Genomic DNA, 61,122 nt, shown 5'->3' on the forward strand with positions numbered 1-61,122 from the left:
ATAAAACTGCTTTCTTAAGAAGTCTTAGTAGTGATAATGTCAAGAAAAATATTGATTTGTCCATCAACTTCCAGAAGGGGTTGTTATTACAAATGCATGGTTACTAGAAGAGCATGAGGCTCAACTGATTTTACTATCCCTTCAGTCCACACCCATCCTTTTCTCATGTTAACTACCATACCACCTATTCAGGATTGGTGCTGGGTGAATTTCTACTAAATCACAAATGCTTCATTTGACCAAGAAAATTACCTCAAATGCAAATTTTAACAGCATCCGATTTCCCCTCAAGTGGGACCGCCACTAGACGGCAGCCAAAAATGCACTTTATTTTCTACTTGTCTCAATTGGATTTGGAGGGCTGTGTCAGTGACTGAGTCAGTGGTCTAAACGTGTAGTTCACTCAAGTCCACCAGATGGCAGCGTTTACTGATCACTGCTCCTGTGCTCTTCCGGTGATTAATTAAAGGTGCTTTGTGGAATACCACTTACACACACGTGCTAATATGAAAATGCAATTCCTGCCATTACGTCATCCAGTAATATTTATCAAACGCATCAGATATTGGAACTGTGAATTTGCGAGTAGCTATAGCAATGACATGCATGGGTGAGTAATTCATCGGTTTTAGGGTGGAGCTAGAAATGCTCTGTCATTTAAAAGTCCTTTCGGCTGTCGGTGGTTCGTTCCAGTAATGTAAACCCATAACCACAGATGCGTTGAACCCCAGCAAGCCACCTACATCACGTTGGCACCAGACATTCCTTTACTGACCCGTCGGTGGACTGTGTGAACCCACAGGCTGTGATGGTGTGAACAGACATCAACAGCAAATTTGTCAGCACACAACAGATAAAAATGTTCTGTTCCTCTAGTCAGCCAACACGGTCGACCAGTCCTGGCTATGCTTGCTGACATTCTGTGCCAAGACGCTGGTTTAAACACCTACGAAATCCCCTTGTGATGGAGGAAGAGCAGGCAATGTTGAAAACTTGCTGTTTCTTTGTAGGATTTTGTACTAATTCCTCCTAACTGGCCATCTGTATGCAGTAACTCTCGCCCCTACATAAGACTGAATCTGATCGACACCCTCAGAGACATCTTTACTGAGGGCGTCATGCTTCCATCATCTCTCACGTACCATGAACACCAATGAAGAACTGGCGTCCGACTGAGTAAAAACCTATTTTAGTACTTCCCAGTAATAATATCATATCTAACAATTAGTGCCGATATTGCTTTGTTGAATTGGTTTAATTTTCCCATCATGCACCACTTTTCAGGAGTCAGGAAACAAGTGCCATCTAGGTGCTATGCCATTGTCCCGGCGGCCCAGTATTCCGAAACCCCAATAGCCTGAAAAATGTCCCCATTGGACCAAAAGCCCATGTGTCCAACAGCCCGTTATCCCGAAAACAAAATCCCACTGCTCCAAAAATACACGCCGCCTGCGGTTGTTAGTTCAGCGACTGCCGGTGTTGTGTGGAATTCTGTTTCCCTCTATTCAGAGTTCGACACAACACCGACCGCTAACCTTGTTTCCGTTGGGGGAAACGCAATTCGAATCCGGCAATTTGAAAGTTGCATCCGGTCTCGTTGATCTGAACTGGCCAGAGGTAAACACAATAAAGTCGATATCTCTACCGAAGTCGAGATATTCTCATAAGCGCTTTTAACGTTACGCCTCCTATTCATGCGAAGTAGTCAGAATACACTATGACATTGTCACAATCACGGATGACTAGACTCGCTAGCCTTTGGCTAACGGGCCGGGCCCTTTAGTCGACTGGTTAACACAGTCGCCCGTGGTGCGGGAGGCCCGGGTTCGCGTCCCGGCTGCGGGTCCCGGCTGCCCCCCTGAATTAGCTACAATATTAAGGGCAAAACGCTGCAGGGAGAGTGTGTTTTCCGAACAAGGGGCCTTCGGAGCAGGGGGCTTTTGTTCCGGTGGGACGTTTTTCAGACCATTGGGGTTTGGGAATACTGGGCGTCGGACCACGGGCAGTCCCCGTCGTGGTGCTGCCGCACACCGCTGGGGGTCGTAATGGTAGCTAATGCTCGCATTCATCGGCTGTCACTTTAATGTGTTAAAAAATGCCGACAAGGAAGGTTTGAAATGCCATGGAAACCCTGTCGTGTACATTTTGACTGTTACTGGAGGAAGGAGGGAGGGAGAAGGAGGACGTAGGCACGGGCAGAAAATTCCTGTAGATGACAGATGTATTCCGACCACTCGGCTCTGTTCCCTTTGACCCCCCCCCCCCGACGTACCTCGCATCGCCGTTTTTTCCCCCCTTTCTCAGTTGACCCTTGACCTTTCAAGCGGGGCAGCTGGTGTTACAGTAGAGCGGTGCCACCTCAGACTACCTGTGCCTGAAACACGACTCGGCCTGAAGCTGCTTTTTAAAACTTCCACACAAAAGGCCTGCGTGCTCACGGAGGGAGGGAGGCGTCAGACATGGAAGACGTCCCTTCCTCTGACCTGTCCTAGTCTCACTTTAACGATGTCACTTTAGCGCCCGGGCTGGCGGTCGGCCAGCTTGGTGGCGAGGCGGCGAGGCGGCGAGGCCGACCGTAGAGCGGCGCGTGTCCATCGTTTGTGATGGTAGCAGAGATGACTGGGCGAGCTTGCCAGTATGTATGATTTGACACCGGACGATATGTTGTTAAGTAATATAAGTTTGACACGTCGCCAGATATAAACCGGTTTAAGAGGAACTGTCGTGGACTCGCTCTGTCGATATAATGTAGATGCTTGTATTCCTGATGTGTTCCCAAAGTCTTTTTTGTTTTTGTTTTTGTTTCATTGGACCTGCCATGCTTACCTTTATTAAGGGGGATGTTTTTAATAACTGGATATCTTCTTCTTCTTCCCATGTTGTTTTTTATGAGCAGATATTTGTGTTTTTCTTATGCAATTCTTTGTAAAGGTTTCTTTCTCTTTTTGTACAGGACATCGCTATTGTAAACACTGTAAATAGTCCGCGCATCTGCGACAACAATCACTTAAGTATAGAGATCTAAGATAAAACGCAGAGAACTGGGGTCCGCGGTGGGTTTCCCGTCTTCCTTCGGTGGGAGGGTGAATTTGATTCGGGGGGTTGGGGGGGGGGGTCTATAATGGATTTATGGCATGTCTCTATAACCACAAGAAAATCCATATGTCTAACACTGCTCTATGGACTCTCAATAAATTCATGTCATTCTTCATATCAGTTGTGTGTCCGCTGTGTTTTTGTATTTCCAGCTGACGCGGGGCTGGGTGTTATACCTCTCTCGGCCACACGAGGGCACCATGTAAGTTCCCGTGTGAGCCGTTCTCCGTGGCTCCTCCAAGTGGTTGACGTTGCTTAAAATTTTCTGCAACAAGCGTCTCTTTTATTAAAAGCCCCAAGAAATTTCCCTGACTGTTAGAAATTATAATAGGATGAGAAAGTAAATACCACTTAACAAGAGGAAAGCATATACACACACTCGTTCATACACATTTATACATCGCATGCACACATACCCGCCGAAACATGTACAAAAAGCTCACAAATCCATACCAAACTCCGTACACCCTCCAGTCCAAATAGTTGTACTTGTATGTTTGCAGAGTATTTGTATGTTATCTGTGTTAACTAGCAAAGACGAGCGCCGGACCGAAGAGCCAGCAGCAGCAGCAGCTGGGTCAGAACCGGGCGTGGAAACTGGTAACAACAATGTGGTGTTACTTTGTGTGTGTTTGTGTGTCAGAGGGAGTCAAAGAGTGGAGCAATGTGGATTAGCTAAAATGCTAATGCTCCCCATGCCTGCACATTGGAATGAATTGCGTCAGTTGCAGGTGTCGGTGTAGACGGGTCAATGTCATGGTGTACCTTTTAAGTTACACTGAAATAACAAATGTTTTCATTTTAGCTTCTTTTATCGTGCCGTGCGCCATTTTGACAAGGCCCTGTGATAGCCTGGCGGCCTGTCCAGGGTGTCTCCCCGCCTGCTGCCCAATCACTGCTGGGATAGGCTCCAGCATCCCCGCCACCCTGACAGCAGGATAAGCGGTTCAGATAATGGATGGATGGATGGGTGGGTGGATGGATGGATGGATGAAAGGGTGGATGGATGGATGGATGGATGGGTGGGTGGATGGATCTGTATTAACGTGAACTGTTGAGCATGTCTGGCGGACCAAGATGTTCACTGACGAGCACCTAGCTTATCCTGTAAAGAGTCGGTTTGCTCAGGCCATAACCTAAAAGGATATTTTAGCAAAACAAAAACTGAACTCTTAAGTTGTTTTACGTTTTAACCTCAAAATGAGACAGTCATATCTACTTACTAAAGCCTCTTAGCTGAGCAAAGTGCACAAGGAAATAAGAAAACATCAAATTATCCCAAACCCGGAGATAAATGAATAAAGCACTAAGGGGAAACACGTCATGTGTTGTAATTGCACAGTGCAGTTTCTGTGTTGACTTACTTGTCATACACATCAAGGGTTCTGGTAACTCTCATCCGCTCGTTCTTAAAAACTTTAACCGGGGTTGTGTATTGAGAAGTGTACATTTGTCAATAGAAGAATTTAGCCAAACTGACTGATTAAGTTGTTTACTAAGCGATCAGCTGACTTTGGTTCATAGGTGGCCGGTGTACTTCCGACTCGTCTTAACAGGGTGAAGACCGGAACTTCCTGTGGCCGCAATTTTGTGTTTCAACCCAACGTGTAACACACAAAACAGGTGTTTTTGTTGGCATCTACTCCTGTATTTTCACAATGTGTGTGTGTGTGGTGTTAGTGTAGATAGCGGGACCGAAAACTAAAGCATTTGTAACCAGTCATTTTCTTGCCCGGTGCGGGATTCAATACGCAGTGTACTGCATCACAAGGCGACACCACTAACCGCTCGGCTAAAGGGTCAGACTCACCAGCCAATTGGCCAGCGTGTCTACTTATCCATGCACGTTACAGTATAACGTTATTATCAGATAGGTAAATGGATGATGTGGTGGACAGTGGAGACATGCACCCCCAAACAAACTCTGGGGGACCGCCCTTGATGAGTCCCACTGGCAGCCAGAAGACACCAGGGTCTTTCTTGTGGCATCCCACCCAGCCCAGCAGCACCGCCAGGGACTCCTGCTCAGCTAATCATGTTAATTATATTTACTTTTAAATATGTAATTTGTAAATAGCAATTTTTTCTCTAATTTGTAAATAGTTGGACATTTTAAGACTGTCGCTTAATTATCAATTATAATTTTAAAAAATCAGTCCTTTGTTGTCCGTGAAATGTTTAACCCTTTTATAAATGGTTGTACTTTAGTTATAAATAGTAAAAAGAATAGATAACACATACACTACCGTTCAAAAGTTTGGGATCACATTGAAATGTCCATATTTTTGAAGGAAAAGCACTGTACTTTTCAATGAAGATAACTTTAAACTAGTCTTAACTTTAAAGAAATACACTCTATACATTGCTAATGTGGTAAATGACTATTCTAGCTGCAAATGTCTGGTTTTTGGTGCAATATCTACATAGGTGTATAGAGGCCCATTTCAAGCAACTATCACTCCAGTGTTCTAATGGTACAATGTGTTTGCTCATTGGCTCAGAAGGCTAATTGATGATTAGAAAACCCTTGTGCAATCATGTTCACACATCTGAAAACAGTTTAGCTCGTTACAGAAGCTACAAAACTGACCTTCCTTTGAGCAGATTGAGTTTCTGGAGCATCACATTTGTGGGGTCAATTAAACGCTCAAAATGGCCAGAAAAAGAGAACTTTCATCTGAAACTCGACAGTCTATTCTTGTTCTTAGAAATGAAGGCTATTCCATGCGAGAAATTGCTAAGAAATTGAAGATTTCCTACACCGGTGTGTACTACTCCCTTCAGAGGACAGCACAAACAGGCTCTAACCAGAGTAGAAAAAGAAGTGGGAGGCCGTGTTGCACAACTGAGCAAGAAGATAAGTACATTAGAGTCTCTAGTTTGAGAAACAGACGCCTCACAGGTCCCCAACTGGCATCTTCATTAAATAGTACCCGCAAAACACCAGTGTCAACATCTACAGTGAAGAGGCGGCTGCGGGACTCTGGGCTTCAGGGCAGAGTGGCAAAGAAAAAGCCATATCTGAGACTGACCAATAAAAGAAAAAGATTAAGATGGGCAAAAGAACACAGACATTGGACAGAGGAAGACTGGAAAAAAGTGTTGTGGACGGATGAATCCAAGTTTGAGGTGTTTGGATCACAAAGAAGAACGTTTGTGAGACGCAGAACAAATGAAAAGATGCTGGAAGAATGCCTGACGCCATCTGTTAAGCATGGTGGAGGTAATGTGATGGTCTGGGGTTGCTTTGGTGCTGGTAAGGTGGGAGATTTGTACAGGGTAAAAGGGATTCTGAATAAGGAAGGCTATCACTCCATTTTGCAACGCCATGCCATACCCAGTGGACAGCGCTTGATTGGAGCCAATTTCATCCTACAACAGGACAATGACCCTAAACACACCTCCAAATTGTGCAAGAACTATTTAGAGCAGAAGCAGGCAGCTGGTATTCTATCGGTAATGGAGTGGCCAGCGCAGTCACCAGATCTGAACCCCATTGAGCTGTTGTGGGAGCAGCTTGACCGTATGGTACGCAAGAAGTGCCCATCCAACCAATCCAACTTGTGGGAGCTGCTTCTGGAAGCGTGGGGTGCAATTTCTCCAGATTACCTCAACAAATTAACAGCTAGAATGCCAAAGGTCTGCAATGCTGTAATTGCTGCAAATGGAGGATTCTTTGACGAAAGCAAAGTTTGATGTAAAAAAAATCTTATTTCAAATACAAATCATTATTTCTAACCTTGTCAATGTCTTGACTCTATTTTCTATTCATTTCACAACATATGGTGGTGAATAAGTGTGACTTTTCATGGAAAACACAAAATTGTTTGGGTGATCCCAAACTTTTGAACGGTAGTGTATAACAAAGTAACAATAATTTATAAAACAACTAACATTTTGCACAATCAAATCAACGCCTCTCTATCATCCTCTCGAGCAGGGGGAAGAGTCTCTCCATCCAACAGCAGGGAGAAGAGCCTCTCCATCCAACAGCAGGGAGAAGAGGCTCTCCATCCAACAGCAGGGAGAAGACCCTCTCCATCCAACAGCAGGGAGAAGAGCCTCTCCATCCAACAGCAGGGAGAAGAGCCTCTCCATCCAACAGCAGGGGGCAGAGCCTCTCCATCCAACAGCAGGGAGAAGAGCCTCTCCATCCAACAGCAAGGGGAAGAGCCTCTCCATCCAACAGCAGGGAGAAGAGCCTCTCCATCTAACAGCAGGGGGAAGAGCCTCTCCGTCCAACAGCAGGGAGAAGAGCCTCTCCATCCAACAGCAGGGGGAAGAGCCTCTCCATCCAACAGCAGGGGGAAGAGCCTCTCCATCCAACAGCAGGGGGAAGAGCCTCTCCATCCAACAGCAGGGGGAAGAGCCTCTCCATCCAACAGCATGGAGAAGAGCCTCTCCATCCAACGTCACGTATTTTAACAGACATCTAGAGCTTTTAAGGTCCGCTTAAGTTTAACATATCTGGCGTTAGATGGTCAAATGAGTAGAAACCCAATACTTACATTTATAAGTCAAATCTTGCTCGGTGCTTTGAATAGACATTCGTCCACCGTCCATTATTACCATTATTTATTTTTTTGCGTTTGGGGAGAACGGGCGGAGCAGCGGCGCGCAAAGAATCTTGGGATACGGAAGTCCGCGAAGGATAGTAGCAGTGCATCCTTTGAAAAGAAGGCCGCATTTGTGGGCTGCTGCGTCTGACGGAGCCTGCGAATTGGGACAGCCTTCGCGCAGCGCTATGACGTAGTCGGCCGAAGAATGCAGCCTCCGAAGGATGCAGACCCTGAATTGGGACACAGTGTCTTCGGGGAGAATCCAACGTTTGTGAGGACATTTTGTGATGAACGTAGCAATCAGGAGCGAGGCTTGCTTTTAAGCCTTAAAGTAAGTCAGTCTTCATTTTTGTGCAACTGTCTAGAGGCTTGTTTCTGCTCCTTTTACGTACGAAAATAAATACGTCCATTTCAAACGACGTAACCGTCACTGCCCGCATTACTTGCGTGCGTCCTTTACGTTGGCGTGGATGTTACGCGATGCGTCCACTAGAGGGCAGTCACACTCAGACGTTTCTGACAACAACAAACAAACATGGCGACGTTAGCGGAGCGTTAAGAGGCAAACGCGAAGGCAGCGTTGCAGACGGCGGCGGTCTGTGAGGCCATTAAATACATCACAGATATGTTCAACATTTCTCAGCAACGCGCACAAACTCTCCTCAAAGCATTACGCCATTTTTAAAAAATTATGCAAACTACTAATAAGACACGTTAGCCCCGAGTTAACGGGTCCGACCCTTTAGCCGAGCGGTTAGTGCTGTCGCCTTGTGGTGCAGTACTCCCCGTATCGAATCCCGCACCGGGCAAGAAAACAACCGGTTATATTTATTTCTGATATTTCTCTTTTTTTCTCCCAGCTTAGTGGCCGGGCGATCCCTATTTTAGTTCAAACACCCACCCTTCGTCCTGCAATGCGTTCGCCAACGGCATCTCTCCGGCCGGCAGTCTCGAAGGAGACGAGGCGACTCCGGGCCGAACCACTGCTTTTTCCGATACACCCAGAGACGCGTTCATGTGACGAACACAAGCCGACTCCGCCCCCCCCCCCCTCCTGAAGGCAGCATTGCCAATTGCTGCTTCATCGAGTCCGGCGGCGGCCATAGTCGGATGTGACGAGACCGGGGCGCGAACCCCGGGCCCCAGTGGGCAACTGCGTCGACACAAAGCCGCCGCTCAGACCGCTACGCGTTGTTATTTTTCCCACCTGGATTCCTGGAAGACCCGCCCCTACTCTATCTCTGATTGGCTAACCCTATGCCTAACCCCACCCTAACCCTAACCTTAACCAACCTAATCAACGGAGGCAACGAGTACTAGCCAATCAGAGGCAGAGTTCCCGGAATGCGGGTGGGGGAAAAAAAACAAGGCGCCCGCCACACCACCGCGGACCGGATGACGCCAACGTGTTCGTCGTGTCTCGCTCCGTATCCAGAAAACGTGCGCAGATACGGACGAAATGAACGCAACTGCGGCCAGAAGGCTCCGTCCGCATCCGTGTTTAACGTTGGGCATAAATGAGGCGTAATGCTGCGTTCCAGACAACTCGGAGGTCGACGTTCAAGATTTTCCGACTTGTTACTTGTAAAAGTACAACGGAACGCCGCTCGGACGGAACGCCGCTCGGACGGAACGCGGCCCGGACGGAACGCGGCCCGGACGGAACGCCGCCTGGACGGAACGCCACCCGGACGGAACGCCGCCCGGAGTCAGAGTTCCTACTTGTAAACTCGGGGCAAATCCAACTACCCCGACGTCGCGCAGAAGCGGTTGTCTGACGTCACACAACAATGGCCGCACCCATGGAGGCGAAACGGTAAACCTTCAACTAAAAGGCGACGTAAAGTATATTTGGCTATGTAAACTACTGTAACGTGCATGGATGAGAAGGCACGCTGGCCGCTGGCTGGCGGGTCGGACCCTTTAGCCGAGCGGTTAGCGATGCCTCCTGCGGTGCGGGCGATACGGGTTCGCGTCCCGGCCGCGGCAGTTCCTGTGGTTGCGCTGTCCCCCGAATTCGCTACATGACTAATAAGGCACGTTAGCCCCTAGCTAACGGGTCTGACCCTTTAGCCGAGCGGGTAGTGATGTCGCCTTGTGGCGCAGTACACCCGTATCGAATCCCGCACTGGGCAAGATAATAACCGGTTACACCTGCATTTAATGAATTAGAATAAAACATACTATTATATAGTAAGTCTGTTCTGCGTGTAAGTCGATGTCAAAATAAGTCGCCAATGTCATTAGGTAGCTGGTTACGGTATACGGTCTCTGAAAGTTATCTTCTGCACAAAAGCTATTCGGAAAAGCGTTAACAACGCAAGAAAATTGAAATATTAGGAAATATACAACTTTTAATGACTTTTTCAGATTACCTACCGACGTGGGTAGACGGGAACGCATTAACGAGTAACCTATATTTAAAGTTAAAGCACTGTGACAACTCAGCTAACATGTGCATCAAGTATCATGTGGTGCCGTCTTCTGCCGGAATCCTACAGACTACTAAAGACCATAGCCGCGGGAACGTATTTTGAGCAGGGTGGGCTGAGGAAAAAAGAGGAGGGGGGGGGCTCGAGTTGGTGTTGATGAGCTGTCCATTGTAGGCTTTGAGTGGAATAGAATTTGGAGGAATGCGTGGCTTTACCTTCATGGGTTTGATGTCGAGCTCATTCATCAAGTTAGCCTTTGCTCCTGTGTCCAGCTTGAGAGGAATGACAGCTCCGTTTATATGCAATGGAACAGTCCACTTGTCCTGCTCAACTCTGTTCACGCTTGACTGTTCAGTCCCTTTAGGCGTGACATCTTCCTGCGCTACCATTCCCGCGAAGAATGAATCACAGAGATCAGTTTCTTGCACACGTCTGCATCCACACGTTCACCTCGGCTTTGTTTCCCCTTGGAAAAGCATTGTCTCACGTAGTGATTCTGTGCTTTACATTTATTACAGACTTTGCCATAAGCTGAGCATTGTTTTGTTGCATGTCGAGTGCCACATCTTTAACAATTAAAAAGTCTCTAAGCCCTTTTGCTGTTTCGACTGCCATAATGTTCTCTGTTTCTGTGCCCGTGCAGGCACAGTGGCCATCGCTGCGATGTCTTTTTCACTTTCCTTCACGCCACCACCGAACGTTCTAGCATGTTGCAGGGCCACCTCACTAGCATGGCATATCCTCACTGCTCCAGCTAAGGTAAGGTCCCTTTCTTGTAGTAATCTCTCTTTCACTTTCTTGTCATTAATGCCAAACACTAATTGATCCTGGATCACTGAATCATGCAGCTCTCCAAAACTGCACATCTTAGCTTTCAATTTCAAGTCCGTCAAAACAAAAAGTCAATGCTCTCGCCATTTTGCTGCGTGCGCATGCGAACACGTACCATCCCAATGTCTCGTTTTTCTTTGGCGAACAATGTTCATCAAACTTCTTGACAACTCCGACGAACGTGTCCCTGCGTCGGTGTCCCGTGACGGTAAGTAACAGTGCAGCCTCCCGTGCGTCCGGTTTGTCATCCAGTCCGAGGGCTTGCAGGTGCAGCATGAATCGCTGTTTGAACGTCCGCCACTCGTAGTCCACATTTCCAGTCCACATTTCCAGTCCAATTCACAGCGTCAGGCGGCTTCAAACTTTCCACGACGGCTGTCTCTGGACCACTCCGGGTACCATGCAATGTTTCTTATTAGAAATGAAGAAACTTGGGTTCAACAATTACAACTATTTATCAAAGTACTGTGACAACTCAGCTAACATGTGCATCAAGTATCGTGTGGCGTCTTCTGCTGGAATCCTACAGACTACTAAAGACAATACTGTTATAGCTTACAGGTGAGTACGTTTGTGGCTACTGCCCTCAGGTGGTAAATATTGGTATAAATGTTAGTATTGTAAACTACTAATACGACACGTTAGCCCCTAGCTAATGGGTCTGACCCTTTAGCCGAGCGGTTAGTGATGTCCCCTTGTGGTGCAGTACACCCCGTATCGAATCCCGCACCGGGCAAGAAAATAACCGGCTACAGTATTAACGCATATCACCATACCCGTTTCCTGTTTGTTGTCACGTGCTATTGCAATGGCATATTTTTTCACGATGCCTGCAAGATTTACCATGGATAAATGTCAACGACATGCACGGAGTTGTCGACAAACTTTCACCTGCACCCACCAGCAAACGGGTGAAAAGTTTCAAGTTGTACACGTCAAGTTATGTCCACAGATATGAGGATGAGTGGGTGGACAGATGGGGGAATTGTGGACATAACTTGACATGTACAAACTTTTCACCCGTTTGCTGGTAGGTGCAGGTGAAAGTTTGTCGACAGTTCTGTGCTTGTCGTTGACATTTACCCATGGTAAATCTTGCAGGCATCGCGAAAAATATGTCATTGTCAATAGCACGCGCCAGTAAACAGGAAACTGATATGACCGCTGCAGCAGAAACCGGAAATCAGTGGACTACCGTTATGCAGAGTCGATTGTCTATATACCTGGCACAAAAACACTAGTCTGTCACAGTCAGCCATGTTTTTTGTTTACGTTTGGCGTCGTGCACCTGGAACACTTGGAGTTCGGACATCGGAAATTTCAACCGGGAAATTCCGACCTCCAACTTTGAACGGAACGCAGCATTACTCACATTAGAACAGTCTATGCAAAACTAAAACTGGCCTAACTCTATAGACCAGTTGACGATACACCCTGTTTTTTTCCATCTTTCATAAACAAGATAGATTTGTAGTGTTCTAATTAGACTTGTGTAGTACTGTAGTGAAAAAAATGAGATAAAATCCATTCATTATTTGATGGGCGTGAATTCAGTAGAGTGACACTACATATAAAGTCATGGAATGGGTGGAGTTCTCTAACCCTATGGCCCTCCCAAACACACACACACACACACGCACACACACTATATATACTCCCCGAAGTGTCTGTTGGCTTCAGTATCCAGAGGATTCACTCTGCATCATGCCAGCCAAACCTGCACCGCTTAAAAAGTCCCCGGCCAAAAAGGCCCCAGTGAAGGCTCCTGAACCAGCCCGGGTGGAGACTCCTGCTGAACCTCCTGCAGAGTCGCCTCCTGTGGAGGTACCAGCCGAGGCAGCGCCTCCCGCCCCGACAGAGGAAACACCTGTTACTGAAGGTATTTAAAATGAAAGCCACCTTCATATGCCTTACTTTTACCTTTGCATGTACTTTACATTTACTCATTTGCCAGATGCTTTTATTGAAAGCGTCTTACAAGACATACAGATAAATTCAAGTGTTACCAACTCGTGTCATGGAGGACTATGTAGTGAACATGTCACAGTAGAGTATATGTTGAGTGTATTTGATGTGTCTTAGATCAGCTATAGGTGGTGAACAGGAGAATTAAAGTACAAAGTAAAATTGCATTGGCACATATCAGTATAACGGACACATCATTATCATAAAAACGTAAAATGTGAAGTACATGTGGAAGGAGGACACAATAGTAGACACTGACGATGATGGTGTCTTTAAGGGTTCAATAGTAATAGACAATGCCAATAGTATTAGGTGATTCCTTTTAAAATTGCAAACCAAGATTAATGCTTAATTAGCAAACTTGTCAGCTAACTATGATTCATATTAAATAGTGCAGAACATTGCATGTGGATTAGTTGTTGGTGTTTAGATTGGAAAACTGACTTTTTGTCTAACTTTACTAACACTCAACCCTGTCGGGGTAAACATGCCTCTGGCTGCTGCTGGGGGCTTCGCTGGGACCGGCAGTCTGAACCAGCATCCCTCCGGTAAAAACCCAATGAGACAAGAACCTTTCCGACTTTGACTTTTCACGGTTCAATTATCACAGGATTAAAACAGATTAAAAAACAGGGAGTACAGATGGTTTATTGTCCTCAGATAAGAAATCCTTTGTCACAGTTGGTGCAAGTACATGCAACTCATCAGACGCATAACTAACTCGGACTTTACTCAGTACTACAGTAATACATGAACTAACAGAGACAACACAGTAAATCAGACATTAGCCTGTTCTACGGACATTACAGGCATTACATGATACCTCTTAATGTTGTCTTTTGCATGTTATGGTCTGTTTGTTCAATGCAACAGGTGCCTGGTTATCAGATATGCTGGAAGGTTGTTCGAATAGTTGGATGTAGTAAATATCGTATATCATCATTGTGGCACATTTGTGCTTCATAAGGGATATCTTTTTCTGTCTGTGCGATAAAATATTGTGATTTGAAACCATCAGTTTATCTCTGGTGTATCTTGCTGTGTATTATATGGTATATGGTGTGTATTATATGGTGTATGATACACATTATATGGTATATGGTGTGTATTATATGGTATATACTGTGTTGAGTATACAGTGTGTATTACATGGTGAGAGCAGGATAAGCGGTTTGGATAACCCATTCCATGACGTGCTGGTTGGGCACAGGAGTACTTTTAGTAATAGACTCATCCTGCTGAAAAGCACCACAGAGCGCCACCGGAGGTCATTGCTGTCTGTGGCCATCAAACTTTACAACTCCTCCCTCAGACTGCCAGACACTCTGAGTTAATGGTCATTGGACTGGCCCTGTCGGGTTTTGTTTGTGCTGCTTGTTGTGTGCTGCCGTAGTGCAGTATAGATAGGGTGTTATGTGCACCATGCTTGTCGATATATTTTGTTCTTATTTCTTATTTTATCTTTTATTTCTATTTGTGTCTGTTTTTCTTGTTTCTATTTTCTTGTCTTGTATCTTGTTAGTTTTTCGTTATTAGAGCGTGAGCGTCTGTAATGGAACCCAATTTCCCCTCGGGGATGAATAAAGTATTCTGATTCTGATTAATGGATGGATGGATGGATGATGCACATTATATGGTATATGCTGTGTATTATATGGTATATACTGTGTATGGTACACAGTGTGTATTATATGGTATACGGTGTGTATTACATGGTATCTGGTGTGTATTATTATATGGTAAATGGTGTGTATTATGTGGTATAGTGTGTGTGGTATCTGGTGTGTGTTATATGGTATAGGGTGTGTATTATGTGGTATCTGGTGTGTGTTATATGGTATAGGGTGTGTATTATGTAGTATCTGGTGTGTATTGTATGGTATACAGTGTGTATTATGTGGTATATATTGTGTGATATGGTAAATGGTTTGTTATATGGTAAACAGTGTGTATTATATGGTATACATTGTGTATTATGTGGTATACGGTGTTTATTATGTAGTACCTGGTGTGTATTATGTGGTATATGGTGTGTGTTATGGTAAATGGTTTGTGTTATATGGTAAACAGTGTGTATTATATGGCATACGGTGTGTATTATGTGGTACCTGGTATGTGTTTTATGGTATATGGTATGTATTATGTAGATCTGGTGTGTGTTATATGGTATATGGTGTGTATTACGTGGTACCTGATGTGTGTATTATGTGGTATACGGGGTGTATTTTCACAATACACTGGGAGAACATTTTCTCTCTTCTTCCATGCTCACTGAGCAGAATCATGTTCAGTTATTTTATGGTCTTCATCATCAGAGATCAGACTGCCGAAAGGAGCCAGTTGAGGTGCATCTGATTAGGATGCCTCCTGGGCGCCTTCCTTTGAAGGTTTTCCAGGCACGTCCAACTGGGAGGAGACCCCGGGGTAGACCCAGAACTGGCTGGAGGGACTACATGTCCAATCTGGCCTGGGAACGCCTTGGGATCCCCCAGGAGGAGCTGGAGGGCGTTGCCTGGGGGAGGGAGGTCTGGAGTGCCCTACTTAGCTTGCTGCCACTGCGACCCGACCCCGGAGAAGTGGCTGATGATGAGATCAGATCAGATCAGATCAGATGAGATCAGACTTGTGCTACCGGTATAGGACATTATGTCAGACTGGAGACAGCGGCCTCCCATATCTCTAATTACCCGCACCGACCTCTAACCGGACAACACAATTCACACTTACCAAGTCGCCCTGTTAAGCAGGTATCGAGCTAACATTCCCACATCATCAGCTAGCAAGGATCTAACCCATAATAACACACAACACTAGCCAGTACTCGTGCTGCCAAACACACAGCTGCTGATGGTGAAGACCCCCGCTACCAATGGCAAGCACCACTACGGCTTGTCACTAACCTCAACACATACACACACACACACACACACACACACACACACACACACACACACACACACACACACACCATTCAAAGCTATGGACCATTTGGAGACTAGATGGTGGAAAGTCAGTGCGTTCTACTCAGTTGTCTGGGTCTTGTGTGGCTGCTGGATCCTCAAAGTGAAAAACTGGAAACATGGACGACGCGGCAATTCCATCATTTACTGCTGGATGGACATTTTGAGTACATGTCCTTCCCCGGTGTTCGAACAACTGCAGTAAATCTATTTGGACTCTCCGTTTCACCCAACGTGTATGTCTTTGGGAGGAAATGCATGCGGACACGTGGAGAACATGGAAACTCTACAGATGGAGTGGAATTGAACCGTCGACCCTGTTGCTGCGAAGGCGACAGTAGTAACCAGTAGACCTGACAGATCTCTGTGTGTTCGGCTCAGTCTGGCTGCTTGCGTCAGGTTACAAAGATTAGCGCCTCCTGTCTGAGAAGATTTGATTCATTCATATTAATTCTCTGCACGGTGGGGCGTCTGGGTGGCGTAGTGGTCTTTTCTGTTGCCTACCAACATGGGGGTCACCGGTTCAAATCCCCGTGTTACCTCCGGCTCGGTCGGGCGTCACTACAGACACTATTGGCCATGTCTGCGGTTGGGAAGCTGGATGTGGGTATGTGTCCTGGTCTCTGCACTAGCGCCTCCTCTGGTCAGTTGGGGCGCCTGTTCAGGGGGGAGGGGGAACTGGGGGGGAATAGCGTGATCCTCCCACACACTACGTCCCCCTGGTGAAACTCCTCACTGTCAGGTGAAAAGAAGCGGCTGGTGACTCCACGTGTATCGGAGGAGGCATGTGGTAGTCTGCAGCCCTCCCCGGATCGGCAGAGGGGGGTGGAGCAGCGACCGGGACGGCTCGGAAGAGCCAAGTGCAATTGGGGGAGAAAAAGGGGGAAACCCACCCCTCAAAAGAAAGAAATATCCAAATCAGTTGCAATTATGAACAAAGTCAGAGATCAACTAAATCGGGTTTTCCTATACACACGGTGCTGCTCCTTCATCCTCCCATACATCACCTACTGTGTGAGCGTGCGGGGGACCCATGCAGAACAAACACAGGTCTGATCGTCAACCTCCAAAGAAGAGCTATACGACTTGTAAATACAACCACTTAGAGAATCAGCGCATCCACTTTCTTATCAAACGAAAAGCGCTAAAATTCAGAGATTTGGTTGATTTTAAAACTATTCAAATTATGTGCAGAGTAAGGTCAACAATTGGGTATTAGTATCCAAGCTTGTTCCAACTGAGAGAAAGTAAACACAGTTTGAGAGGAACCTGCATATTCCAAACACCACCAGTAAGGGCGGATGAAAAACAGCACCGTGTCACAACCAAGGGAGTCGGTTTGTGGAATAACCGCAGTGATGAGCTGAAATCACGTGGGACTTCATCTGGACTAAAAAGACTTTTCAGAAACAACACGCTGAACGGTTATGAGACGGACCAGCGACCAGTTTTATTTATTTTTTTGTCCAGATGGGTTGATGTGTTTGCGTCGACTAATATAGACATGACAGACACTGATGGCTGTAAGATGAACTGTCATTTTCTATTATAAATGCATGAACAGTATCGGGGGGGGGGGGGGGTAGGACTAGAAAAGTTCTCAACCTCTTCTGACCCCTTCTGCACATGGTCGGTATTATGTGAGTTGCTTATTTGTTGTTCACAAGTTGCCGATGATTTTGTTTGTTTGTTCATTTGTTTTTATTGCCTATATGTTTTTTTACATGTTCAATAGTTGATTGATTGATTGATTGATTGATTGATTGATTGATTGATTGACCGACTGACTTCTCTAATGGCATCTCTCGCTAGCTGCTGCTCCGGCTGCTGAGGACAAGGCCTCCACACCCGCCGCTGATGCTCCTGCAGATGGTAAATATAAAACGCCACACCATAACTCAACTGTAGGAAACACACTACCATAACTTAAATATAACACACAACGCCGGCAGAACTCAACTATACAACACGCCATTAAACACGACACCATCGACATGTAAAACACATCATCACAACTTCCATATAAAACCACTCGCACTTTATTTTACGGTCCACTAATAAGACGTAACAAGCCGTACATTGTATCAAATTAGACAAAAACTAGAAATAATATGTTCTTTATTAGACAGTCAACAAACAGTTGTACCCTAATTAGCCACCATACAACTAAATAATGCTGGAATTAGAAACCACATGTGATGCCATATTAGACCTAGAATACCCATAGACACTATTACGCCAAATGATACTCTAATCACATTTGGTCACCACGTCACACGTCCCTCATAGCCTGGATGTTCTCCAGAGTCCCGTGGGGTCTGTAGGTAGTAATACATAGTCTAATACATGCTTCCTCCACGCTCTACTCCCTGTAGGTAGTAATACATGGTCTAATACATGCTTCCTCCACGCTCTACTCCCTGTATGTAGTAATACATAGTCTAACACATGCTTCCTCCACACTCTACTCCCTGTAGGTAGTAATACATGGTCTAATACATGCTTCCTCCACGCTCTACTCCCTGTAGGTAGTAATACATCGTCTAACACATGCTTCCTCCATGCTCTACTCCCTGTAGGTAGTAATACATAGTCTAATACATGCTTCCTCCACGCTCTACTCCCTGTAGGTAGTAATACATCGTCTAACACATGCTTCCTCCACACTCTACTCCCTGTAGGTAGTAATACATAGTCTAATACATGCTTCCTCCACGCTCTACTTCCTGTATGTAGTAATACATAGTCTAATACATGCTTCCTCCACGCTCTACTCCCTGTAGATAGTAATACATAGTCTAACACATGCTTCCTCCACGCTCTACTCCCTGTAGGTAGTAATACATAGTCTAATACATGCTTCCTCCACGCTCTACTTCCTGTATGTAGTAATACATAGTCTAATACATGCTTCCTCCACGCTCTACTCCATGTGGGTAGTAATGCATAGTCTAATACATGCTTCCTCTACGCTCTACTCCCTGTAGGTAGTAATACATCGTCTAATACATGCTTCCTCCATGCTCAACTCCCTGTAGGTAGTAATGCATAGTCTAATACATGCTTCCTCCACGCTCTACTTCCTGTAGGTAGTAATACATGGTCTAATACATGCTTCCTCCACGCTCTACTCCCTGTAGGTAGTAATACATAGTCTAATACATGCTTCCTCCACGCTCTACTTCCTGTAGGTAGTAATACATGGTCTAATACATGCTTCCTCCACGCTCTACTCCCTGTAGGTAGTAATACATAGTCTAATACATGCTTCCTCCACGCTCTACTCCATGTAGGTAGTAATGCATAGTCTAATACATGCTTCCTCCACGCTCTACGCCCTGTAGGTAGTAATACATCGTCTAATACATGCTTCCTCCATGCTCAACTCCCTGTAGGTAGTAATGCATAGTCTAATACATGCTTCCTCCACGCTCTACTTCCTGTAGGTAGTAATACATGGTCTAATACATGCTTCCTCCACGCTCTACTCCCTGTAGGTAGTAATACATAGTCTAATACATGCTTCCTCCACACTCTACTCCCTGTAGGTAGTAATACATAGTCTAATACATGCTTCCTCCACGCTCTACTCCCTGTAGGTAGTAATACATAGTCTAATACATGCTTCCTCCACGCTCTACTCCCTGTAGGTAGTAATACATAGTCTAATACATGCTTCCTCCACACTCTACCCCCTGTAGTTAGTAATACATAGTCTAACACATGCTTCCTCCACGCTCTACTCCCTGTAGGTAGTAATGCATAGTCTAATACATGCTTCCTCCACGCTCTACTCCCTGTAGGTAGTAATACATAGTCTAACACATGCTTCCTCCACGCTCTACTCCCTGTAGGTAGTAATGCATAGTCTAATACATGCTTCCTCCATGCTCTACTCCCTGTATGTAGTAATACATAGTCTAATGCATGCTTCCTCCATGCTCTACTCCCTGTAGATAGTAATGCATAGTCTAATACATGCTTCCTCCACGCTCTACTCCCTGTAGGTAGTAATGCATAGTGTAATACATGCTTCCTCCACGCTCTACTCCCTGTAGGTAGTAATACATAGTCTAATACATGCTTCCTCTACGCTCAACTCCCTGTAAGTAGTAATACATAGTCTAATACATGCTTCCTCCATGCTCTACTCCCTGTATGTAGTAATACATAGTCTAATACATGCTTCCTCCATGCTCTACTCCCTGTAGGTAGTAATACATAGTCTAATACATGCTTCCTCCACGCTCTACTCCATGTGGGTAGTAATACATAGTCTAATACATGCTTCCTCCACGCTCTACTTCCTGTATGTAGTAATACATAGTCTAATACATGCTTCCTACACGCTCTGCTCCCTGTAGGTAGTAATACATTGTCTAATACATGCTTCCTCCATGCTCTACTCCCTGTATGTAGTAATTCATTGTCTAATATATGCTTCCTCCACGCTCTGCTCCCTGTAGGTAGTAATGCATCGTGTAATACATGCTTCCTCCACGCTCTGCTCCCTGTAGGTAGTAATGCATAGTCTAATACATGCTTCCTCTACACTCAACTCCCTGTAGGTAGTAATACATAGTCTAAAACATGCTTCCTCCACGCTCTTCTCCCTGTACGTAGTAATACATAGTCTAATACATGCTTCCTCCACGCTCTACTTCCTGTATGTAGTAATACATAGTCTAATACATGCTTCCTCCATGCTCTACTCCCTGTAGGCAGTAATACATAGTCTAATACATGCTTCCTCCACGCTCTACTTCCTGTATGTAGTAATACATAGTCTAATACATGCTTCCTCCACGCTCTGCTCCCTGTAGGCAGTAATACATAGTCTAATACATGCTTCTCCACACTCTATTCCCATACCAGTTAAGACGTGTGTAAAATAAAGTCCGACCGTGAAACCTAACATCACAATTTAAATAGAAAACATGACCCCATCACAACTCAACCACACGTTAGAAGAGTAACATAAACATTAGACTTTATGCTACAAATGAAGGCAATCTGAAAGACCCAAAGCTTAAACGCCATCTTACAAGTTCCATCGATCCTGTTTTTCCACAACTACAAGCCTGTGTAGATTAAGACAATCCTTGAACCGTCAAGTCCACAGAAAACCAACACTGTCTGTTGAGTGTTGAGTCGCTGTTTGAATGTTAAGAATGTTAATTAAAAAACATTATTGATTGAAATATTGCTGTGGAACAAATGTTTACATTAACATATGTATTTTTTCATGCTAGCAGCTCCAGTTGAAGCAGCCCCTGTTGAGGAGCCCCCCAAAGCCCCCACACCTCCACCTCCTCCAGGTAAACTCACCCATGACCTGCCATCCAAACACACACCGGCGGTTACAAGTGGATGGGGAAAGTGTTTGGACTCGAGCCACGTGACTTGGGCTCGAGTCAGACTCAAGTCACATACTGGATGACTTTAGACTTGACTTGACTTTAGAATTGACAAAAGTGAAACAGACTTGCAACAGGACTTTCTCGTTAACACCAGTGACTCATAACTTCACTCTTTTGACTTGAAAGACTTGATACCTTCTCCAAGTCCAAAGATTAAATGCTTTTAAAAAGTGTGCCGGCAATCAACACTTCATTTCCATAATTACAGATCCACTTCGAATCAATCTGTAATAAATACAATTTGTAAATTTAGTAAATTAACTATTACTGTAGTCTGGCACGGGTCTGGTAGTGGATGGCTATATGCTGGTTCTGGGCAGATTGAACAGCCCTCCAAACACAGCGACACTGCTGTTGGTGAGCCTGCACTGAGGGCATCACCACTTCTTCCTCTTGTGCTGGGAAAAGGGTGGGTTGATAGCCCAGAGAAGCATGGAAGGGGAACCTACCTGTGGTGGCGCTGGTGAGGGGATTGTGGGCGTACTCAGTATATGGTAGTTGAGAGCTCCAGGAGGTACGGTGGCGTGTGGTGACACAGCAGAGGCCCACCTCCAGATCTTGGTTGGCATGCTCCGTTTTCCCGTTCATCCGAGGAATTAGCCGGAAGAGAGACTGGCAGTGGCACCCAGAACCTAGCAGAAAACCTTCCAAACCTGGGAGGAGAACTGCAGACCCTGGTCGGAAGCAAAATTTTGGGCAGTCCCATGGAGGCGAAACACATGGGACACCAGGAGCATGGGAAACACATGAAGACACCAGGAGGTCCGCAGTTTCGGAGGCTGAGGGAAGCTTGGGGAGAGGGTGAAATGCGCTGCCTTGGAGAATCGGTCAACAACAGTACAATGACTGTGTTACTGGGCAGCATGGTGGCCCAGTGGTTAGCTCTGTCACCTCACAGCAAGAAGGTCCAGGGTTTGAATCCCGGGGTTGTCCAACCTTGGGGGGGTGGGGTCATCCCAGGTCGTCCTCTGTGCGGAGTTTGTATTTTCGCCCCGTGTTTGCGGTGGTTTTTCTCCGGGTGCTCCTGTTTCCCCCACTATCAAAAGAAACATGCATTTTAGGGTTTATACTCCTGTCTGTGCCCCTGACCAAGGCAATGGGAAAATAACTGGAGTTGGTGCCCAGGCACAGCATGAAGGCAGCAGCCCATTGCTCCTAGCTACACAGAACACAGCTAGGATGGGTTAATGTGCAGTAACTGAATTTCCCCAAGGGGATTAATAAAGGAAACTTAATTAATTTAATTTACCTTCAGACAGTGGCAGGCCCGTCAATGGCGATGTGGGACCAGGGGCGATTGGGAAGAGGCAATGGGTGGAGCAAACTTGCAGGTGGATGGTGGGATGATTGCTGCAACCATAGATGGAGAAGGTGGACACAAAGGCTCAGGTGTCTTTATCCATGGAGGACCACCAGAAACGTTGCTTGATGAAGGCAAGCATTCGGTTAAAACCAGGTTGACAGGTGAGTTTAGATGAATGCCTCTAATGGAGTACTTGGGACCTGACAGAATCGGGAACAAGCAAGAGGTTAGCTTGACCGTTACCTGGGCCTGGTTGGCTATATTGCGTCTCCTGGACAAGGACTTCCACTACCCAAGTGACCACTACCATCATGCAGGAGGCAAGACAAAGGGTGGATGATGTGTGCAGCTAGGGAGTCAGAGTGTATCCTTTCCATTGCCTGTCTCTGGAAGGTAGCTGGAAGGTAGCGGGGCACCTGAGAGCAGGTCTATAGCACAGTCATAAGGGCAGTGAGGTGGTAAGGAGAGAGCACGCCATTTACTGAAAGCCTCACTCAGGTCATGTTACTCGGGGGGTACAGAGGAAAGATTAGGTGGCTCAGAGACTGTGGTGGCAATGGACTCACCAGGGGCCAGAGCAGATTGGAGGCAGTGAGAATGGCAGAACACACTTCACCTGACTACGAAGCCAAAAGACCAGTGAATATGGGGGTTGTTGAGCGGTAGCCATGGCCAACGGCAACATGAGGAGAGGAGAGGACATGAAATTGGATGACCCTCCCGGTGATTTCCCGACAAGGTGAGGGTTAGGGGCACGAAGCACTCGAGTCAAGAACCAAGCCAAGAACTGAGAAAAGAACCTGCATTGGCATCCAATGATGTGAGGAGAGCCTTTGTGAGAATCTCAGCCTGGGAGGCGAGCGTGGAACTGATGAAGTTTGCATGAGCGCCAGAGTCCACTAATGCAAGCACAGGGATGGTTTCCTTGTTCCACAAGATGGAGGCGTTGAATTGGATATGAGATTGGGGATTAACAGAGGATTCAGTGGTATGGCTCATCAGACTCCCCACAACTGCTGATGAGCCTCTTCTTTTGGCTGGAGCAGACAGGATGCGAGGAGGTGGCCAGCCTGGCTGCAGTAAATACTTCTACCCTCCAATGACGTTGATGCTGTGATGGAGACAAACAGGCCTGACCCAACTGCATGGGCTCAGGGGGAGGGCTGCTGGTAGGTGAACTGGGAGAGACTGAGCGAGGTGGGCTAGCTCCAGGAGGTAACCGGGGCAAACCGCGCAAGGAGGAGGCAGGGATACAGCTAGACTGCTCCTATGGCATTCTCTATGGCGATTAGCTGATCAGATTGATGGAGAGACTAGGGGAGTCTAAACTGTCACTCTCATCTCTAGTAGGTAATTTTTCTTTAATGTTATCATTTAGCCCATTCAGAAAACCTCCCTACAATGATTCATCACTCCACCCACACTCAGCTGCCAGTATTCTAAACTCCACTAGGTAGTCCACTACTGACTGAGAGCCCTGACGGAGGGAGAGGGGCCATTTTGTGGCTTATCTGCCCTCAAACGGGGTGGTCAAAAACTTTTTTTCATTTCCAACACAAAGCTAGAAAGATTTACACACACATGATGTCTTTGCAACAACGCTGAAGCCCACTGAGAAGCATTGCCTGACAGTAACCCAAAGATGACTTACCTGTTGCGTACGTGGCTGGCTGCTGCTCAGAGATTGGGGAGCACTAAATGAGAAAACGTTGCCATGCCCCCAGGTCCTCGGCATAGCGCTCCAGGGCAGGGAAGAAAGGCTTCCTGGGAAGTGGCGCTGGAGAGACCAGCGGAAGAAGGGACAGCGTAGTGGGAGAGGCAGTTGTGGCAGGCACAGCCGAGCCAAAGAGATGAGAAGAGACAGCGTCCATTTGACTGCTGACCTGGGAGACACTGGTGGCAAGGGTCTGCAGATTTTTGAGTATGTCTTGATGGATCTGGTTATGTTGGCGTATGAGGGGCGCTCTGGTTGGGTAGGGTCTGATGGAAGTAGTCCATGTCTACTGGGTCCATCATTGTCAGAGTGTTCTGTCACGGTTTGAGTTTCTTTGGACCCAAAAGCAGATACAGACACTAGGTTGAAAGTAAAGATGAAGATTTATTGGTGGCTGCAAAAGTTGGCTGGTGAAGGTGTGGGTGATTAGCCGGTTGGAAAAGGCTACCCGGAGAGAAGGTATGGAAAGGTGAGGCCAGGCTGTGCAGACAAGCTGGCAGTCCAGTGAGCTGGCAAAGCAGGCAGGCAGACGTGGTGTGGGAGGACAGAGGACACGAGGGAATCCTGAACACAGGAAGGCACACGGTGAGATCGACAGACCCAAGGAAATGTAAACAAGGCAGGTTAGGAAAACTATACCCAAGCAACTGGTACTAGTGCGGCCGAGAGTTGTTAGCACAGAAACAGGCTGAACAATCTGGCGGTGAGTGGAAAGGGAGCCAGGGTTCCTATCCCGGAGTGCGGATGAGTAGATTGCGGACAGGTTAGAAGGGGAAGCAGGAGCCAGGGGAGAGAGAGTGGGCTGCACCCACGCCCCACACACAAACCGACAGACACAATGAGATACACAGGGGAGGGGGAGACACAAGGGAGGTAGGGAACACAGAGAAACACAAGGAAAATCTAGAGTCACACAATGTTGAAAATTGTGGTTTGTTTCCCGTAACCTGAAAGTGCACTGATAAAAACAAGGTGATATTAAAAGAAGAGAACCAGCAAAATAAATAAATAATAAATAAAAACCTGATGGATTCCCAATAGAAGAACTGAATGATACCTTTCGGGTAGTAGTCAAGTTCAGAGACATCTTTTCGGACGAGTCTTCCGGTCATGATATAAAAAGCAGAGTTTAGGTGTGAGTTTTCCAGGGACTCCGTTCATCATTGCAGCATCCCTTCTCACCCTATTCTGCCTTTCTTGTTCCGTCAGAGGGCGGCCATCTTGGTTTGCATCTTCATTGTCCCCTAATTGGTCTTATTTTCTGTTTGAAACCACCATAAGTCCCCACCAGCGCCCCTGTGAGTTTATCTGTTGAAGATGTGAGCGAGACGTCACTCACCATCAAATGGAGACCACCAGAGACCATCGGAGACTCCGGCCTGGACGGATACTCCATCGAGTACTGCAAGGAGGGAAGTAGGTTTAAGGATCCTGGTTATCACATATGTGATGTGTTGTGTGTGTATGTGTGTGTGTGTGTGTTTGCATTTGTTTGTGTGTGTGCGCGTGTGTGTGGTAGGTCTGTGGAGCTGCAACTAAGTGTGTGTGCATGCGAGTGTATATTTGTGTGTGAGTGTTTGTGTGTGTGTGCGTGCGTGTGTGGTAGGTCTGTGGAGCTGCACCTAAGTGTGTGTGCATGCGAATATGTATGTGTGTGTGCGTGCGTGCGCGTGCGAGTGTATATGTGTGTGTGTGTGTGTGTGTGTGTGCATGTGAGTGAGTGTGTGTGTGTGTGTGTGGTGTGGTAGGCCTGCAGGCAGCGCTGCACCTGTCCCCGGGGTGTCGGGGGGCAGATTGACTCATAGTGTGATCCATGCCATATAGGGCAGGCAGCATTTCAGCGGCTGTCAGCGTATCGCCTGACGCCGCTTTTAGCAGCGGCCGCCTGCTCCGGTGACAGCAGACCCTGGGTTTCTAACCGGTGGCCAAAACACACTCCCTGTAGGCAACCTGTTTGTAAACCTGTGTCGACAGGTGATAAAACACTTAACGTGTCCTCATTAATGATTACGACTTAAGTTAGTTCAATAGAAAACTGTCAGTAATCACAGTTACATTTACATTTCTGCATTTAGCAGACTCTTCTACTCAAGACGATTTAGCGGTGAGCCCGAAATGAGCAGATAAATTCACATGTTGCCCACAGGCATCACCGAGCACTACACAGTAAACACACGATAGCCCAGAATCCATGTCCTGTTGAGTGTGTTTGTGAAAGTGTCTCTTGGATCGTCATTTGGTGTGGAACCGGAGAATCAAAGTAGATTTGCTTTGACTCGTATCAGTATAACAGACACATCATCATCATCATGAGAACATAAAATGTAAGCTGCAGGTAGACACTGATAGTACCGGTGTTTAAATAGATAAGGATTCAGTAGTAAGAGTCAACACCAGCAGTAGTATTACTTGGTTCATATTAGCTGCAGCGTGTCACCAGAAACCATGCAAGGATGAAGGATCTGAAAGAGGAACGTTTACTGGCCTCAAACGTTGTCCAGCATTTTTAGCCCTTTCACAGTTGTCCATATGGTAACTACAAGTCAAACCTTGTCCAAGAAAAATTACATTTATAAACTTCTCTTTTCTTCTTCGTGAAGACGAAAGAAAAAAAAACAAACCAGCAAGTTCACTGACACACATGCTAATGCTAATGTTTGGTTTCCTAATAGCTTCAGAGTGGATTGTGGTGAATGAAGAGTTGACCTCCGCTAACCGTTACTGCATCAATAACCTGACCAGCGGTGACCGGCTCAACGTGCACGTTGTGGCCATCAACGCCGGCGGCCGCAGTGAGCCAACAGCCCTTGCCGAGCCTGTTCCTATCCGTGAGATTGTTGGTGAGTGACCGCCGCTGAGAGGGATGGAGTGGTTGGATACTGCTGATAAGTACAGGTAACACGAGAGTAGAGTTACTCCAGATGATGAGACATGACATGACGAGGATGACCTTTCACCCCATCTCCCCCGCTTACGTGCTTGTTAGAAGCCAAAATAAAGAGCTCTTTCTCATTATTTGGAGTAACTTGACTCTTATATTGCTGATGTAATTCCCCAGATAGGAAAACCTTGTTAAAATACTTTCTACCCAGTTCAGAGGACAAATACCTTATTTTGAGTGGTATGGCGTGGTTTTTATGGCACACAACATGAAGAATAACTCACTAATGGGAGTGTGAGTGGGGTTACGACTGCCATGAGAAAGGTCAGTTTAACTGAAGTGATAAGGTGTTGTTGCAGTTGTAATCCTGCAGCAGTTATCGTTATGATAGTAACAGTAGTAGCAATACTTATATTCAAATACAAGTCTTTTCTGAAGCCAGAAACTAGAGAAGAAATACTTAAAAACAGTGATACCAGTGCCAAGCTAAGACGTTTGAAGTTTTCCTAAACATTAGCATACATAGAAGCTGAGTCGTATAATCGTATAATGAGAGATTAAACTACATCTCTTCCGCTTCTGGTGAGGGAAGATGGCGGCGCAAATTCACGTTTGCAGCAGCCTCACCCAGTACTGGTATGGGAAGATGGCGGTGCGAATTCACATTTGCAGTGGCCTCACCCAGTACCGTCCATGCAGTGTCTTTGTCCATGTCTGCGTCTAAGTTTGTCTTCATTTGAGCTGGTGCTGGATCGGCTGGGAGAGCTTGGTCGGCTGGGAGAGCTTGGTCTGCTGCGTCCTGTGGGCCCAGGGACCACGGCCCTGCTTGGAGCTGTGCCCAAAGATGTAGCACTGAGAGTGGTCTGACAGAACACAGAAGTGAGGCAGGCTAAGCTAACTGCTAGCCCATGCAGACCAGCAGTTCCAATAACACCTAGGGCGATCTGATAGCGACCTCGCCTAGCCTTGACTGTGTTTTTAGTGTCGTCGTGTGGAGTGCGAGGAGGTGTGTCGAAGATCTGTGGCTGGGAAAGCTGGCGTTGGATCGGCTGAGGGAGCTTGGTCTGTTGCTTCCTTTGGGCCCAGGGACCACGGCCCTGTCTGGAGCTGTGCCGGAAGAGGAAACACCAAGGGTGGTCTGACAGGATGCGGAAGCGGGGCAGGCTAAGCTAACTGCTAGCCCACGCAGACCGGCAGTTCCGACAGTCATCCTGGCTGGCGTTCGTTCTCCTGGACAGTGATTTCGTTTTTTGTTTAGTTTAGATAAATGTGTTAGTTTGGATATATGTGTTCTTATAGTTTTTGGATGTGTGTTTTTGTCTTTGTGTTGCACTGCTGTGGGCCGGGGGAAACCATGTTGCATTTCATTTCATGTGCGCAAGTGCATGAAATGAAACGACAAAGTGTTCCTGATTCTGATTTCTATCGCGACACCAGGACAGTGTGTGCGACCTCAGAAGACAAGGCAATGCAATCCGATTTGGATCGCACAGTTCATACACAAAGGCAGTGCAAAGTCTTTTGCATGAGGCATTAAAAAGACATTAAATAAGAAATACGGAATAAGATAAAGGGAATTTAAAAAAATAAATTAAATGAGAAAAACGTAGAAGAATAAAATAATCGGAGCTTTTTGCAGATTTTGGGTCTGCATAACAGAGAAGTCAAGTCAATTTTATTTGTGTAGCCCGATATCACAAATTATAAATTTGCATCAAGGGACTTTACAGCAACACAACATCCTGTGCTTAAACCCTCGCACTATGTAAGGAACAACTCCCCAAAAGAAGCGGTGCATAATTTGAAAACTATAATGCTGTGGGTTTTTCGACATCGTTGACAGTTTTCTATTTTTAACAGCTCGCTATCCACTAATATAGAGACTAAAGTGATTTATATTTGAGTTTTTATGTGGTCAGTAGAAACACTTTACGTCCCAATATCTAAATGGTTTCCAAGTGTGCATGTCTCCCATCCCATCATCAGGGCGTAGTTATAGTTGATGGTTATAGTTTATGGCCTGCGTTTAGTATACTCACGTTGCAGCCGGGGAGGTCGGGGCTGACACCAGGACCAGAGATGGACTGCACAGCTGTACACACATAAATACCACGGGGTGCTGACAAGACCTTTCATTAGCTTTAAATTATACCTGCACTTCAACAGACACGCTCCTAAGGTTGCAGTGACAATATTGCTGTGTAACCTGAACACATGTGAGTCAACCACGTGGTTATGGTCACTTCATTACATTTACTTGACGTGTAGTGGACTGGTGTGGTAGATGTGAGGACACACATGTCCTTCAGTAGGAATAACATGGCGTGAGTTTCAAAGCAAACCTTCTGTCTCCCTTCTCATGTTGTGTAGTATCTGGTATATGCTCCCTCATGGGTGGTGCAAAGCACATTTGACTGGCTCTAAAATGGCTTCTGCTGCATCGGTCAGGCTGCGGTGAGATTTAATGCCATGTGTCAGTCAGGTGAAGAAAAACATTTGGCTAATGAGCCATGTGTCAGCTATACGCTCTGTTGAAATAAACCCTGTGTGTACAACCTCACTGTCAGTACCTCAGTTTCATTAATGGCTGTGGCTCTCATAGTGTGCTGCTGCCAGCCAAAACTGCACAGCCTGGTCTGCTGCAACCTGTGGGCCCAGGGACCACGGCCCTGCCTGTAACCCCTCAGGTGGTCTGACAGGACGCAGAAGTGGGGCAGGCTAAGCTAACTGCTAGCCCATGCAGACCGGTAGTTCCGACACTCATCCTGGCGTTCGCTGTCTTGGACAGTGAACTTTTTTTTTTTGGATATGTTGGATATATGTGTTTTTGTAGTTTTTTTTGTAGTTTAGATATATGCTCTTGTCGTTTGGATGTGTTTTTGTCTTTGTGTTGCACTGCTGTGTGCTGGGGAAACCATGTTTAAATAAACGTTTCTGATTCTGATATGTAGTTACTAATTTCTTGCTTCATGATTAATAACTCATTTATTAATGTGTTATAAATCTGAAATAAAATGTCATAAGGCAGTCATCAGAATACTTTTACGGTTGCCAGGTTTGTTAGCCCACATTCAGCCATATCCAGTTTTTTGAAAAGTGTTATTCTTTCATCTTCTGTTTATTATCCTGGTGTCTTATTGAGATAAACTGACAAAAAGAGGGTGCTTGGAGGGGTAGTTTGGTGTCTGGGGTTTTTACCATGTGCCCTAATTACATAGAGTAAGGCAAATTCGTGGTTACCTTTTTCATGTTTGTGCATGCCACTTTTAAGGTACATCTTAAAGTGAGTTTAGCCGAGTTTTGATCAAGTACTGGCTGTCACCAGGGATCATTGGCGGTTCTTCTCTGAATCTAATCAGTAATACCTTTTACTCATTAGCCTAACATTAACAATTTTTCCAAATTAGCATATTCACAAGTACATGCAAAATCCTAAAAATTAGATTATCATTTTGAACTATTTTTCTGTAATAACCTCTTCTTCTATGATGTATGATATGATGCACATCTGCCTTGTTACTGCGAGGCAAACAAGTAAAAAGCATCAACGATCAGCTTCGTTGAGAGGAGGAATGAGGAACGATCCTGTAGATTTAACAGCTGAGCTGATTCAACATGCCTTCAAGCACAGACATAAAAAAAAATGTATCCACAAGTTCATTTTCCATCCATCCATTATCCGAACCGCTTATCCTGCTCTCAGGGTCGCGGGGATGCTGGAGCCTATCCCAGACTCTGTAAAAACCCTGGAAAACCAATGATCCCCTTAAGATCATCAAATGCTCACGATGTTCTTGCGATCTAACGATGCAACTGTCGTGCTGATGAAATTAGCTGGGTACAGCTGCTTTGTTTGTAGGAGGAACTACGTTTTACTCTATAGGAAGTTTGTTCAGTCACCAGAGCTTTGATCTCCATTTGCCTGTTTGGTGTGTTCAGGATGAGTTACTTGTGAATCACTGAGTGTAAAATTCCCCTCCAATAAGAACTGTGTATGAGCTGAAGGACATGGTGCTGACCGGGTCTGTCCCTGTCTGCTCTGTTCAGAAGGACACCTTACTGACTATTGGTCTGTGGTTGGGGGGATTAGACCACAAACAGGAACCTGACGGCGAGAAATGCGGTCATGCAACCAGAACCACTGGTCAGCTCAAGGCAGGGAAACGTGACCCTAATTGAAGGATTCGGGGCGGCATCTGGGGGATAAATTCAGCTGTGTGTCAGTTACACACCATCCTGCAGACATTCTAGCACAGAGATTCAATAAAGACATACACACAGTATGCCTTCCCTCACAAAGACACCTTTATTGATAGACAAAGGCAGATTATTATAGCTTGCTATTATTTGGTGGGGGGACATGCTGGCTGATGAGTCTTATGGTGCCAGGAACAGTTCTGCACATTGTTGGAAAGTGAGCCGATTAGCGGGTATTAAAGTTCCGGCTTGCAGCAGGAAGCCAGCGGTAGACCAGATCCTCATTTGGAATGACGCTTCCAGGAGCCTGATCCTGATCCACACTCAGCTATCTACCACAGACAAGCCATGGTGACAAGTATAAATAAAGTATTGATGGCAGGAGGGGACACATAGGGTACAATCAGAGAGCAGTTAAAGAGAGACACCAAGAAAGTTGGATAGCAACAGAGAAGGAGATCGGATGAAGATGGATGGGAGGTTTGAATAATTTGAGCGAAAGAGGAGAAACAGAATTTGTGTTAGGGTGACAGAGGTGATGGGACTTAAAAGGGGCTTTGTGTGGCCTGTAATCCTCTAAAGCCTGGAGAGCTTTTTAGAGATTTGCTGTTTATGTAGAAACACGCCAGACATTCTGTCACCAACACTCAACACACCAATGCTACCAAACTTTCCCCCGAGGAGGCCGGCTGACACCGTCAGTAGCTTTGTACTTAACCACGACATTTTCTATTACTAAACACTAAACACCAAACAGGAGAGCTTTTTAGGCAGACAGGTGTGTAGAGGAAGAGCATGGATCAGTCACAATAAAAGTGTCTTCTTCACTTGTCTGTGAATGTTCTCATCCATCCAGGTCATGGTTATCCAAAGGAATTGAATCGAGTGCAACTGGACTTGGTATATATCCGTGAAGACGTTTCGCCTCTCATCCAAGAGGCTTCCTCAGTTCGTGCCTTTCTGACTAGACCAAGCTAGTCTGACTGGCTGCTGATGAAACTCAGATATTTACCCTCTTTGGAGTCGTTATCAGAGCTAATGATGTCCATGGCTCTTTTGTGTTCCGATGTTAAGCCACACCCTTTGTTATCAGAGCTATCGATGTGCATGGCTCTTTGTGATCCGATGTGATCCGATGTCCGTCGCTGCTTAACATCGGATCACAAAGAGCCATGCACATCAATAGCTCTGATAACGATGGGCGTGGCTTAACATCGGAACACAAAAGAGCCACGCATATCAATCTTCTTCACTTGCGCAAAAACCTCAACCTCGATTGGTCTTCATCAGGCATGCGTCTTATCTTGAACATCTTGTTACTCTTCACTAAACAGTGAAATCAACCAGTAATGGAAACCAACCTGTCCAACTTCCAAGATCATTGTACCCATGAAAAAACACATCTTTTCAGTTCATAATGTATGCAAAACCATTTTTATAGGAATCACATGGTGCCACCACAAAAAAAAAAGCTCGTCAGTTTAAGGTTGTTGATCCCCAGACTTAAATTGCAAAGGCCTAAGGCTTTTTTTCTCGGGAAAGGATAACACTTGTTGCAGTGTGTCCATACCTTCTCATCATCACTGTTATTTCAGGAGTTCCTTGGATGTTGTGGCTCTCCCTCTTCTTGCTACTCCAACCAGCAACACTCTCCAAATAGTTTTCCTTCAACCCTTTCCATTTAAAGATCCAGTCCAACGAAAATCATGTTTTCCAATCTCTCAATGTTTTTTTATAACACAGAATTTGTTAGTGTAAAGTTAACCAAAATATTAAAACTGCCGTTGTAGTGAAAATCTGACTAAAGCCCCTTGAGAGACTCTCCTCATTGTCAACATAATTAAACTTTTTCAGAAAACCAATCAGCTTCCGGTGATAAATTACATCATCTATTACTCTCTTGTGATTGGACAATGAATGACTTCTCATCATCAGTCTGTCAGTTGGCCTGTTTTTGAATAGTTGCTTAGCAACGTCATACTAATTAGCGAGCTAGCTAGCTATCAGTAGTCTTGAGAACTTAACCCGCTGAGAATTGTCTGTTTTCAGCGAGAGGGCGCTAACACTGTTATAACAAATCAAATGATACATCTGAAGCTGAAAAAACAACACGTACAGCATTAATATTACTCGTCTGACTGAATTAAAACCATTAGACTGGGTCTTCAAGGTTGGAACGTCAACAGACATCAACAGGAGTTCAGAGTCAAGAACCACATCATCATTGATTTTCAGACACCTTTATACTACTGGTTTTAGCTAATTCAGCAACACTTTAGTTGGAGGAAGTTATATACCGGCTAATTTTACAGAAGCTAAATTTGTCTAAACCTAAATTAAATCTCAGCTCCAGGAGAAAGAAATGCACCCTTATCTGTAATTTGGTTGGTTGGAGCATTCAGGATCGCTGCGTGGCTAAATTTAGCCTTGTCTTCAGACCCGTTCTCTTATGAGTCTTGCCCATGAGAGGATGGTCTTTTTTAGGGTCCCGTTGACCCGTCATTCTCAGCATACGTGACTCCACTTCACATCTCGTACATACTTCTGCAGCTAATACTCTCCGAAGGTAATACTGTCAGATGTGATTTGATTTCATAGTTCAGGTTAAACGACGATCCGGAATCTGTTTCACAGAGCAGCAGCGAAAAAAACATAAGCCAACACAGAAACCAAATCACTGATGCAGCAGAATAACACGTTAATAACACATGTTATAGAGCAGAAGCCTTCTTTTCTCTGTAAATATCTGAATGTATATGTGACTACCATAAAGTCTGAAATAATATACAGGGATGTGGTCTGTTTGGGCAAATGAAGGCCGATTCCAAATAAAGGTCAGGCAAAAATAATACCAATAATTCATTTTTATGACTTAAAAAAGTAACAATTTGAAATAATGTGTTGTTCCTAATAGTCACTTTTCTCAGATGAGCTCCTGGTTCTCTCTTCAACTGAGGTAAATAAAAGCCCTGGCCACTATTTGAGAATTTACGGTCTGTGTTATCTATGATATTTTGTCTTGCTCTGCACTAAAATCAACCAGTTTTGGAAACCAGCCTTTCCAGCCTCCCAAGTTATTACATTATACACATTATGAAGTGTTTTTTGTCTTGTCTTTCTCCCAGATCGTCCCAGGATCCGCGTACCTCGCGACCTCAGAGTTCCCTGCATCAGGAAAGTTGGAGAGCAGGTCAACCTGGTCATCCCCTTCAATGTAAGTCGTCCCGCACAAACATGGTCAAACAAGCAAAACTGTTTTCATTTTATTACCAAATATTTCTTAGCAATCACAAATCACCTTCCATTTTTATGTCAGGGTCAAACATATAGACCTCTTTTATGCTTTTTCACCCATCAGGGTAAACCCAAGCCCGTGGTGTCCTGGCTTAAGGATGGCCAGCCTCTGGATATGAAAAAGGTGAACATTAGAAACAGCAACAGCGACAGCATCCTCTTCATCCGCGCCACCGACAGGGAAGACTCCGGTGTCTATGAAATGGCCGTTAAGGTTGACAGCTTTGAGGACAAGGCCACCATCACCTTACAGGTGGTGGGTAAGTCACTGCTGCACATTGGTACACACATACAAACACACACACACATTCAAAATTAAATACAAAATTTTATTCAGCTGTAAGTGTGTGTGTTGTACACATATATCAAGAACACAAGCCTTATTTTCTGTTTTTTAAAACGTGGGTCTATAGAATCAGAAACACTTTATTTGTCATTTCATTTCGTGTACTTGCTTAGATGAAATGAAACGAAATGCCATTTCCCCCAGCCCACAGCAGTGCAGCACAAAGACAAAAACACATTTCCAAAAGCTACAAGAACACACATAGCCAAACTAACACATATATCCAAACTAAACAAAAAAAATCATTCTCTAAGGGAACAAACACCAGCCAGGATGACTGTCAGAACTGCTGGTCGACATGGGCTAGCAGTTAGCTTAGCCTGCCCCGCTTCCGCGTCCTGTCAGACCACGCTCGGTGTTTCCTCTTCGGGTACAGCTCCAAGCAGGGGCCGTGGTCCTTGGGCCTACAGGATGCAGCAGACCGGGCTCCCCGAGCCGAACCAACGCCAGCTCTCCCAGCCAGACACTCTCGACACAACTCCCCGCACTCCGCACGACGACATCAAAACACCACAGTCAACGCCAGGTGAGGCCGCCGCTAGACCACAATCGGTGTTATTGGAACTACCAGTCTGCATGGGCTAGCAGTTAGCTTAGCCTGCCCCGCTTCCGTGACCTGTCAGATCGCCCTTGATGTTACCTCTTCGGGGGCAGCTCCGGGCAAGGGTATGGTCCCTGGGCCCACAGGACGAGCAGATCAGGCTCCCCCCAGCCGAACCAATGCCAGCTCTCCCAGCCAGACAACCTCGACACACCTCCCCACACCACACGATGACACCAAAAACACCACATTCAATGCCAGGTAAGGCCGCCACCAGACTGCCCTCGGTCTTATCAGAACTGCCGGTCTGCATGGGCTAGCAGTTAGCTTTTCCTGCCCTGCTTCCGTGTCCTGTCGGACCGCCCTTGGTGTTACCTCTTCAGGCGCAGCTCCAGGCAAGGCTATGGTCCCTGGGCCCACAGGACGCAGCAGACCAAACTCTCCCAGCCATCAATCAAAGACAAAACTTAGATGTGGACAAAGACACTGCATGGACGGTACTGGGTAAGGCCGCTGCAAACGTAAATTCATGCCGCTATCGTCCCACACCAGAAGCGGTGTCTTATCATATATGAAAACTTGTGTAGTGACTTTGGGGAGCAACCACAGGAACTGCCGCAGCCGGGACGCAAACCCGTATCTCCCGCATCAGCGGGAGACATCGCTAACCGCTCGACTAAAGGGTCCGACTCGTTAGCTAAAGGCTACCGTGTCTACTTATCCATGCACGTTACACTACCCCCCTCCTTCGGGAAGCACGTCTGCGCGCATCCCACTTCTGACACCAATGCAGCGAATTTAGGGGGGCAGTCCAGAAACCGTCGCCACAGCCGGGACGCGAACCCATATCTCCCGCACCGTGGGTGACAACGTTAACCGGTCGACTAAAGGGTCCGACCCGTTAGCCAAAGGCTACCGTGTCTACTTATCCATGCATGTTACATTTCGTTTCATAGTTTTTGACATTGCACATATCAGTTACTCACTGGCTTAATTTTGTAGATTTTGGACACGGGACCACCACTGGTCTCAGTTTAACAACAGTGTCTTGAAATAAGCATTAAGAGACTTAAAACAAGATAAAATACTTTGACAAGATCGTCTTTTTTTGCAATGAAGTAAACTGATACCACAAGGAATCCTCAGACATGGACCACCCAGCATATGTGGACACACCCATGTCCATACAAACAACATAATTATGTCAAGTGGTGGATTTTCACGTGAAGGTTGTTTTGTTTTTCGTCAACACAGACCTGCCCGGTCCACCTGCAGGCATGAAACTGGTGGACACCTGGGGCTTTAACACCGCCCTGGAGTGGAACCCCCCCAAAGACAACGGCAACACGGAGATCACTGGGTACACTGTCCAGAAGGCTGACAGGAAGACTGGGGTGAGATACACATGTATGCACACACACACACACATATAGACATGCGCACGCACACACACACACATTTTATCATTTCATTTCCCCCAGCCCACAGCAGTGCAACACAAAAACAAAAACACCTCTCCGAAAACTACAAGAACACACATACTAATTAACACATACAGTGCATCCGGAAAGTATTCACACCCCTTCACTTTCCCCACATTTTGTTATGTTACAGCCTTATTCCAAAATGGACTAAATTCCTTTTTTTCCTCATCAATCTACACACAATACCCCATAATGACAAAGTGAAAAAGGTTTTGTAGAAATGTTTGCAAATTTATTAAAAATAAAAAACTGAAATATTGCATGTACATAGTAAGTATTCACACCCTTTGCTATGACACTCAAAATTGAGCTTAGGTTCATCCTGTTCCCACTGATCATCCTTGAGATGTTTCTACATCTTGATTGGAGTCCACCTGTAGTAAATTCAATTGATCGGACATGATTTGGAAAGGCACACACCTGTCTATATAAGGTCCCACTGTTGACAGTGCATGTCAGAGCAGAAACCAAGTCATGAAGTCAAAGGAATTGTCTGTGGACCTCCGAGACAGGATTGTATCGAGGCACAGATCTGGGGAAGGGTACAAAAAAATTTCTACAGCTTTGAAGGTCCCGAAGAGCACAGTGGTCTCCATCATTCCTAAATGGAAGACGTTTGGATCCACCAGGACTCTTCCTAGAGCTGGCCGCCCAGCCAAACTGAGCAATCGCGGCAGAAGGGCCTTGGTCAGGGAGGTGACCAAGAACCCGATGGTCACTGACAGAGCTCCAGCGTTCCTCCGTGAAGATGGGAGAACCTTCCAGAAGGACAATCATCTCTGCAGCACTCCACCAATAAGGCCTTTGTGGTAGAGTGGCCAGACGGAACCCTCTGCTCAGTAAAAGGCACATGACAGCCCGCTTGAAGTTTGCCAGAAAGCACCTAAAGGACTCTCAGACCATGAGAAACAAGATCTCTGGTCTGATGAAACCAAGACTGAACTCTTTGTCCTGAATGCCAAACGTCACGTCTGGAGGAAACCAGGCACCTCTCCTCACCTTGCTAATACCATCCGTACAGTGAAGCATGGTGGTGGCAGCATCATGCTGTGGGGATGTTTTTCAGCGGCAGGAACTGGGAGACTAGTCAGGATCGAGGGAAAGATGAATGGAGCAAAGTACAGAGAGATCCTTGATGAAAACCTGCTCCAGAGTGCTCAGAACCTGAGACTGGGGCGAAGGTTTACCTTTCAACACAACAACGACCCTAAGCACACAGCCAAGACAACGAAGGAGTGGCTTCGGGACGATTCTGTGAAGGTCCTTGAGTGGCCCAGCCAGAGCCCAGACTTGAACCCCATTGAACATCTCAGGAAAGACCTGAAAATAGCTGTGCAGCGACGCTCCCCATCTAACCTTACAGAGCTCGAGAGGATCTGCAGAGAAGAATGGGAGAAATACCCCAAATATAGGTATGCCAAGCTTGTAGCTTCATACCCAAGAAGACTTGAGGCTGTAATCGCTGCCAAGGGTGCCTCAACCAAGTACTGAGTAAAGGGTGTGAATACTTATGTACATGCAATATTTCAGTTTTTTATTTTTAATATATTTGCAAAAATTTCTACAAAACCTTTTTTGCTTTGTCATTATGGGGTATTGTATGTAGATTGATGAGGGAAAAAAAGGAATTTAATCCATTTTGGAATAAGGCTGTAACATAACAAAATGTGGGGAAAGTGAAGGGGTGTGAATACTTTCCGGATGCACTGTATATCCAAACTAAACAAAAAAAATTAAAAATAAATAAAATCACTGTCCAGGGGAACAAACACCAGCCAGGATGACTTGTCGGAACTGCCGGTCTGCATGGGCTAGCAGTTAGCTTAGCCTGCTCCGCTTCCGCGTCCTGTCAGACCACCCTCGGTGCTTCTTCCTCAGGCGCAGCCCCAGGCAGGGGCTGTGGTCCTTGGGCCCAACGGATGCAGCAGACCGGGCTCCCCCAGCCAACCCCCCAACCCAAGCTCTCCCAGCCAGACACCCTCGACACACCTCCTCGAACTCCACATGACGACACCAAAAACACCACAGTCAAGGCTAGGCGAGGCCGCCGCCAGACCGCCCTCAATGTTATCGGAGCTGCCGGTCTGCATGGGCTAGAAGTTAACTTAGCCTGCTAACTTTTTTATATATCCATGTGGGGACAAGAGTTTTCAAAATGTAATTTCCTTAAACAGAAACCCTAAAATCAACCCTAACCTGAGCCTAATTCTAATGCTTAATTTCAATAGTAAACCTAGGCATAACCATAACCCCAATAGTTAGCCTAGTCCTAAAGCTAACCGCTAGCTGCAGTGTCTTGATGCATGCTCAATAATCCAGATAAGAAACTCAAAGGAAGTTGAATGAGTTCATATGGACACCATGTTTACTGAGAGAAATGTTCCATCACTCATCTAAGTGACCCCTTCAGCCTCGACTGGCTGCAGCTACCCCCATCTAGCTGCAATAGAGCCCTCCTCCTTGTGCATGGGGTCTAAAAGGTGTCCCCCCAAGCAAGGTGGTGTGAACTTGTACTATCCTTATGAGGACATTAGATCCTCACACACACACACTGGTGCAGGGAAATTGTGTATGACTAGTTAGAGATGTGTAACGTAAAATGAATGTTGAAGTTGACAGCCGAGGACAGTGCTTTGGAAGTCCATCGGCGCTGTGAGGAGTCACACACAGATGATCTTATTAATAAGTCCTCACCTGTAACAGCATCCTGCAGACCTTTAAGATGATATGTCTTACTTGCATCTGGCTGTGCTGCAGACTCAATCCCAGAGAAACCCCACGTTTGTGTCTGTTGTCATGCGTTCAATCATATTGTCGATCTACCTCAGGTCATTACATTATTTTGCTGTTTTATCTGGGGAATCGTTTTCAGCTTACTGCGATGGGAACTGCGGCTTTTTGACACCATGATGGATGGTCTCCTTCATAGCTGTGACGGGAGTCTGGCAGGGAAGGGAGAGGGAAAAACTACAGCCAGCGAGCACCGGGGGTATTTAACCAACGGTCCCAGAGCCAAGAAAACAAGATACCGACCGGCATACACACACACACACACATACACACACACACACACACACTCCTCTCTCTGGCAGTGTGGTGGTGTGAGGACTAGTGTTGCTCTCTGGGAAAAGTGGTCATCAGGGCTGTGAGCTTGTCAGGTGGTGTGAGAAAGAGTGAAAGAAGAAATGAACCAGAGAGAGGAGGAGACGTGGAAAAATAGAGAGACGACAGGATGGCTGAGAATGGAGGGGAAGTAATGAATAGAGTCAAAAGAAACATCACAGATATCCAGGTCATTAAAGAAGGGAAGTGAGAGAAGTGTTGGAGGAAGAAACTTTGCCTCAGTGAGCGTTTAATATTTTCCTTTTAAACAAAAACTAAACCAGCTTACGTTTGACTTTTATTGTACTTGCAAGAAGTAAACCTGAGAAAACCATACTGTGTATAAACTCAACTTGTACCTTTACTCTTAATTTTACTCTTGTACTCTTACTGAGTACTTCTTTGGAATGCACTTGTAGTATTTGCGTAAGCCAGCTCAACCTTTATATTTCAGTCCCGGCAATATACAAGTATTACCTTTATTTACCTTACAGGCACACCCCCGCAGAGTGAGACCGCCTCAGTAACATAGTCAGGTCAGTCTCATCTGTAGTGGTATACTTTTATACATTTTCAGATCATCAAAGTCCTTATGCATTTTATACTCAAACATACTTTAAATATACTTATACTATTTATGTTCATGAGAAGTCACCTTTGTAAAAAGAAAAAAGAAAACCAAAGCTAGCTGTACTTTGCTGAATTTATTCAGTGAGGTGATCAATTAATATCAGACAGATAATTAACATAAGTTAATTAATTAATATGAGTCCATTTATTGACTTATGATTGGTCAGATAATAGTATAATATACAAGACCACGGGCCTGCCAGGACTGCGACCGAAGAGGAAACCCCAAGGGCGGTCTGACAGGGCAGGCTAAGCTAAGTGCTAGCCCATGCAGACCGGCGGTTCCCACAGTCATCCTGGCTGGCGTTTGTTCTCTGTACAGTGGAATTTTTGGACTGTGTTGTTAACTGTGTGTGTGTGTGTTTTTTTTTTTCTGCTTTGTTCTCTCTGTTTTTGAATGTTTTTGGTGGTGTCGCTTTTGGGAAATTTGGGACGTGTGATTTTGTAGTTTGTGTCGCACTGCTGTGGGTTTGGGGGAACTGAGTTTCGTTTCTCCTGTGTACACAAGTACATGAAAAAAATGAGAATAAATTGTTCCTGATTCTGATTATAGATCTTTAGTGGAATTTAAAACACACAAATTAAAATCTTTCCATGCAAAAAAAAAACCCCAATTGTATTCTTATTATTGGGTCCTGTGATGGCCTGGCGGTCTGTCCAGGGTGTCTCCCCACCTGCTACCCAAAGACTGCTGGGATAGGCTCCAGCATCCCCGCGACCCTGAGAGCAGGATAAGCAGTTTGGATATTGGATGGATGGATGGATGTTTCATCTACTGTTACTCGTTCTCATTTTCCATCAATCAGTCATGGCCTTGTGATCGTCAAGCGAACAGGAAAAGGCCAAATTATTTCATTATAAGCACTGATCTGATAAGTACATTCCAAGTACTTTACATTCTTACATAACAGAAGATGTGGAAAAAGCACATTTTTCAAGCATACATCATATAGACGTGGTGTTCGGTTGCCAAGGTGGCAGTGGTTATCGTCCTCCAACACAATTAACAGGCATCTGAATTTTGTGTGTGTGTAGGACTGGTTCATCGTGTTGGAGCACTACCACCGGCTGAACGCCACCATCTCCAACCTCATCATGGGAAACTCGTACTCCTTCAGGGTGTTTGCTGAGAACAAAGTGGGTCTGAGTCAGCAGTGTGCCGTCACCAAGGAGGTGGCCACCATCCAGAAGACAGGTAACGCCCAGGACCAAGTCCCTCAGACCGACCGTCGTTTCATCCAAAAGAAAACTAGAACGTGTGTGAGCCTCGTGTGTGTGTGTGTGTGTGTGTGTGTGTGTGTGTGTGTGTGTGCGTGCGTGCGCGTGTGCAGGAGGATTAGAGATGTCCTTGGCACTGCTTTAAACATTAGCAACCAACTTGGCTGGAGTTCTACTGTTGGTGAAGTAAATTTAAGAGGCTCAGACAACATTAAGACAGCTAGCAGAGCAATTTTCACTCTCCCTGTTGGTGTACAAGTGTCGTGTTTGAGTAGATCCATGTGTATGGGTGTATGTGTGTATGTGTGTGTGTCTCCTTTAACACTGTTCAGTGTATTTTTCACCTCACGTTGATATTTCCTGGCACGGACTAAAAGCTGCGTGATGCGGAGTTATTTCTCTGGTGAGTTAAGACCTTGTCCCCATATGTTGCAGGTATCGTTTACAAGCCACCCGAGTACAAGGAGCATGACTTCAGCGAGGCCCCCAAGTTCACCACCAGCCTCAACGACCGCGCCACCACCGTGGGCTACACCACCAGGCTGCTGTGCTCCGTACGGGGATGCCCCAAGGTACCATCTTCATGCTAAACCTGCCCGCCATCACATACGCATGCACAAAATGAGACTAAGGAAGATGGGGAGAGGCTGAGAAACATAGATAGCACACATATACCACTAATATACACGCACATGCAAGCATGCAGACACCAAAACTCGCATACATACACACATGCACATACTATTTTTCAAGAGATTCCATCAGTGGAAGTCTTTAACCGTCTCTAAATGCTTAGAGAGTGTGACTGAACATACTGGCCAGACTTGACTCACGGATGTCACATCTCAACACATAAATATCTGGAGAAAAATATGACATCTCAGAGAGTAAAAAATACAGTTCTATAACCTAACTTGACAGTTTTTCATGACTTTCCATGACAATAATCTTTGCAGGACATTTGATCAATTTGATAATTTTCCATGTGTTTTCCATGACTGGAAAACTAGTCTATAACTTTCCAGGTTTTCCTGGTTTTCCAGGACACGTGGAAACCCTGACACATTACTCTATGTATAGACATCCCTGGTTGAAGTAAGTTCATCATACCACAAAGACCGAAGGAAACAAATGTACATTGTGACATGGCCATAACTTTCCACACAGACAAGCACACGTCATATTAACACCCACCGACACCAACCCCTTAGGTTAACATGTAGACATTCCGTTTTGCACTGTGTCAGCTATATCTCCGCTCCAGTCTTTACTGTCCACCCTCACAACAGCCTTCCTAGCATGCCTCGCTGATAGCTGCTGACAGTTTCTGTTTGGTTGATGTTCTGACCATGGTATTTAAATGGAGGCCTAACTTGGAAAACCGCGGCGTGACTCAGGTGATAATATGAGGAAAACAAAAGGTATGGCTGTCACTCTGCCAGTGACAGCCATGGCCGGAGGCATTATATTTTCGGGTTGTCCGTCCGTCCGTCCATCCGTCCATCCCATTCTCGTGAATGCAATATCTCAGGAACGGCTTGAGGAAATTTCTTCAAATTTGCCACAAATGTCCACTTGGGCAGCATGGTGGCCCAGTGGTTAGCACTGTTTCCTCACAGTAAGAAGGCCTGGGGTTCAAACCCCAGGCCATCGCAGGTCCTTTCTGTGTGGAGTTTGCATGTTCTCTCTGTGTCTGCATGGGTTTCCTCCGGGTGCTCCAGTGTCTTCCCACCATCAAAAGACATGCATGTTAGGGTTAATACTCCTGTCGGTGCCCCTGACAGAGGAATGGCAAGAAGAACTGGAGTTGGTCCCCGGGCGCTGCGCGGCGGCTGCCCACTGCTTCCGGTGGCGCGTTGGGATGCATTAAATGCAGAAGATGAATTTCCCCATGGGGATTAATAGAGTATACTTTATCTTGTCTTACTTGGAGTCAAGGAGGACTGACTAGATTTGGGTGGTTAAAGATCAAGGTCACTGTGACCTCACGTCCATCCCATTTCCATGAATGCGATATCTCAGGAATGCCTGGAGGGAATTTCATTGCATCTGGCACAAAAGTCCACCTGGACTCAAGGATGAACTGATTGGTGGTCAAAGGTCAAGGTCACTGTGACCACAGAAAAAAACGTTTTTGACCATAACTCAAGAATTCATATGCTAATTATGACAAAGTTTCACACAAATGTCTAATAGGGTAAAATGTGTTCTGATTCTGAACTTGATGATGAAGTGATGTCATTTTATATTCAAAAGGTCAAAGGTCAACTTCACTGCGACACCATAATGTTCTGCAAAAACACTTTTCTGGCCATTATTCAACGGCATAACTCGGTTTTTCAGAATAAAGGTGATGATGTGCAGAGCTGTAGCAACTACCAAAGTATAAAGTTGATCAACCACAGCATGAAGATATGGGAAAGAGGAAGCTAGGTTAAGAGGAGAGGTAATGATCAGCGAGCAGCAGTATGGTGTCATGCCCCAATAGAGCACTACAGATGCGATGTTTGCTTTGAAAGTGTTGATGGAGAAGTATGGAGAAGGCCAGAAGGAGCTACTTTGTGTCTTTGTGGATTTAGAGAAAGCATATGACAGGGTGCCGAGAGAGGAGGTTTGGTATTGTATGAGGAAGTTGGGAGTGGGAGGGAAGTATGTCAGAGTGGTGCAGGATATGTGTGAGGGCAGTGTGACAGTGGTGCAGTGTCTGGTAGGAGTGAAGGATGGGTTCAAGGTGGAGGTGGGATTACATCAAGGATTGGGTCTGAGCCCTTTCTTGTTTGCAGTGGTGATGGACAGGTTGACGGACAAGATCAGGCAGGAGTCTCCGTGGACTATGATGTTCACGGATGACATTGTGATCTGTAGTTAGAGTAGGGAGCAGGTTGAGGAGAACCTGGAGAGGTGGAGCTATGTACTGGAGAGAAGAAGAATGAAAGCCAGTAGGACCAAGACAAAATACATATGTGTGAACGAGAGGGAGGACAGCAGAATGGTGAAGATGCAAGGAGTAGTAGAGGTGGCGAAGGTGGATGACGTTAAGTACTTGGGGTCAACTGTTCAAAGTAGAGTGTCAGGAGTGATTTGACAGAAGGGTACCAGCATGATTAAAAGGGAAGGCTTACGAGATGGTAGTGAGACCAGCTATGTTATATGGTTCGGAGACAGTGGCACTGACGAAAAGACAGGAGGTGGAGCTGGAGGTAGCAGAGTTGAAGATGCTAAGATTTTCATTGGGAGTGACAAAGACGAACAGGATTAGGAACGAGTATATTAGAGGGACAGCTCAGGTTGGATGGTTTGGAGACAAAGCAAGAGAGGCGAGATTGAGATGTTTGGGCATTGTGGAGGAGAGATGCTGGGTATATTGAGAGAAGGATGCTGAAGATGGAGCTGTGAGGCAAAAGGAAAAGAGGAGGTTTATGGAAGTGGTGAGGGAGGACATGCGGGTGGTTGGCATGACAGAGGAAGACACAAGGGACAGGAAGAGACAGAAACGGATGATCCGCTGTGGTGACCCCTAACGGGAGCAGCCAAGAGAAGAAGAAGATAACTCAGGAACAGAAGGGGGGATTGTGACCATAGTTCACATTTGGTCAGATACTGAATTGGTGACACTAATCTTGGGTACCCACCTTGAAACTGTGCTGATTGTATAGATCTTCTGCGCTGCCAGGTTGAAGATGTCTGTGAAGCATCCAAGTTTTAGAATTTGTAGCTTCTTTGCAACAATATCCATATCTGAAGCATTGTCTACTGTCATGAAGACAACTTTTGTGTTCTATCAGAACAAGCTTTATTAACCAAGTGTGAACACATACAAGGAATTTTACTCCGTTTTTTGTTTCTCTCAATAAACTTACCCACTAATTGACATACAGCAGAACAAGAACAACAAAACCGAGGCAAGAGGAAAGATAACGAATAACAAGCTAGACAACAACAAAGGAAATAGTTTTCATAACACACTTGACTAGGGAGGTAGCTGAGAAAATGGATCTTCCAATGAATGGGTGCAAAGCCAGGGCTGAAATACTGAAGAGTTGATGAGCTGATTGAAAGCAGATGTTGGATGAGCTAAATCAATTTGTTCATAGAACAGCAAACCAAATCACATCATGGTCACTGTAATAGGAAGCGGTTTGCCATAATAATAATAATAATAATAATGCATTTTATTTGTGGGCGCCTTTTAGAACACTCAAGGACACCTTACAGAACACAGTTAAAAAAAACAAACCCAAACAGCATTGTATCAGACAGCATAAAATCAAAATAAAGCAGAGTAGACAACAATAAGTTAATACAACAGATTAGTATAAAATCATCATCAGCACAAAACTCAATGAAGCGTGGATCAGACTGAATATGCCAGTTTGAAAAGGTACATTTTGAGATGGGATTTGAAGGTTGAAAGAGAGTCAATGTTGCGAATGACTTGTGGGAGAGAGTTCCATAGGCGGGGGGCAGAATGACTGAAGGCTCTAGACCCCATTGTAGTCAAGCGGGCCAAAGCTGTAGTGAGTTGGAGAGCAGAAGAGGATCTGAGAGTGGGGGAGGGTATGTACATATGAAGGAGCAAGGTTATTAAGGGCCTTAAAGGTGAGAAGCAGGATCTTGAAGTCAATATGATATTTAACAGAGAACCAACGGAGTTACTGAAGAACGGCAGTGATATGATTTGTGGAAGGAGTTCTGGTATTGATACGGGCAGCTGAATTCTGGACCAATTGAAGTTTATGAAGACACTTGAGGGGAAGACCAAAGAGGATAGAATTGCAGTAGTCAATATGGGATGTAACCAGCATGTGAACGAGTATGGCTGTGCTGTTAGGTGTAAGTGATGGGCGAAGGCAATTAATATTGCGTAGGTGGAAGCATACAGACAGAGTGACATTGTTGTTGTGAGCTTCAAAAGATAATGTGTTGTCCAAGATGACACCCAGACTCTTAACCTGAGGTGATGGAGGAGCTATAGAATTGTCAGTAGTTAGAGAAAAACTATCAGGTTTAGCCAAAGTAGATTCAGTACCTACTAGGAGGACCTCGGTTTTATCTATTAAGTTTGAGGAAGTGGTATGAAAACCAGGATTTAATTTCTAGTAAGTAGTCCAAAAAGGAAGTGGGTGGAAGAGTGGAGGTAGGCTTGGTGGATAGATAAAGCTGGGTGTCATCTGCATAGCAGTGAAATTGAATGTCACATTTCCTGAAAATGTGGCCAAGAGGTAATGAGTAAATAATAAATATGAGGGGTCTCAATACAGAGAGCCCTGGGGAACACCAGTATTAACAGGAAAGGACTGTGATCTCAAATTTTTAAGTTGGACAGTTATACACATTGTCTAGTAAGGAACCACTGTTATGAGTTGGGAATTTCACATGCTGTTGAAAGCCATGTCTTTCCATTCGTTCCTGGTTGAGCTCAGTGAGGAGGTCAAGGTTAATGTCCCCAACAATTATTGATGGCTTGCCAGTTGCACTGATGAACTGTACCAAATTATTAAATGTGTTGTGGAACAGAGTCATTTAGGAGCTGCATGTTCTTTACACAGTTACAATATGAGTCCCTAAGTCTAAGTGAAGACAGCATTTTTTTCACTGGAGTCATACATGTCAATATAGTGATAACTTCCATTTCACCAAAAAATACACTTAATACCTTTGATTAAATTCCTTCAAAGTCTTCACTACAAATGTCATATGAGTCTGGACAAACATGGATGTAATCTGCAACTTGACTAGTTGGTGGAGGCATACAACTGCGAGGCGGTATTTCTAGTTTCTGGCATTTTTCTGGCAATTTATCAACATAACATTTTTACAAGGTTCGCCATTTCTGGAGCACAAATTTTCAGGACTCAAACTGATTGAAAGCTATGAAGAATAAAACAAGTCTGTTTCTGTTTTTTGTTCTTCCCAGACTGTCAGTACAGAGTTCACACGCTTCTTCGCCAAAAGTTATCAATGACTTTCCCGTAACTTTGAGGTTGATTTCCATCACCAAAAGAAACGTCTTTATGTGTCACTGAAAAGGCATGTTTTTACATTTAAGATAATCTTAAAGTCAATCTATATTTCAATTATTTTACATGAGCCACTCTACTCAACTTTTCACTTTTCATATTTTCAGTCACTTTGTCCATTTGAAGACACTGATTGTTGAAACTGCACTTGTCTGGCGTACTGTCTCAAGCTAACTAGCTAGCTGACATGAAAGCTAGCCAGCGGAGAAACATGCTAGCATACTGAGACAAACTGTTGCATGTAAAAAGACAACAGAAATTTTAAAGCCCAACCACAATTATTCCAAATGATATTACTTTTTCTTTTTAAATTGGTCAGTCAATCTTTAATAGAGTTAATGCTGCTTTAGTAAGCTTTCCATAGCTTTTCCAAAACTTTTCCAAAAATTCCACAAGTTTTCCAGGGCCCGAAAATTGGAGTTTCGAATTTACTGACTTTTCCAGGTTTTTCATGATTCTACCCTGTCTTTAAAGGTAGAACGGGTAGGATTTTTCAGTTGCAGTTTGTAAACATAACGTTTAAAGTTGGCCCCTCCCCCCGGTTCAACGTCACCAGAAGGACACGCCCCCTGACCACAGTTGCCAGAACACATCCCAATGTACAGGCCAAGTCCGCGTCGCTCTTTGTTTCCATCCTCTCCTTCAGTGCTCGCCAGCAGGTGAAAGCCAACCCCAGATTCACTCTCGGTTTGGGACGAGCTTTGTCCTCTTGGCGTTTCGCCTCGCTATATTTGTGTCTTTTTTCCGCTGTTTCTGCCATCGTCGTAGCGTCCTGTTGGATGCGTGGTTACGATCTCGATCTGGCACCTGGTCGTTACGTTTTTATAGAGTCCCGCTGCCCAAAGGTTGATGCCCAGAAACGTCCTGTACACAGCAAAATAAGAAAATACAGGTAGAGGACAGGGTCTCTGCAGATACAGACACTACAGACACCGCCACACACGTCTAGTGGGTCATAAGTGATGATTGAGAGGGATTATTTTTGTGTAAGTCTACACATTGATTTTTAGGGAAGTCCTACTCATTATACCTTTAAACCATTTGAGTACATCGTATAGCACGCAAGCTATACGATATATACATATGTCATTGCTATTAAGATGTGGTGTTGCATTGGGTCAGGCGGGAGCTTTGGTATGTCTATGTGGGCTCTCAGTGTGTCTGTCTCTGTTCTTGGCATCTGCAGCTCTGGTTAAACATATCTTTACAGTTGTCTTACTTAGCGGGTGGCTGGGTGACAGGCTTGATTATGTGTCCTCACTGCCCTTGGCTGCTCTGCCAATGAGGGAGAAGGGAATGGATCCCTGCATGCTGGTGTTAGTCGTCACATTTCAGACGAGTGCTAATGGAGGCTGGGACTGCCCGGAATACGCCTGATGGGATCCCGTGGGGCCCCGGGGCCGAACCATACAACATTACTAAAGAGGCTATAGAGACGATAGAAGGAAAGAAACATCGATAGAGGTGTAATGAACAAGTACTGGGGCAGGTGGGAGTGAAAAGGGGAAGCCTGGCGTAGAATCAGGTTTCAGAGACACCTGAGCAAGTGCTGAAAATCAGTTTGTGCGTCTGTGTGTGTTTGTCTTTCTGTAGGTGTGTTTACTGCAAACAAAAATGGTCTATCTGAACAAGTCTGATTTAAGTCATCATGATAAAAGATCTTTTTGAGTTATCTCATCTTAAAAAGAACACTTTTAGAAGTAAAATAGGCAGGGTTTTTGTTGTGGAGAACTGTTGTAGGTATTTTTGTTTTTAAATTCAAGGATTCAATTCATCAAGTTTCAGACTGCATCGAATATCCTAAAACCAATTCAGTTTAATTTGGTTTCAGATTTCTAGTCTCGTAGGTCAACAAGTTTTTCTAATTTACTCTTGGAACAAATGGGGTGGAAACACTACTTGTGTGGACCGCTGGAGGAGGCGCTGCTCCAACGGTGACGGATCCGAATAAACTGAAATGAATCTTACCCAGCTGAAATATCTTAGGGAGTTTCTTACTTTAATACAGTATTGCCCTGTGATGGCCTGGCAGCCTGTCCAGGGCGTCTCCCCGCCTGCCGCCCAGTGACTGCTGAGATAGGCTCCAGCATCCCCGTGACCCTGAGAGCAGGATATGCGGTTCGGATAATGGAATGGGAACGTTCTTTATTTTGACACTGCTTCTTTTTTTTTTTTGATGGGTGCCGATTCAGCATGCTGAGCATGGTGGATGGTACAGCGACTGAGATGCTGACTCGCCACAAGTCCAAATACATGCCCGCGTTTATAAAGAGACGTAATTTATAATATGAGCCGGAAAATACTTGCGGAGTAAGGCTCTAAGGCTTGAGATGTGGGTTTAAGTGGACGGTGAACTGGGGAACATGAGTTCTGCAGCAGCTGTATCAAAACCAGCAATCATCTTAACTGTGCATGGAACTTAAGGCATGTCTGTGTGTGTGTCTGTGTGTGTTGTGATATGTAGATATCTTCCCTTTAAGTGCCCAATTAAAACCCTGTGTGTGTGTGTGTTTGTGCAGCAAAGTGCATGCGTACGTACCTTTGTGTGAATGTGAGCTAAGTAAGTGTTTACAACGTGCTTCTGTCGCAGCACCTCCTCCGCTCTCAGATGTGTTCGGGACTCGCGGGCAGAGAGGCGCAGCATGGAGGAGGGACGGGATCAGGTTGCAAGGGAGATAAGATGGGGGGGAAAAAAGGGAGACAGAGATACGGAGGGTCGGTTGTCCACTTGTGACTAAGTGATGATGTTGTCGTATCGTAGCAGACACTATTTTTGAAACTACAGCTCTGCTATCATCATGACCATCCCCGTGAGGGCCACGCTGAGCACCAACAGACACAGAGAGAGAGAGAGAGAGAGAGAGAGAGAGAGAGAGAGAGAGAGAGAGAGAGAGAGAGAGAGAGAGAGAGAGAGAGAGAGGGAGAGAGAGAGAGAAAGAGAGGGAGAGAGAGAGGAATGAGAAAGATAATGTGGGTTTAAAGTAGAGGTGGGAGAAAACTAGATTCAGTGTAAAACTGCGACACCAAGCCATGACGATTTTAACATGGCAGCATTTTTCCTGAATCAAAAAGTTTAAAGTCCCAGGGGCGTCCGGGTGGCGTGGCGGTCTATTCCGTTGCCTACCAACACAGGGATCGCCAGTTCGAATCCCCGTGTTACCTTCGGCTTGGTCAGGCGTCCCCACAGACACAATTGGCCGTGTCTGTGGGTGGGAAGCCGGATGTGGGTATGTGTCCTGGTCGCTGCACTAGCACCTCCTCTGGTCGGTCGGGGCGCCTGTTCTGGGGGGGGGGACTGGGGGGAATAGCGTGATCCTCCCACGCGCTACGTCCCCCTGGTGAAACTCCTCACTGTCAGGTGAAAAGAAGCGACCAGCGACTCCACATGTATCGGAGGAGGCATGTGGTAGTCTGCAGCCCTCCCCGGATCAGCAGAGGGGGTGGAGCAGCGACCGGGACGGCTCAGAAAGAGTGGGGTAATTGGCCAAGTACAATTGGGGAGAAAAGGGGGGGGGGGGCTTAAAATCCCAAAAACCAGATGATGTGAAGAGGTGTGACATGAGTCCTACATGTCGGAACCAGATGGATGGAGCTCTGCGACAGCGTCTGTGACGTCACCCATCGGTTTCTGAGGAGGTGGCACTCTGGTGGAGCTGATGATGATGATGATGATGATGATGATGATGACGATGATGATGATGATGATGATAGTTCATTTGTATAACAACCTCTTAATGAGGTGCTTCAGCCGACAACAGCTGGGATGCCAAGCTCAAATAAAACAAACACACGACTTAACAGAAGCAAAGACCAAAGAATGGGGAAAAAATAAACTGTATAAAATGAAACAAAAGCACCACACTAAACTACTAAACTAGGACATAAAAAAGCCTTCTTGTAAAAACATATATATTTTGGAAGACAATTATTGCTTATAAGCTTTGGAACATAACCTTCCAAAGTCATATAACCAAAAGTTATCTCAGTACATATATATATTTATATATCTATCTATCTATCTATCTATCTATCTATCTATCTATCTATCTATCTATCTATCTATCTATCTATCTATCTATCTATCTATCTATCTATCTATCTATATATGCTGGACATGCCCAATAATAAAAAAATGAACTTATCAACTTTTTTAACTTTAAAAAGCTGTGTTTTTTACATCTGTTAAACTAACTTAAGAGATGGAAAGGTCGTTTTGAACACATAGATGTGGGTGTATTTACCTCTGATGACCCCGCCAGAGAACTGGATATGATACGATATGATACGATATGATGGGCAGACTGGGGAGGAGGAGTTGGAGCATGACATCTTGGGCTCTGAAATACATCCCTGCAGGAGTAATCCAGTAACCCGGGTCACTGAGCCAAGGACCAAAGGCCTGCAGGAGCAAATGGCTCCTAAACAGGAGGCGCAGCGTGGTGGGAAAAGGTGACGTGTGAGATTCCTGACAGGAGGTTCATGTAGACGGAGAGTCACCCAATCCCACCGCAGGGCCTTCTGCGTGTCGGGGAAAAGGCTTGTGTTGCCATTACGTCACTTTTCACAGCCTGAAATGTGCGCTCGTGTCCTGCCTGCAGAATCAGAATCAGAAACACTTTATGTGTCGTTTCATTTCATGCACTTGCGCACATGAAATGAAATGAAACATGGTTTCCCCCAGCCCACAGCAGTGCAACACAAAGACAAACACATGTCCAAAAACTACAAGAACACATATATCTAAAACTAACACATAATATATGTTAACAAAAACAAAAAAATCATTGTCCAGGAGAACGAACGCCAGCCAGGATGACTGTCGGAACTGCCGGTCTCCATTGGCTAGCAGTTAGCTTAGCCTGCCCCGCTTCCATGTCCTTTCAGACCGCCCTTAGTGGTCAGGGCTGTGATCCTTGGGCCCTCAGAATTCAGCAGACCAAGCTCCTTCAGCCGATCCAGTGCCAGCTCTCCCAGCCAGACACCTTCGACACACCCCCCTACACTCCACACGACGACACTGAAAACACAGTCAAGGCTAGGCGAGGCCGCCGCCAGACCGCCCTCGGTGTTATTGGAACTCCCGGTCTGCATGGACTAGCAGTTAGCTGCCCCGCTTCCATGTCAGACCACCCTCAGTGTTTCCTCTTCGGGCACAGCTCCAGGCAGGGCCGTGGTCCCCGGGCCCACAGGACGCAGCAGACCAAGCTCTCCCAATCGATCCAGCGCCAGCTCTCCCAGCCATCAAACGAAGACAAACTTAGACACAGACGTGGACAAAGACACTGCATGGACGGTACTCGGTAGGCCGCTGCAAACGTGAATTGGCGCTACCATCTTCCCACGCCGGAAGCAGAAGAGTACGGAGTGGCCATACTCTTCAGAGCAGCACTATGGGAGTTTGAGTTAGTTAGCCGTGGAGGCAAGCTGCCATTCATATTTACAAGAATAAACAGTGAATAAACACGGATTTAGCTGCAGACGCTGCTGCAAAACGGCAGACTGTTTGTACCATACTGAACCTCACAGCACTGAGTCTGGCCTGATGCTACACATATGTACTTAACTAAACCTTATATTGTTTAGCTTACTCTTATCTTACTCTTCTGATTTATTCATTTATTCATTCTTATTGTCTCTGTGCATTTTTGGGCATGTGAGATCATGAGTCTTCAGGGAAGGACGCCGGTAAAACAAGCTTCTTGTTGTTTTCAAACTTTATGCTATTTTAAGACATAGGACAATAAACCTGAACCTGAATGTGATTTTGCACAAGGTGCTGTTGAATAAGGAAAGTAAAGCATCTCTTTATTTCTGCATGATGTTCTCAGATCAACATGTGACCATGGTATGATTTCAGCCTAAGATAACAGACTCAGATTTTGGGTAAAATAAAATAACTAGTAGTGGATGATGTGTTTGAGTCAGTGTCCGTTAGTCAGTGAAGGAAAATTTCATGCAAAATTGGCTCATCAAATTATTAGAGCCTGCCCAGTATTTATCAGTACACTGGTCAACAATCAGTCTCCTGCACGGAGGAAGACATGCCGTAAGAAGAAAGAAAGCTAAAAAAAAAAGTGCTTTTAAAATTCCCCTAATTATGTTGTATATACAAACTACATCACCAAGAAACCTTAACGTGGATAATTATATATCTTATATATATTATAGGATCAGGGTTAGCCCAAGGTCAGCACCTTTCATTTTCAGAAATCAGGTCATGCATCATGCATCTGATTGTAACTTTCTTCATCTAACCCTCCTCTTCCTCTCCTCAGCCGAAAGTAGAATGGTTGAAGAACCAGATGATCATCGGCAATGACCCAAAGTATCGTCAGCTGTCCAACCAGGGCGTCTGCTCACTAGAGATCCGTAAACCCTGCAGCTTCGACGGCGGCATTTACACCTGCAGAGCCAAGAACGAGCAGGGAGAGGCCACCGTGTCCTGCAAGCTGGAGGTCAAACGTACGTACGAACCCAGACACGTGCACTGCAAACAGAGAGATGATCGGTGGAAAGTCTCTTAAAACCTGTGTAAACAGCAAGCGTGAGTCCCCACCTTAGAAAATCTGGGGATAAAATACCTTTTGAAATGGCGGCACAGTGGTGCAGTGGTTAGCGCGGTCGCCTCACAACAAGAAGGTCCTGGATTCCAGCCCTGGGGTTGTCCAACCTTGGGGGTCGTTTGGGGGGAGTTTGCATGTTCTCCCCGTGTCTGCGTGGGTTTCCTCCAGGGGGCTCCAGTTTCCTCCCACAGTCCAAAGACATGTAGGTCAGGTGAACTGGCCGTACTAAATTGTCCCTAGGAATGAATGGGTGTGTGTGTGTGTGTGTGTGTGTGTGTGTGTGTGTGTGTGTGTGTGTGTGTGTGTGTGTGTGTGTGTGTGTGTGTGTGTGTGTGTGTGTGTGTCGGCCCTGTGATGGCCTGGCGACCTGTCCAGGGTGTCTCCCCGCCTGCTGCCCAATGACTGCTGGAAAAGGCTCCAGCATCCCCGCGACCCTGAGAGCAGGATAAGCGGTTAAGATAAAGGATGGGTGGATGGAATACCTTTGAAATGAGCAGTATACGTAGTTACAAGGAATCTATTTATATTCAGCTGTTAAAGCTTCAATCTGCGACTTTTCTCCAGTAAGTGTTTATTTCATCCGTCTGAGAGTTGGAGGTGATGTGGTGGTGGTGGTGGACAGACAGTCAGTCTTCCAGTAGAACAGTGTTGTGATATAGTTGGATGTAGGAGGCAGAGAGAAACAGACCCGTTGACTCAGATTTTCTGGGACTACAGACAAGGTGTAGCAGGACTACAAACCAGGTGTAGCAGCCAATGTGGCTGGTGTGCCGTCAGCTCAGCAGTAATCAGTTCCCACCCTTGTAAAAATGGATCCTGGGACCAAAACTAACACAGACAGTCTGATGTATTACAAACTACATCACACTGTATGGGAACACTGTTGTACAGTCATATCGGTTGTCATGGACACATCAGCATCACATCTATAAAACAGCAGATATTACAACAGTCTAATGTTTCAGTGAACATGATTACTTCCTTGCATTTCTTCTCATTGTCAAAGTCGAGTTTGGTTTTAAATGCAGTTTCAGCTCCACGACCCCTGACGCTGCAGTCTTCACATTTCACCTGTAAACCTTGCAAACTGCACAAAGGGTTCCCCAACTGCATCCCTCCATGCACTGAAATAGAAAGGTCCATTGAAAAGAAAATTTGGTCGCACATTCAAATCATTTTGCTGCTACTCATCATCCACTTTGTTAACTAGTGTCTGTCTGTCTGTCTGCACAGCAGTCAACATAAACATGAACACTATTCGGCTCAACGTTTCCTCGCCGTCAGGAGCAGCATTGTAATCCCACTCAGCGGGAACTTACTTTGCTTTTTAATGATAGTAAAGTAAAGGGTCAGTCACAGAAGGTTGAATCAGTTCATCTGGACACAACATTTATTGACAGATACGTGTCATCACTCAGCTATGAATGATTGATTTTATGATCTCCTGTGTTGTGCCATCCTCTTGACCAGCGTCTGTTTGGTTCCCCCAATGTACAAGTCACTGCTATCCTCCTGCAGCAACTTTAAGATGCGCTATTGGAGCTGGATTTACCGCGGCTGCTGGCACCAGACTTGCCCTCCAATGGGTCCTTGTTAAAGGATTTAAAGTGTACTCATTCCAATTACAGGGCCTCGAAAGAGTCCTGTATTGTTATTTTTCGTCACTACCTCCCCGAGTCGGGAGTGAGTAATTTGTGCGCCGGCTGCCTTCCTTAGACGTGGTAGCCGTCTCTCAGGCTCCCTGTCCGGACCCGAACCCTGATTCCCCGTTACCTGTGGTTACCATGGTAGGCACAGAAAGTACCATCGAAAGTTGATAGGGCAGACATTCGAATGAGACGTCGCCGCCGCGGAGGGCAGGCGATCGGCCCGAGGTTATCTAGAGTCACCAAAGCGGTCCCCCGCAGGGGTTTTGGATCTGATAAATGCACGCATCCCCGAAGGCCAGCGCTCGTCTGCATGTATTAGCTCCACGGAGAGATAGTAAAGGGTGTTCGTTCATATCATTCATGAGGTTTTCATTCATCCATGAGATGACAACAACACAATGTGAGTTCCACAGGTGCAACGTGACAATGACAGTACGAAGGAACAAATTAGGACCAGATCTTGTCCAGACTCACGGAGGTCACATGAGCTTTTATCAAAATGTAGGTGCATCATAATACCAGCCATAGCAACAAAGCATTTAGCAAATGCTGTTTGTTGGATTTTTCTATCCAAAAGGCATCACAGCCTCAGGAATAGCGTGCCTTTTTGGCATAGATTGGCCCGGTATGAAACCATGTTAACTATTTTTACAATATTGTGACACGACTTTTCTCTTCTTTGTCCCAACAGAGGTGGTTGTTCCTGAATCTAATAAGGAGAAAGGCAAATAAGCAGTCATTCACCCAAAGGTAAGCGGCAAAGAAAAAGACATACCGTTATACTGTTCTATACCACAATATAATATTCATTTACACACGAGGGTTACTTCGCTTTTTAGCTCACAATGCTGTTTGGTGGAACAAAATCCTTCTGCCTGTGTAAAACATTCTCTACCCCACACGCCTTTACAGGAAAAGAGGACCCACGGTAAAAATACAGTTTGGAAGATAGATTATGGTATGAAGTCATGTGAACGATTGGAAATAAAGAGCTCAAGCAACAAAGATATGCCGTTTCTAATCAGGATGTCCTCATCATGGGGGATTCCATGTAAACTATGTGAAGGTGTCAGCGAAATGCCCCGGATGTCTTATGTAAACACTCTGAGGTCACGTGGGCTCAGCACACGGCCAGTAAGACTGGGAGCACTGGGGTGGCAGCTCATTACATCAGGTGTTTGTTAAAGGACACTGTAGGTCTGATTCATACTGGCTGCCTTCCCAGTCACTTTCCACCATCTGGTCTGTGGAGGCTGGTTTGGGCTTTACGTGTTTTGTCTCTCCTGTATTGAAGAGTGACACCGGTGGAGTTTGTCAGCATTGAGTCTATGTGACGTCACACATCGCTCTTCCAGCAGACTGCATGGCGCCTCCTAGTGGCGTTACAACAGACGTACAGAAACGTTCACTACTGTATCGCTGATGGACACACAGGACTCAACACTTTTATTACAGGATCTCAGTATGACACACTACCTACACGTTTGTATTTACATTACATTAACTATATTATTTGATATACATTCATAGCTGCCCCTACTCACCCCCATCCCTTATTGTGGGTTTCAGGCCTTCAGTGGGCGACAGTCAGCCCCGTCTGGGCCAACGTCACAGTCACGTTAGAGCCATTAACAGCCCATTCCCCTTTTCCCCTTTCAGTCCTCCCCTACCTCCTCCCTCCTGTCATCCATCATCCTCTCTTCCTCCCAGCCTACTTTACCCAGGCGAGCCCCACTTTTACATGTAGTAATGTGGCAGTGATAACACGAGGCACACTGCCACGCCAAATGACCGGGAAACTTGTTTCTATATTTGACATTAGTGATAAATCAACCGCAGTAAACTTCAGGTACTGGCGCTCTCTCAAGCTTTTTACATGCTGGAGGGGTTTACTCTTTCAGGGAGCATCATATTGGAGAAATATTTCGATCCTTTTTATGTTCCTTTTTTATGGCACTTGGCTCTGATCTCCATTTAGTCACAAGGTCATTTTCCTGCCAGTTAAAGGTTAAAGGTGTCGAATGCAGTTTTCTTTTTAATCAACTCTGTTTTGTTTACATTCAGGGTTTCTAACCATGTATTTCCTCCCTCATAAAACATTTGCAAAGCCTTTTTTACTGTTTTGAAAACTGGATTTTTTTGCTTTGGCTTGTGATCTTCTATTTTTGTTGATGGATATATCACATGACCACAACCCCATGCTGACTTGCATCACCAACATTTGTGGTTTTCCCCTTGTCTTGTGTATATTATGTTACGCTTCTTTGATATCTGCTTCACTTCCTCTTGTCAACACGTTTTCTTCTCCGTTGGTTTATGTCCACAGAAGTGTGCAACACGCCGTGCTGGTGGCTTGCGTGTTCATTAACCAAACATTGATTTGACTTGCTTTTGTTTGCATCTTTTCCCTCTCTCGCCCTAAAGGCCGCCGTACGCCACCGCCGGCTCCGCTTGAGTTGAGAACATTCCTGTTCATTTCAATGTCCAACCTGCGAACGTCAGCAGCCGCTAGCCTCGGGTCGACGCACACCAACTCGTCAAGCTTTGAATTCTCACAACACTGTCCTGTTTTCAGATGCAGAAGTGCCTACAAACTTAATCTTTATGGAGGAAAAAAGAGGATTTTCCGGTTTTGCAGTGCAGTGCTGAAATCAGCAACTTTTATATTTGAAGGGCGTCAGCTGGCACTTCCTGTTTGTGCTACCGAAGCTACTCGACTCGCGTCACTGCAATCTCAGCTCTGTTTCTGTGGCAGTGTGTGCCAGCTTTAAAGCTGAAATCTGTGATTTTTCTCCCATAATAAATGTTTATGTTCTCCATGTGTATGGTGGAGTCGGGCTCCATAACACCATCAGTCATCTTCACCGTGGTTGGAGACACTCTGCAGTGTCCGTATACCGCTGTTGAGGTGTTTTGACCGGGTAGAATGAACACTGGTGCAGCAGAAACACTTACGTGTTGGAAACAAGACTGAGACATGATGCTGATGTGTCCATGACAACCAGTATGACTGTACAACAGTGTTCCCATATAGTGTGATGTAGTTTGTAATACACCAGATTGTCTGTGTTAGCTTTGGTCCCAGGATCCATACACCTGGTTTGTAGTCCTGCTACACCTTGTCTGTAGTCCTAGAAAATCAGAATCAACAGGTCTGTTTCTCTCTGCCTCCTACATCCTACTATATCACAACACTGTTCTATTGGACGACTGACTGTCTGTCTAACACCACCACCACATCACCTCTACCTTTCACGTGGAGACAATGAACACGTATGCAGCTTTAACTCTATCATGTGAAGCAGGACTAGCTGCAGGTCAGACCAGGTTGCTGAGTGGGTGCCTGCTCTGGCTCATGAGCTGGGTTGCCCTCTCGCCTCATTAGTTTCCTGTCACTCTTCACCGGCATGTGACCGGGAGTGAGACGGGTCCAGCGCTGGTCCCAGAAGACACAGCCATACATGGGAGAGCTCCTCGGGGGGGTCGTCGGGGTGGTGGAAGTAGGGGTGGGGGTGTCGAAGTGATGTGGTGATGTCATTGAGACCCTCAATTGCTTCTAAAAATGACTCCATATAATCCCCCACATGGCCAAACTCTTCACATTTCCATGAGTCAACAGGCAGAGAAACCTCGCTGGAATGAGGGGGAGGATGAGCTAAGACAGCAGAAAGTGGGCCACCAGAAGACCCCTGCTGGGACACACACACACTCTCGCTGTCTCTCTCTCTCTCTCTCTCTCTCTCTCTCTCTCTCTCTCTCTCTCTCTCTCACTCTCTCTCTCACTCTCTCTCTCTCTCTCACTCTCTCTCTGATAGTCAAACATCAGAAATTTGTTCCTGATTGAAGTAAAATGTCATCCCGGATGATCCGCTGTGGCGACCCCTAATGGGAGCAGCCGGAAGTAGTTGGAGTAGATTGAAGTAAAATGTCAACAACCAATCTAATGCCTCCTTGTTTAAACCCGGTTCTCTTTCCTTAGTGCCTTAAAAGGACCAGCAGGAGAAAAGGTCTTGTGCTTCGAGCTGAGTGTGCATGTATGTGTGTGCGTTTCAGTTTGTGTGTGTGTGTGTTTCTGTCTGTGTTTTTGTGTCTGCATGTGTACCCCTGCATCTCTGAAGTTTTGCCTGTCTTTTCTCTCTTATTTTTTTCTTCTTCAGTGTTTGGGGAACTGAGAGAGAACGAGGCGACTGGCGGTGCAGCAGTGTGTACATGAAGTCCTGTTGGACGGAGCATCACCCACCCCCCCCCCAACCCTGCCCCTTCCCAAAGCCCCCTCCCCCTCCGATCACCACCACCCAAAACTCACCTTGCCCTGCAGTACAAACACACTGTATTTTTTTATGTGTTGTCTTTCTAGGTGTTAGTAACGTGTATTGAGGGTGAAACGTGACTTTTTTCTCTGCCTTTGTCCACTTGCTGATTGTTAAATATGTGCACTGCTCAATAAAAAACACAAAAACATGAACACGGCACACTGATGATGACTATATGAACATGTATTAAAAATGTAATTTTGGACTCCAGAGGATACCCTGTCTGTTTTCTTTTTTCTGTTCAGAGCCTTCATTCATGGCACATACATCCACATTCAACACACATCCTGGACAGCGTGCACAAGGTCAAGTGCACTTTTTTTTTTGTCAGAGAAGTCGGCACATGCAAACTTATTTCATTTGACTTTGGGGAGGATGTGCCACATGAAGAAGACAACATCTTAAAATAGAGCCAACAGTAGAACCATATAGCATTGCACACAGCAGGTGGCACAGCGGGTTAATGTTAACACCGTCGCCTCACAGCAGGAGGGGTCTTGACTTTGACTCCAACCGACCATGCCGCATGCGTGCAGTTTGCATAGTGATGTCGATTTTCCTTTCACAGTCCAATGACATACAGTACACGTAAGGCTAATTGGAG

General features: G+C 45.6%; 2 protein-coding genes across 8 annotated transcripts in view; both read left to right on the top strand.

Annotated features, from left to right (window-relative positions):
* LOC130108500 (neuron navigator 1-like) overlaps positions 1 to 1,835 on the top strand; it is a 176,852-nt gene extending 175,017 nt beyond the window's left edge. For all 7 annotated transcript variants that reach the window (XM_056275453.1, XM_056275457.1, XM_056275455.1 and 4 more), the window contains one exon: positions 1 to 1,835. This exon is cut by the window's left edge and continues 372 nt beyond it. The gene's annotated coding sequence lies outside the window, so the exon portion shown is untranslated.
* A 10,787-nt stretch (positions 1,836 to 12,622) lies between these two features.
* On the top strand, positions 12,623 to 60,723 carry mybpha (myosin binding protein Ha). The gene is made up of 13 exons (XM_056275161.1): positions 12,623 to 12,797; positions 17,656 to 17,715; positions 21,096 to 21,161; positions 25,562 to 25,696; positions 26,953 to 27,120; positions 34,484 to 34,572; positions 34,717 to 34,912; positions 36,794 to 36,933; positions 41,791 to 41,950; positions 42,409 to 42,545; positions 54,269 to 54,455; positions 56,897 to 56,955; positions 60,363 to 60,723. Exons 1-12 carry the CDS (start codon positions 12,623 to 12,625, stop codon positions 56,935 to 56,937), a joined length of 1,554 nt encoding a protein of 517 aa, XP_056131136.1. The 3' UTR covers positions 56,938 to 56,955; positions 60,363 to 60,723.
* The last annotated feature ends 399 nt before the right edge of the window (positions 60,724 to 61,122 follow it).

Source organism: Lampris incognitus, chromosome 2, assembly GCF_029633865.1.
Source record: "Lampris incognitus isolate fLamInc1 chromosome 2, fLamInc1.hap2, whole genome shotgun sequence".
In the NCBI taxonomy this organism is placed as follows: Eukaryota; Metazoa; Chordata; class Actinopteri; order Lampriformes; family Lampridae; genus Lampris; species Lampris incognitus.

What these genes read in the sequence shown, in the direction of transcription:
- mybpha (XM_056275161.1), top strand. Translation starts at nt 12,623, where the DNA reads ATGCCAGCCAAACCTGCACCGCTTAAAAAGTCCCCGGCCAAAAAGGCC. An exon ending in GGAAACACCTGTTACTGAAG is followed by an intron (nt 12,798 to 17,655) that starts GTATTTAAAATG and finishes ATCTCTCGCTAG; the next exon opens with CTGCTGCTCCGGCTGCTGAG. An exon ending in CCGTACGGGGATGCCCCAAG is followed by an intron (nt 42,546 to 54,268) that starts GTACCATCTTCA and finishes TCCTCTCCTCAG; the next exon opens with CCGAAAGTAGAATGGTTGAA.